The sequence below is a fragment of the Lepisosteus oculatus genome, chromosome 18 (assembly GCF_040954835.1).
Source record: "Lepisosteus oculatus isolate fLepOcu1 chromosome 18, fLepOcu1.hap2, whole genome shotgun sequence".
Taxonomy (NCBI): domain Eukaryota; kingdom Metazoa; phylum Chordata; class Actinopteri; order Semionotiformes; family Lepisosteidae; genus Lepisosteus; species Lepisosteus oculatus.
In genome coordinates this window covers 4,114,593-4,186,681 of record NC_090713.1, presented here as the reverse complement: position 1 = coordinate 4,186,681, position 72,089 = coordinate 4,114,593, and the positions used below count along the sequence as shown (strand labels likewise).

The 72,089-nt window shown below is 39.4% G+C and overlaps 1 long non-coding RNA gene across 1 annotated transcript; it reads left to right on the top strand.

The window, feature by feature from the left end:
• The first annotated feature begins 27,150 nt into the window (after positions 1 to 27,150).
• Positions 27,151 to 38,872, top strand: LOC138224154 (uncharacterized). The gene is made up of 3 exons (XR_011182502.1): positions 27,151 to 27,290; positions 27,845 to 27,946; positions 38,634 to 38,872. It is a non-coding gene; the product is annotated as an uncharacterized lncRNA (long non-coding RNA).
• Positions 38,873 to 72,089: the final 33,217 nt, after the last annotated feature.

The following is a 72,089-nucleotide window of genomic DNA, read 5'->3' as shown; positions in this document are numbered from 1 at the left end:
GGTAATTTATGGTACATTTTCATGTTACAGCTGCAAACAGTTGAAAAAAACCTTCATGAAATCAAGCTGAAAGAGGTCCTGAAGGCGTCTGTGCAAGAGATGCAGGTCAAAATGCCAGACTTTATAGCTGTGACCGATTTAGTGAGCCCACTGACTACTAATCATGTGGACATTGGGAAAACTTACACGTAAGTCATTAGAGCATCATCATTATCTTTCATGTGGAAATGTTGAGATTGTAGTCCTATTCTAGGACTTTCAAGACTTCATTGTACTTAGCTTGAATGAGCTGTGCACATTCACAATCCCACCCGGTACTGTATTCATAAATGCCTAAATAATCACTTTTCACCTTTTCAGGTTGTAGTGATGTACAGTATTGAGGAAATGTCTGATTTTGTATTCAGATTGGCCATTTAATATTTTTTTTATGAATTATTCATTTTTAACACTATATTTGTTAAATATGTGGATAAATGAATATTAGGATTTACATTATGGTGTTTCTGGCCATAATAATTTGTAGTAAGATTGAAGGTGTGTGAAACGGAGTGTTTATGAAGACAGTAGTGTAGTGAAAAAGGAAACACACAACAATATACTGTACATCCATGCAATAGAACGCACAGTGAGCACATTCCTTCAGGCTACAACTTTAGTCAGCTTGCCTGCATCCTCTAGTGGGCACTGATATGTCTGTGGTGGAGTGCACTTGGTCAGGAAAATCTGGTGTCTATGGCCTTACTTGTACATGTATCCCATGAGATATCAAACTTTGCTATTACTGTCTATATAATATTAATGAAATGTACAGAATAATAATGTTTATTTTCAATGTTTGGTTTGTATCTTTGGTTTCCAATTGATCTCTGTTTTGAAATCTGTCCAGAGGGACACAATCCCAAAACTTGTTACTGTATATGCGGGATTTAAAAAACAGCCTTAAATATGCCTGCAAACTTGCAGAGAAAAGACATTTAATGAGTAAGAGGCATTGTGATGCCAATGTAACCAGTTCTACCATTGATGTGGTTTAACAGGTGTAAATATGAAATGTGGGCCTTAGAAAGCAGCACAAGACTGCTGTGCTGAGCCAACAGTTTAAATTGTGGTGAAAAGCCCAATGAAGATATTCCAGTCTAAATAGGGACCTCTTGCTTCCCTGTAGATTCTTACCAGTGAACCTGGATACTGAAGAGCAGCCAGAAACTCAGGGCTTATATCAGTTAGAAGGGGAGTTTATGTCTGCAAATGAAGAAGATACCTGTCTGGAGCAAAGTAGTGCTAACCTTCAGACTCTTAATCAACATGCACCTGAGTTCTTCATGGGTTGTCAAGACATATCCATGACTCAGGAGCTGGATTATAATGATAGTTCATTCCAAGTAGAGGAAGAAAAATCCAGTGGAGTAACTCTTACTGAAGATCAAGTCCCCTGCTCTAGTAGGAGCAGTCACAGAAGAGTTCCTTCCGCATACCTTGCAGATTATTAAATTGGTTACAGTGACGGTTTGGGCAATAGATTGATGTTCACAACTGTTGGAAAATTAATATTGGTATTATATAAATTGGGGAACAAGCACACCATATCACAGTGGCTCAGTCACTGAGGAGTGCCCAGTGCTCCAGATGAATAGCTAACAGCAACTGTCTCAAATTCCTTAAACTCTCTCCTGTCACCTGAATGTACAGACCTAAATGATATTCTCCCTTATCAGTGTTGAGTCGAGACGGGGGACTCATCACTGGAGTATGAGCCATCTTTTCTGTGGAGATTAGAAACAGAAAGGAAATTGACAGACTACCAGATTATTGTTTATATTTTGTAAGTAAAATTAGAGATTATTGAGTGGAAGGTGGATACCTTGACTATTTCCTCATCAGGAATTCTTCAAAAGTAAAAGAATGATGCTGTTGAACTGAATTGGGGGAAATATATATTGAGGTTGTATGCAATATAAAAACACAAAGCTGCATCTGAGTTATGTGAGTTATCATTTACATCAACACCTGTGTCGCCTCTGTTTTTTGAGCAGGGTTAATCTTCATCCCTTAAAGTTTATGCAACATGTGTAGATCCAATATCCAAATTAAATATGAGCTGCTTTCACATTAATGAGTTTATTAATTGTGTAAATATACTGATGGAAAAAAAAACACAACACCTCCTCCTCTGCACTTTGGCCCTCCATTAGGTTTTGTTCTCTAAACACAAAATATTTAATCAAATTAACACACAGAATGTTTTATAGTAAGCTTTTCAGATATAAATACAGATATTTGCTGTAGGTGTTTATTACATGTCCTAAGGGTTTGTTTTTTAAAATAAAATATGATAAGAAATTGTATTTTTTCCATTTTATCTCCCCAAATAATTTTAAATGGTCCCTTTTCTGATTGTAAACTGACATCTATTCAATTTAATTTAGTTTTGGCAAGCAATCACACACAAGGCCAATTTTCCCAGAAGCCCCTCACAGGAAACTCATGTGACATGATCAACATACAGACTCCACACAGATAGCACCTGAGGACTTGAATTAAACCCCAGCAATGCTAATGAATGTGCCTGCATAGCACCCTTATATTGTAATATTAACTATCAAAAATGTTTTTTCTGTATATTATATTATAAAATTAAACTTTTAAGAATCTGGTAATTAAATAAAAGTAGTTAGGAAACCATGTGTTTGCCTTTTATCTACATTTTGCACAGGAATTCACACAAATTCACATTTGATACATATATTGTCTTAAATAGGTAGCGAGGGTTATTTTTATTGGTTTCCATATATTCAGAGTGGTAGACCGAACAAGCTCTATATAGGGCTCTATTATATTGTCGTAGGCTATCAGTCCATGCTGACTTGAATACTTGTAGACCAGTAGACCTCCATTCGCGCTCTTGTTTGCAGCACTCCTTTTTAAGGGATCGTGTGTGATTATTATACCATGGAGAGTGTCTAGTGGCTTTGACTACCTTAGTCTTTAACGGGGCAATTTCATCAAGGGCCTGTCTGACCACTGTATTATAGTTATGTGTGATTTCATCAACATTATTACTGGAGATGAAGTTAACATTGTTTATCGTGTTCATAAAATTTAATGAAGTACTCCTGTTGATGTGTTGTGTTGTAATAGTCTTCTCCTTGGCAGCTATCAAGGGCAGTTGAATCTCAAAAGTAATTAAAGAGTGGTCAGAAAAAGAGTTATTGATGGGATGGACTAGTACATGATGAATAGCAGCTCTATGACTGATAATTAAGTCTAGTGTATGATTGTATACAAGTGTTGGTCCTGTTATATGCTAACTACAACCTACAGAGTCAAAGAGAGACAAGAAATTTTTACTGAAGGTGTCTGTCTGTACAGTATGTCCGTATCTATGTTAAAGTCACCTAATATTACAACTTTGTCTAAATTAATAATTAAATCAGAGAGCAGTTCACCAAATTTGGCAAGAAACAATGCATATGGTCCTGGGGGTCTGTACACTAAAATAATGCTTCAAATGTGTGAAAGTCATTAATAGTAAATAATACTATATCAAATAAAGTGTTGTTATTATTATTGTTATTATTATTAATCAATATTGTTAATGATCCTCAGAAACTTTTGGGCAGTGAATACAGCACTTGAAAGATTAAGAAGCTTCATATTTCGGAAACGTTTTGATTGTTATGCAACAGAGAGAAACTTGACATAATTTGTTTCATTTATGATTTTTAATCAGTATAACTTCTCCATTGTTCTAATTAGGAGGAAAAAAAAGTTTAAAGTTATTTTTTCATTTGTGGCTGCTGCAGTTCATAGTACACTTTGCACTGGATACTTAACACTGGATAGTTAACGCTTCCAAATTGCTTTGTCAGTTTGTGTGTTGGGGGTGGGGAGGGATGAATGGGGCCATCTCCCCGATATATGGTACTCCTCTGTACCACTGTGGGCTCAAGTGATTGTGAATGTAAAGTGAATACTTAATATACTGTGATACATAAACTTAATAAAAATGTTGATTTTAACATCATAATAATTATATTTGATTGTTAGAGAACAAGTGTATTTACAGAGTATTTACAGTAAGTATTTTAGACTTTCAAACTGCAAAGATGACAGATTACAATATTCATTAGATTTAATCTCTGTACCTGATCTAACAGTCATTTTAATTGCAATTGGTTTTCAAACATTTGCACTTCAAAGTGGCATCAAAAAAATAATAAAAATGGTTGCAAACTTTTCCAAAGCCGTATTAGCTTGTCCTTCTTCAGACAAGAATCAGAGAGTGCAAAATGCAATTGCAGCGTAAACCACCCCCCGCTATACCCATGATTAGGCAACACATAAAGAAAGCACTGAACACTCCAGGGAACAATTTGTTAAAATTATAAGTCGTGTTTTTGCCGGTCCAGGCTCCCGTGAAGCGTAGTTCAGGATCCTATGCAGACGGTATAATCTGGAAGTAAGTGCAGAAGGACATCAGGGGAAGGTACAGCAGGAATAGGATGGGTTGACAGACAGGGGGGTGTGACGATGGTGATCCAGTGCTCAGGGGGAGTGGCACTGACAAACATTTTCAGACAGTCCAAGGGGAAAATCCAGGGCGCAGTCCAAAGTCCAAAACCGGGTGATCCATCCAAGACGAAACAAACAAGGTTAAAATCCAGAACGGGATTCGGAACAGGGACAGAAAATAAAACCAAGGTAATGAGGCCAGGCACTCCGCCACAGACTCAGATGGTCAGGACACCATGATGAAGCCTATGCCGTCGGGTCTCTCCTGGACCCGCTGGTAGGAGGGGTTCCAGGTATCCGTCTCCCAATGCTGAGCCCAGAATAATAAGAGCGCCAGGCTTAAATAAGGAGACAAAACAGGAGGCAGGTGCGCATAATCAACTAAGATACGAAAGGGTTGGAGCGCCCTTAAGAGAAGGGATGACAATCGTGACACCCCCTTGCTTTAACACACCTAAATTACCTCTGGAGTAACCAACTCTCTTCTCCAGGTCACGTAATTACTTGACTGGAGTCCACCTGTGTGGAGTTGAAGTATTTCACATTATTTAAGAATAAATGCACTTGTGTCTGGGAGCTTGCCCACTTAGTAAGTGCATTTCCAAGGAAACACTACACCATGAAGACCAAGGAACATTCCAAGCAGATCTGAGACAAGGTTCTTGAAAAAGAACATGGCATGGATAGAAGAAAACTTCCAAGACATTGAATATACCTCGAAGCACAGTGAAGTCCATCATTAAAAAGGTGAGAAAATATGGAACAACTGTGAATCTGCCCAGAACTGGCCGTTCTCCAAAACTGAGTGTCCAGACAAGAAGAGCCGTAGTAAGGGAGGCCACCAAGAGGCCTACGGCAACTCTAAAGGAGTTAAAGTCCTCCATGATAGAGATGGGAGAAGCTGTGCATGAGACAACAATAGCACGCACACTTCATAAATCTGGCTTGTACAGAAGGGTGGCAAGAAGAAAGCCTTTGATGAAAAAAACTCATATCACATCTTAGCTGGAGTTTGCCCAAAGGTATGTAAGAGACTCAACAATTTGGAAGAAGATTCTATGGTTTGATGAGACCAAAATTGAACTTTTGGGCCTCAATGCTTAGCGCTATGTTTGGCACAAACCTAATACAGCACATCACACCGAGAACACCACCTGTTATGTTCCCAAGCGTGTCCTTGTTTTTGTTTTGTTTTTTCCGCTTCCTGTATTCAGGTGACCCCCCATTGTTCCATCATACACCATCACTGCAGTTGTGACATCATCATCAATCAACTTCCGGCCAATCAGCAACCAGACCTCAAGTTCAAATACCTAAGAAGTTCCGACCTCAAGAGCTTTTCGGCTCAACTTCGGTTAGCTTTTTGCTCAACTTCGGTTAGCTTTGGCTCGTGTTTGCCTTTCCTCACTAGTGTTTGTGTTTGTTCGTTGTTGGCTTCGGATTTGTTTTTTTGTTGGTTTTGATTACCTGTGTTTTGTTATTACCTTCCCTGCACTTGTTACTTTCCTTTTTACCTTGCTTGTGCGCATTTGTTACCCTATTCCCTGCTCGTGTATTTTCTTCGGTATTACCTGACTTCCCATAATCGTGCAATTGGTTCACTCATGTCATGTTATTGTTAACTGTAAACCTGTTGTACATCAGGGGAAAATGTATACAGTAGGTAAGGTCGTCGGGTTACATTGTGAACAAGTAGGTTTGTTTTTGTCTAGGTTAGGGGCAAGTGCACGTGAAGATGCCGAAGACCTTTTGTTTCATGTTTTTGTTTTGATTAGTTAGGTCAGATCTCACCATCATTGTATTAGCTAGGGCCATTTTGTTATTTTTCTTTTCTTTGGCACCGCTCAGGTTCCTTTTCTCTGTCTGTTCTTTGTGTCCTGTAATACGTACCAGTCACTTATTCACTTTTTTACTTTGTAAATAAATAATTTTTGCCCCAAAAGTTTGTTGTTACGCTTCCTAAGTCCCTCATCAGAAAAACACTTGCATCCAAATCCAACCTGAATGTTACACCACTTTACCCCTAGACACCTGGGGTCATAACACCATCCCTACAGTGAAGCATGGTGGTGGCAGCATCATGCTTTGGGGATGCTTCTCTGTGGCAGGGACTGGAAAAGACCTGGAGGAAAACGTGCTGCGATCCACAAGAGCACTGGGAGACGATTCATCTTTCAACAGGACAATGACCTGAAACATACAGTAAAAGCCACACTGGAGTGGCTTAAAACCAAAAAGGTTAATGTCCTGGAGTGACCCAGTCAAAGCCCAGACCTCAATCCAATTAAGCATCTGTGGAATGACTTAATAATTGCTGCTCACAAACGGTCCCCATCCAACTTGATGGAGATCGAGCAATTTTGCCAAGAAGAATGGGCAAAAATTCCAGTGTCAAGATGTGCAATGCTGATAGAGACTTACCCAAAGAGACTTACAGTTGTAATTGCTTCCAAAGGTAATTCTACCAAGTATTAATTCTGGGGGGTGAATACTGATTCATTCAATTATTTAGTTTTTTTTTATTTTTAATTAATTTAGTAAAATGTCTGGATTTTTTTTCACTTTGACATTATAGAGTCTTTTGTGTTGATGAGTGGCAAAAATTCTCATGGTTCCATGCTGTAAAACAATAAAATTTGAAAAAGTCCAAGGGGGGTGAATACTTTTTATAGGCACTGTAACATGGTAGGCACAATGGTATACTGGACAGCACTGAATCATGGTGTTTTTATTTTTTTCAGCAATCTGATGCAAAACTGCACTACTCTATAAAACTGCCAGGTGGCACAGTGTATCCTTAAACAGCAGACAAATCGGTACTGAATTAAATGTCTACATGTGTTTAAATGATACTACATAACACTAATGTCACACTCCATAATTTAATAGAATTAGTTACAGTGCATCTACAATTATTAACTGCATAGTAATAGTGTTTAGAAAACAGATAATTTTATTTAAGTTTTTTAATATTAAAAATATATACTCTGTGGCTTTAAAAACATATTGTCTAAAAAAGAGACCAGCTTAAGATAGGTTTTGAGGATTGATTTGAATGAGTTTGTTGGTTGCATACTGTTAGTTGAACAAAGTTGTGCAAGGATGCAAAGATATGTACAATAGTTCTGGTTTTAGTGAGATATGTACAATGTACAGATATGTACAATACTTCTGGTTTTTCTAAGGTGTTTTTCCTGTGAGAGAAATGTCTTTTTCCATGAGTTCCCATTTTTAGTTTTTTCCTAGATAGAGTGGGGGCAGGGCAGCATGACTGAAAGGCAGATTAGCATGTCTATGTGAAAAATTATGTAACAATTTCTGCAATTCAGGAAAACAAATCCTTGTCAGTAGCAGCTACCAAAACCAAACAAGATGCAACACAATCTCTAGCTGGCCTAGTGATCATTTTATGACAGTTACTGTAGTTTCATTTTTCATTACACCTCAAAGTGGCATTACAAAGACAATAACCATTGCTGCAAACTGCTCCAAAGCTGTACATCTGGATCACACATCAAGGATTATAAAAGGGTATCCCCAGTACTCACTGAAGAAAGATGTGAAGACGGGGGTTTGAATTTAATCTTTTCTGTAGGGGGTTTAGACTTCCAAGTCACAAGCAGGGGTTTATGGCAGGAAAGGGGGTTAACTGATAAGGATTGCAGATGCCAGCTAGGAACCCCCCTGGGTGTAATGTTAAACTGACCATTTGCCCAGAACATCATAAACTGGCCAAATACCATGAACCCCCCTCTTTACCATCAGACCGAGTGACGTCAGAAACGGAGAAGAAAACTGTATATAACCCAAAAGTTTGTAACAGTACGGGGAACAATACTTCGGTTTTGTTGTTTCTTGCGGGAAACAAGACTTCGGCTTTATTGTTCCTTGCATGCAATAAACTCATCTGTTTTACTTCATCTCGGGATCAAGAACCTTATTTCTTCTGTTACAACAAATTTGGCGTAGTCGGCAGGATGCTCCAGAAGGCGCAGAACTTCCCATCGGCAGGAGAGACGGTCAGCGCGCACATAACTAAGAGGTAAGGACTCCTCTTTTATTTAAAAGTCCCGACTCTCTCTGACCGATTGGGAAATCTCTGCTCCCTGCGAGAATCGCCCGAGATGACGGAGTAAACATGAGTTTCTGAATTCCTCTGGCCCGGGGAAGGCACCGATGTATGTAATGGGTTGTTTGCTGTAAGCCCAGAATTTGGTCTGGCAGGGGTTCCGCGGTATTGTGTACAGGCGTTCGAAGCTGGTGTATGCCTTAATTGCGCGTGGAGTTTTGAACGGGTTTTGGACCCTTACCGTGAAGTTCAGGACTGGTGTGGGTCTTAATTGCACCCGGAGTTCTGAGGCTCTGAATCGGTGTGGGCCTTAATTGCGCCCGGGGTTCTAGAGAAGTGGTGCATTAAATGCACGTAGTTCAGGACTGGTGTGGGTCTTAATTGCACCCGGAGTTCTGAAGGTCAGAACTGGTGTGGGTCTTAATTGCACCCGGAGTTCTGTGGCTCGGGATCGGTGTGGGCCTTAATTGCGCCCGGGGTTCTGGAGCTGAGTGGTGCATTAAATGCACGTATAATCCAGGATTGGTGTGGGCTTTAATTACGCCCGGGGTCCTGAGATTAGCTACGCCTTGATCGTGCACAGATTGGCGTGGCGTGGTTTTTTTTTGTTTTAAAGGAAACAGGAGTAGAAGAGATATATGTATGTATGTTTTTGGTGTTTTCCTTGTTTGTGAAATACATATACACACGCACGACACTAACATAAACACACCTCATAATAAAAGAGCAAAGCATTAAGTAGCAGGATTTAAAGGACGTTGAGACCCGAGAATCGCCCTGATTGAGCTCAGTGCGTAAGTCCACCCCGGGGCAAAAGCAGCGATGCTGGCGTTCTGGGGATGGTGAATTACTGATCAAGAAAGGGGGTTTTCGAGGTCTCGTTTCTTACCTGTGAACAGTGCGGTGTAAGTCCTCTCTAAAGTCTCGGAGAGGCATTTAGATCTGGAGGTAACAGACATCCTTAGCTGAATGAGTGCAGTAATGCACAGGTTTTTCCAAGTGAAAACATCCCCCTACTGAATGAGCTGTTACCTCACACACGACAAAAGTAAATCTTAAAGAAACCAAACATGTGTGCTAATTGGGTGTTTGAGAAAGTGGTGGAAGTATCTGATTACATATCGGAAAAGTGTAAATTGACTGAAAGGGAAGAGAAATATAGGAAGAAGCTGAGTCTGTCAGAAGGAGTTTGGGGCGAAGATGCCTGTAAAAAAGCGTATGAACATTGGAACAAAAACAAAGATTTAGCTGCAGCCCTGGTGATCGGCCGACACCTGAGGTGGCAGATTAGCATGAAGGAGAAATCAGAATGGGATAGAAAAGAGAAGGAGTTCACAGAAAAAATAAAAGCGTTAAATGAGAGGAAAGATAATTTATTCGCGGCAAAAGAGGTACTAGAAAAAAAACTAAAAGAGGCAGTACAGGAGAATGAGAAATTAAAGAAGGAATTAACTCCTGGTCACGCTGCACTGGTTAATGTGCTACAGCCGGCGACTAAGTTATATCCTGCTCTCCCACAGGGGAACAAACAGGCAGGAAACGAAAATAATTGGGATCAATTCCCTCAGTGGCCATATGGAGAAGGGGGGTCTGATTGGGATAACACTTGGTATGAGTGTGATAAAGACGGATCAGGGTCTCCCCTGTTAGAGGGAGGGCGCCCGCAGGTCTGTACTCTCACTCGAAGTGGGAAAGGACTTGATGTAGCAGGGGCTGGTGCCGTTGATGACAGCGCCACTCTAACTCCGTCTCGCACCCCGCCGAGGGGGTCCGTTCTCGCACCTACCTTCCCTGAACCCCCAATACGATCAAATCCAAAACCGGAGGATATTGACCGGTGGGCTAGAGAAGTACCGCACCCAAAATTAGGGATGCAGCGAACCTGGAGTGCGCTTCAGGAATTAAAAGATACTTATGGTATCTCCCCCCTGACTGCCGCTATGATCCTCAGAAGGACAGGGGAAAAGCGTGTCGGAGAACTTAAACAATTGTGTGAGGATAACGGCAGGGGAGGGCGATGGGAATGGGTTTGGCGATGGCTTAAACAAAATTATCCACCAAAGACAGATTGGAAAAAGATATCTGCGTGTCAGCAAAAAGAAAGCGAGGATGTGGCTGACTTCACTGACCGCTTCGTCACACTCTGGCTGGAATGCTCAGGCCTGAGTGACGAAGATGATGTGAATAGCGACGCCTCTGCTGTGATTAAACAAATTTATTTGGGCGGTCTTAAGCCTGATATAGCCAAAGCCCTTCAGTTAAAAGAGCCCGAAATAGGGCAAGATACGACTAAACAATTTGAGGAAATAGTTAAAATGGCACGGCAAATCGAGAGAAATATGTATGCTAAGGTGCGGGCAATACAAACAGGGTGGACACCCCCCATACTGAAGGGTGGAGCTGGCCCTGACACCCGACTAAATCCAAAAAGCGAAATTACAACTCGGTGCCATTATTGTAAAAATTTCGGACATTGGCAAAAGAATTGCAAAAGGCAATTAGCCAACGAGGGCAGGTTTGGAAGATACCGAGATCCCCCTTTCAATCCCTCGAATCGAGAGGGGCAAAAAAACCTGTTGTCACAATTACAGGATCTGAGCGAAGCAGACAAACGAGCTATCAGGGAGCTTTTAAACTAGGACTCCCCCTAGTGGCCTCCCTACGCCTATCTCAGGAACTGAGTGAAAAAGAGCTCAAATTACAATGCATGATTAATGGGATTCAAATGTCACTTTTATGGGACACTGGGGCTCAATTATCGTGTTTATCTGAACAGTCAGCCAAACGGTGTGGTGTCATGTTCACAGGGAAGGAGCTGGAGGCCACTGGTGTAGGGGGTAATAGAATAACACTCAGAGAAACTCAAGAACTCAAGATTAGACTAGGAGATGGGGAGGTAACATTTAATGCTGTCATGTGGGTAGGATCTACCCCAGATCTGTTGGGATGGGATGCTCTGAAATACCTACAAGGGGTTACATTAACCGTACATGAAGAGAGGGTGGAGGTAAACATCTGGTCCCTCCAAAAAGACGAACTAAAAGGGCATCCAATTTGGACTATGGATAAGGACGAATGCGGGCTTCTGGATATGGAACCCGCCACATTTACTGGGAAATCCCCGCCATACACAAAGCCATATAAAATCAACAAAGAGGCGGAGGAAGGGGTTCGACCAGTAATACAAAAACTATTGACTCAAGGCATTGTACGAAAAACACATAGTACAAGCAACAGTCCAATATGGCCCGTAAAGAAAGCCAGCGGAGCATGGCGATTCACAGTTGATTACTCAAAAGCTAATCAACACATCAACCGTCTCACCCCCTTAGTAGCAGACCCCTCTGCTATTTTTCAACTACTGACCCCTGAGCACCAGGTGTTTTCAGTAATTGACATGGCTAATGGGTTCTGGTCTGTTCCTCTACACCCAGAGGTACAAGATTGGTTCGCCTTTGTTGTAGATGGAGAACAATATACTTGGACCAGGTTACCACAGGGGTTTCATAACAGCCCCACCGTGTATCACATGGCACTTCGGAGGCATCTCCGGGAGCTGCCTCAAGTGTCCTCCGTCGTTATCCAATATGTGGATGATATTTTAATCGCGTCTCCTGACGAGGAAACCCACAAGAAGGACCTCCAAATTATTCTCAACCATTTGGTTAAAAAAGGACACAAGGCTAGTTATAGCAAAGCACAGTTATGCCTAGACACCGTAATTTACTTGGGACAAAAGATTAGTCAGGGAAAAAGGGAATTGACAGAAGATCGGGCCCAGGCAATCCGAACACACCCTAGTCCCAATACGGTGAGAGAGCTCCGATCATTTCTGGGTCTGTGCAATTTCAATAGAAATTGGGTTGATGCTTTTTCTGAAAGGGCCAAACCACTTACAGACCTATTAAAGGGGGGAGGGAGGTCCCTTGATCCTATTGCTTGGAGTCCTGAAGCTGAACATGCTTTTAATGATTTAAAACAAGCTCTGTTACGGGCTCCTGCATTGGGGTTTCCTCAGACAGATCAACCATTCTACCTCTACGTAAGTGAAAAGAATGGATTTTGGACAGCTGTACTAACACAGGAACATGGGGGTAGGTACCGCCCGGTAGGGTATTACTCTGGATCCTTGGACGAGGTAGCCAGGGGCTGGGGACCATGTCTACGAGCCGTTCAGGCCGTCTGTCTAGCAGTACAGGCAGTCAATAACATAGTGCTAGATCAACAACTGATTGTTCGATACCCACATGCGGTACACACCCTCATGTCCCTGAATCGGGTCAGTCAGGTTAATGCGATACGATGGAGCAAGTGGCAGGTCTTGTTAGAGGCTCCAAATATTACCATTGAACGTGAAGGAGCTCTTAATCCAGCCACATTGTTACCTGACCCATCAGAAGCCTACATGTTAGAACACAGCTGTGATGTTTGGGCAATGGGAGAAGATGAGGGCATCAAAATAGCCGAGCAACCACTAAGGAATGAAGACCTCATCCTTTTCACTGATGGAACTTCATTCATAAATTCTAGTGGGGAGAGGAAAGCGGGTTGGGCTGTGACTACAGAACATGATATCCAATGTGGGGGAAGATTTGAGGTACCCACGTCAGCACAGCGAGCTGAACTGAAAGCTTTGGTGGAAGCCTGTAAATTAGCAAAAGGCAAGACCACCACAATATACACAGACTCACGATACGCATTTGGAGTATGCCATGATTTTGGAAGGTTATGGAGTAATAGGGATTTTTTAACCTCTGCTGGCACTCCGGTAAAGAATGCAGATCTGGTGTCTAAGCTGCTTGCGGCTCTCCAACTCCCAAAGCAGGTAGCTGTAGTCAAATGTAAGGGCCACAGCAGAGAGGACACTCCCGAGGCCAGGGGCAATAAGCTAGCAGACTGGACAGCACGTCAAGCTGCCCTGGGGCAATGGGAGGAGTGGGCTATAGAAAAACCTCTTCAGATTATTTCAGTTTGCACAGTGAACATACAGGCACTCCGGACGGAACAGCTCAGCGAGCTCCAGGCCCAGGCTCCAAGGATTGAGAAATGGACCTGGATGGAACGCAATGTGGGGCTGCAGAAGGATGGGACCTGGAGGTGCCAGCGTACAGGCAGACCCACCTGTCCCAAGCAACTAATGCCCTACCTGGCACAGCAAATACACTCCACAGGGCACCCAGGTGTTAGCCAAATGACTCGACGCTTTGCTCAGAGCTGGGTGGGCACAGGCTTCACACCCTTCGCAGCTGATGTGGTACAACGCTGTGGAGAGTGCCAAAAAGCCTGGGACTGGGACAAATCGAATAGTGGGGCTGAGCCCGTTTGAGGTGATCATGGGGCGTCCCATGAGACTGAGTGACTCTCCAGGACATGACAGAGTAGGCTTGAGTATACTAACTGATTCTCTGTTACAGTATTGCAAGTTGCTGACAGAGGCCACCCAAGGAGCCCGTGAGCAGGTCCTGGAGGCGTGGGGACCACCACCTGAAGGAGGGCACGACCTCATCCCAGGAGAGTGGGTGTGGATCAGGAAATTTCCTTCACAGGTTCTCCAGCCCAGGTGGGACGGACCCTACCAGATCCTGTTGACAACCGAGTCTGCGGTTCGAGTGGAAGGAAAAGATCGTTGGATCCACGCGTCACACTGCCGACGAGCCTCATCCCCAGACCCAGAATGAAATCATTTCTGTCAATAATGATAATTGTTGCTGTAGAACTATGTTCCGCAGGGATTAATGATCATCTCTCCCACAAAGGAGAACATGGAATTAATTCCTTTTTAGGCCTCTCCTATCTGACAGCTAAGAAAACCAACCAAAGTGCCTGCTGGGTGTGTGCCGCATTACCCAAATATGTACAGGGAGGACTTCCTATGGGAGCCATTCCTTGGCGTCGCGAGGAAGTCATAGGCATGATCATTTGGAGGGATAATTTAGGAGATTTTAATATGACAAACTATGGGGGTTGCCATAACATGACTTTAACCTGCACAACATTACAATATCTACAGGAGCGAGGCTTAGAGCCCACGAGTTTCACAGGCTCTTACGCTCCTAAATATAACAGAAGCCATACACCACCATACCTGACTCTAAATAAGGAACGTGAGGGAAACATATGTTTTCAGCACACTAATGGTCTGCACTTGGTTGGATGGAGTCGTTGCAACCTTACCATCGCTGCAAATATATCCACCTCTACCTTCCAAATTCCAGGATGGGATCGGCACACCCCACAATTCGGTATAAGTTTCTTATTTTCAGAGGCATGGGGAGCGCCAAACGGAACATATTTCATTTGTGGAAAACGAGCCTACCCATGGTTGCCAGCCCAGTGGTCTGGCTCATGTTATTTAGGATATGTGGTTCCTCATATCCGTGTTCAAACCCACACCCCCTTCGGACCTAACCACAGACCACAAAGAAAATTGGCTGATTGGGAATATTATTTAGGTATAATATTTCCACAAGCCGGCATGAACTTTCTGAGTCGAGAGTTAATTCAAATGGCTTCGACTTTAGAAGAATTAGCAAATTCTACCTCATCTAGTCTGAAGGCTGTTAATGATGAGATGGTAGCCCTCAGAACAGTGGCCATGCAGAACCGACTAGCTTTAGATTATGTACTGGCGGCCCAAGGAGGAACTTGTGCAGTAATTGGCACTGAATGCTGCACATATATCCCTGATAATTCTGAGCACATCTCAGATCTGGCCCAACACATTTACAATGAGGGACAGAAATATCAGGACTATTATACTGAAAATTGGGGAATTGGATCTTGGGTAAAGTCTGTGTTTGGGGCCTGGGGCGGAACTTTTTTACAGTGTTTATTTGTAGGAATAGTATTGTTTATATGTATAATTGTAATCATCACGTGCACAAAAACATGTATCACATCTTGCCATAACCGTGGAACGTACAATGTCATGGCAATACATACCTGTTCGCCAAGAAAGGAAAGATCTGCCCTGACATTGTATGTATAAAAATAGGCTACACTGACGTATGCCATATTTTATAAGGGGGGAATGAAGAAAGATGTGAAGACGGGGGTTTGAATTTAATCTTTTCTGTAGGGGGTTTAGACTTCCAAGTCACAAGCAGGGGTTTATGGCAGGAAAGGGGGTTAACTGATAAGGATTGCAGATGCCAGCTAGGAACCCCCCTGGGTGTAATGTTAAACTGACCATTTGCCCAGAACATCATAAACTGGCCAAATACCATGAACCCCCCTCTTTACCATCAGACCGAGTGACGTCAGAAACGGAGAAGAAAACTGTATATAACCCAAAAGTTTGTAACAGTACGGGGAACAATACTTCGGTTTTGTTGTTTCTTGCGGGAAACAAGACTTCGGCTTTATTGTTCCTTGCATTCAATAAACTCATCTGTTTTACTTCATCTCGGGATCAAGAACCTTATTTCTTCTGTTACTATGCTGAGGAGACAATAGGTCCGTGAAGTTAGCCCCCACAAAAATATATCAATCTTCTTTGGGGAGTGAAGTGCTAAATTTGGCATGGTGAATCATACCACAGCATACCGCAGTCTGCTTACTGCTAACATAAGCTTTGACATGTGCTCTAAATCAGTGGTTCTCGGGGTTCTACGGGGCCTCAGTAAACTTCCAGGTAGGCCACAAGATGACTGAAAATAATTGAAAATATCAACAAAATGCTGAAATCGCTAAAAATCAAGCTACAGTAACTAATGGGTGAAACAAAAAAACAAACACGTATAAGTTTATATCTGCAAGTATAATAAAACTATTTTAGACAACATGTAACCTCACATCATATTTCTTACTCGTTACATGCTCCGCAGAGCTCTCACTCGGACCAACTTTTTCACTGCAGCGCGTCACCTTGCACATAACCCTTCTGTCAAACAAAATTGACTAATTTTATTTTTTTTTCCACTAAAACAACTTTCAGCCGATCTAGATCAACCAAAAACTCTCACTAACACTTCAGTCGCTGAGGGAAACTCTCCAGTGCTGGATCCAGAGGATGATGAAGCACCCACAGCTAGCTACAAAAGGCATAATTGCTCGGCTAATGCTGGACCGACAAAATGTACAAAATATGACAATAGTTACCTTAACTATGGCTTTGTTTTATTTTCCAAAAGGAAAGATTTGCCTTAGCCACAAATGTGTAATCTATTCCCAAGTACTGTCCAACGGGTGTAGGAGACCTTCCAAGTTGATCAAACATTTACAGACAAAACATGACAAGTACAAAGACAAGCCCGGGTCATTTTTTTAAGTGAAATGCAAAAGAACTGACAAGTGCACAAGCTGAAATGAAGGTAACTACTGGTGTGGATAACAAACTCCTAAAAATGTCATACACTGTAGCCCAGAAAATAGCTCAACAGAAAAACCTCAAAACTTGATTTTGCCTTGGGAATTATTTGGAGAGGCGAAGTCCAAGCAATTAGCTAAAATACCGCTATCAAATGACACCGTCAAACTTTGAGTCTCATCTATGTTGGAAGATATAAAAGTACAGTGTTTCATGCGGCTTTGCGACAATGACTTCACTATCTACTGTAAATAGATGAGTTAACAGACTTGTTAAAAATGTCACATCAATTTGCATATGTTCGCTATGAATGGGAAAAGGAGATACAAGAGGAGTTTTTGTTTTGTAAAGAGCTACACACTACTACAATGGAAAAAGACATTTTTGAAGCACTGGATGATTTTATGATGTCAAATGAAATAAGCTGGGCCAACTGCATTGGCGTGTGTACTGACGGTGCTGCAGCAATGACGGGCGTTCAGTCTGATTTTTTTTGTTCTTCAGAATACTTACTCTTTTTATGTTTCCTTTAAAAACTAATAGTTAAGCCAAGTGAGTAGTGAGTAGCTTTTGTTGTTAAGTTATGAAAAATGTCTGCAGTGACAAATTCTATATTTTGGTTATTATTATTATTTATACCTCAGAAATTCATGCACATTTTATTTTATGATTATGCAATTTAGGCACTAGCAAGAATAACTTTTTAACTGGTTTCGCATATGAAGTCCACCTGTATATTAGATCCCATCCCCACCACTTTATTTCAGTCCTGTTTCACTTCTCTCACTTCTCTCTGCCCCTTCTTTCAATATAATAAATGAATCCTTGAGCACTGGTGTTGTACCAACAGTCCTCAAAACTGCTGCCATTATCCCATCCCAAAAAAGCTAAATATGGCTCTGAACAATCTAAACAATTTTCGCCCCATCTCCAACTTACCCTTACTTGCAAAAATTCTAGAATGTGCTGCTACAGTTCAGTTAAATAACCACCTCATTGCAAATAACTTTTTTGAACCCCTCGCAATCCAACTTCTGACAACTTCACAGCACAGAAACTGCCCTGGTCACTAACGATCTTCTAATAGCTTCTGATTCTGGTTCTGGTGTCAACCATGATACCTTACTTTCTCGCCTTAAGACTGTGTTTGGAGTCTCTGACACTGCTCTCAAACGGTTCAAGTCTTACCTCACTGATCGCTGTCACTTTGTCTCTCTTGGCAGATTTATGTCTGAAATTGGACTCGTTAAGTCTGGTGTTTCTCAAGGCTTGATACTGGGCTCCCTACTTTTCAGCATTTACATGTTTACACTTAGTCAGCTTTCAAGATCACATGGCCTATCATTTCTATGCTGATGATACTCAAATCTACATTCATACCAAACCTGACACTGATTTGGCTGTCTCTATACTATCTAATTGCATCTCCAACATATAAACATGGATTACTCAAATTTCCTTCATCTAAACTGTGACAAGACTGAAGCCATGCTTATTGGCACTGCCCATAAACTTTGTAAAGCCAATGCTGTAAGCCTATCTGTGGATGGTACTGTACTTGAACTTCAGACTAAATTGAAAAATGTGTGTGTGATATTTGATTCAGGATTGACATTTGACCCACATGTTGCAACATATTGTCAAAACATCATTCTTTCACCTCAGAAATATGACCAGACTACATCCTATGTTATCGCTGATTGTTGCTGAAAAGCTGATCAACACATTTTTGTTCTCCCATATTGACTTCTACTTTAATGCTCTACTCGCTGGGGTAACTAAATCCACATTGAACAAACTCCAGTATGTCTAAAAGTTGGCAGCCAGAATCCTGAGCAGGTCTAGTGCTAGTGATCACATCACTCCTATCCTGGAGTCCTTGCACTGGCTTCCTGTCAGGTTCTGTGATGACTTTATAATCCTCATGCTCACCTATAAAACTCTGCATGGCTTGGCACCTCATTATCTGTCGAAGCTGCAATCGTCTTACTCCCTACCTCACAACCTCCACTCTTCTAATTCTCATCTCCTATCTGTCCTCCAAGCCCATTTACAGTCTATGGGTGACAGGGCCTTCTCCTTTTATGCCCCAAAGCTCTGGAACTATCTCGCCATAGATATCAGAGAGTCACCTTCTGTAAACACCTTCAAATCCAGACTCAAAACCTTCTTCCTTAGAAGGGCCTTTTTTAACTGGTTTTGTTATTTACCCCTCTGCTCCTACTGTATTCAGTACCCTCATCTACTGTCTCCTCTCATTGTGTATTTTCATTGTGCATATCTTGTGTGTTTTTTAATGTTGTTGCCATTCTGTAAAGTGCTTTGAGAAGACACCTTTAAAGGCACTATATAAAATAAAGTTCATTATTATTATCAGAGAAGCAAAAAGCTAAACGCACATAGTCTGAAGTTAGTTTGAGCACATTTCTTCTTTCTCTCCTCTTTCTATTTTGATTTCTTGAGAGAATAGTTGTGGCCCAGCTGTAATCGTATCTGGATTCAAATAATATACTTGAGAAATTTCAGTCTGGTTTCCGCCCAGGCCACAGCACTGAAACTGTATTAACAAAAGTCATACATGATATTCTGTTAGCTACTGACGTGGGGAATGCAACAGTGCTTGTGCCTCTAGATCTTAGTGCTGCCTTTGACATGATTGACCACTCTGTTTTGTTACACAGGCTTGAGTTTGAGGTTGGCTTATCTGGAACCATCTTTAAGTGGTTTGCTTCATATTTAAGTAATCGTTTTCATTATGTTCAAATATCGAATAATTGTACTGCTTCATCAATGTCACCAGTTCAACTTGGGGTACCACAGGGATCAGTGCTGGGACCAATATTGTTCTCTCTTTACATGCTGCCGCTAAGTAATATTTTACGAACACAATAATATTAACTTTCATTCATATGCCGATGACACACAAATATACATGTCATTTACACCAAACGACAACTCTTCTATTATCACTTTAGTTAATTGCATTAATGAAGTAAAGACTTGGATGTGTGAAAACTTTTTCTTACTTAACTCTGATAAAACTGAGTTTCTGTTGTTTGGAGGAAACAATACTGATAGGACTACTATAACTTCAGCACTTAACTCAGAGGATTTAAAAATCTGCCTCAAAAACTCAGCTCGTAAACTAGGCGTCATATTAGACACAACACTCTCATTTAAAAAACAGTATCTAAAACATGCTTCCTACAGTTAAGAAATATTGCAAAACTACGGCAGTTTCTCTCCACTCAAGACACAGAGAAATTAATACATGCTCTTGTATACAGCAGGTTAGACTACTGCAATGCCCTATTATCAGGGAGCACCAACCACTCTTTCAATACCTTACAGCAAATTCAGAATGCAGCAGCTAGTATTGTTACTAGGAGCAGAAAGTATGACCATATAACCCCCATACTTAGCTCTCTTCATTGGCTTCCTGTCAGGTACAGGGTGGAATCGTTCTACTTACTTACAAGGCTCTCAGAGGTCAGGCACCTGTCTATCTAATGGAACTTATTTATGTCTACCATCCAAGTCACCTACTTAGATCACAGAATGCAGGTCTTCTTCATATTCCACACATTAATAAAATAACAGGTGGCGGTAAAGCCTTTAGTTACCGGACCCCTAGCTTATGGAACAGTCTCCCACCCCATATTCGGGATGCTGAGTCAATCTCAGTATTCAAATCCAGACTGAAGACCTATTACTTCAGCCTAGCCTACTCACACCTTACATTATAGCCTGCTGCAACCATGGCTGCTGGTGTTGCTGTACATGCCATTGTATATCTCTATGTTGGCCCATCAGGTAGATACTGTACATCTGTTCTGACCAAACTATCCTATTCTCCTCCCCACATGTCCAGATGGTGCCTGGGCTGGGTACCATCTGAGTTGGATGCTGCATCACTGCCATGGATCCAAGAGGGACATTGTGGATATAGCTATCGTTTAGGAGGAATTTACTGGTCTACAGAGATCTGCACACAGAAGACATGATGGCTGGATGGATTAATACCCTAATCGTTTCCTTTTTTAAATTATATAAAGTTAGCATGCCCAAAGGGGTTGGGCAACCAGTTGACCTTGGACCCCTTGAGGTTTTTTCTCTCCTTACTAAGGAGTTTTTAGTTCCTCTCCTCCGTTGTCTTCTGGTCTTCTGTTCTGTATTGACAAAATGTATCATCAATTGTATTGTTAAGCGCCTTGGGGCAACCTTGTTGTGAAAGGCGCTATATAAAAATAAATTGAATTGAGTTGAATTGAATTTACAGTTGTCACTTTTTGTTTGAATGGAATACTTTGGATATTTCTTCACATCTTCACAGTAAGATTGATGTGTTTCTTATATTTTGGGGTTTGCTTTTGCAATTATATTTTTTGGTAAAAATGGCAAATTTGTGGACTTCAATATTGTATGTTTTACTGTATTTATCAGCGTCATCAGGAAAATGGTCTCAGTTAAGATTAGTTCATTTTTATTTGAAATAAACCTGTTTAAAAGAGAGGTTGATAGTTTCTTATGACAAATAGGTTGTGGTGAGTTTTGATTTTGCAACTCAAAGTTTTTGAAAAAAAGTGATAGGGCTTTAGTTTTGACTGGTCATTTGCATAATACATTACTACTGTCAGCCCTGTTTTATTAATATGTTAGTTTAAAAAAGGTTTTCACTGCTGTGAAAATAAATTTTATTAACAAATGAATGAAGTGATATGGATTTTAATTACAGTTTTTGAGTGGTATTTGTTAGCCATACATTTATATATTAATTTTTGAGGTATTTTATCACGTCTGCCAGCACACCAGTGTGCAGTGGCAGGGTGGTTGGGAAATTTAAGACCTCACTGCGCCTCCTGGTGGTGTCACAGGGTAGTGCAGCCCTGCATTCGACAGTTGAGAAAAACAAGAACAAGGTGCTGCATGTCACCTCTGTACCCTACTTAGTCCAGTGTGGCATGCATACAGACACCGTGTGTATTCTAGGTGGCTGCATCTGTAAAAGAAAATGGTAAACATTCATCTTATAAAAAAGACTTGTGATTACAGTATGTTAACACATTGTTTTACTTCTTATCAGCAATGTGGGTAAGCAAAATAAATGTTGCAATACATATAGAATTTAAACCAAGTGTTATATTGTAGTAAAGGACTGATTTAGAGGATTTTGTACAACTTAGTCACCACATTATAGAACAAACTTTGCTGCTCTGAAATCACTTTAATTTAATAACATGTTTAAAAATGCAATAGAAATTTTATCCAAAATTTTATCTACTAATTTCCATCAGGTTTAAGCCCTTATTCTGAATGTGATTTTGTCATAAATCATACTTTAGGTAAAAACCTCTAGTGGGTCCCATAATTAGATTATGGGAAATTGTAATTTCAAGTTACTGAAAGTTCATTTTAGATTAAGAACAAGCAGTGTGAGAAGTTCCTTTAGTGGAAAAATAGAGTGGAGTAAGCATTATGCTGTCACCAGCAGGGATCTCTTTAACTCAGTCTCACTTTGTTTTTGCACTCACATAGTTTTGTTATGGGTGTTATGTATGTGGCAACTGACAAGCTGAGCTCCAAGCGCAGGTTTTAAGAGGAGCCTCAGGAATATTCTCAAAAGTTTGGTGGAATCAAGGCTATAATGAATGATGAAGAAGTAAATGACATGGGCAGATAGAAAGGGTGAGATGGGACGAGTGATTGATGAAAAGGGAAAGGCTGCCTGACTGCAACAGAGAGGCTGACTGGAAAATAGAGCTGCCCGAATAAGACAAAGTAGTGGCAGCAGAGAAGACTGGGGAGTCATAGCCTAGGAGCTGACAGCAAGTTAAAAAACAGAAACAACACTGGGAAAAAATGAAACAAGAGCAAAAAGACCGCACAGATTAAGTGCTGGGGAAAAAGAAAAAAGAAGAATGGTGTTTGCCAGTTGACCTAGCACTGATTTCTTTAGCTCAATGTTCAGTTCAGTTTATTGTCACATGCACAAGTGCAATGAAATGTACTGTATGCTCCAATACAAAGAAATCAAAGGAATCACCAAAAACATAAACACAGAACTGCAGCACCAGCAACAAGTTGAATTACAATTTAAAAAAAGTCAGACAAACAGTGTGAAAGAAAAAAAAATCAGTCTGAGCCAGTGGTAGGGGTAGAGATCAGTAATCTGACATCTTGTGGGAAGAAACTGTCTCTGAATCTGGAAGTTTGTGTCTTTATGCTCCTATAAGGCTTTACCAAAGGGAAGGGAGGAGAAAAGTGAGGATCCAGGATGACTGGTGTCCTTAACGATAGTTCCAGCCTTCCTGCGACAGGGAGTTGTAAAAATGTCTGAAACAGAGGGGAGCTGTACACCAATGTTGGACTGGGCTGACCTGACCACCCCTTGAAATGCCTTCCGGTCAGACAACGAGCCGCCGCCAAACCACACTGTAATACCATATGTGAGCACACTCTCAATAGTGCACCTGTAAAATGTGATAAGGACAGTTGAAGATAGATCACATTTTTTCAACTGTCTCAGGAAATAAAGGAACCGTTGTGCCATCTTTGTAGCTCCAGTTATATGCTACGTTAAGTCGTTAGTGATGAAGGTACCCAGAAACTTGAAACTGCTAACCATCTCTATTCCCACTCTATTCCCACCCCACTGATACGAATAGGGGTGCAGTCGCCACCTTGTTTTGGTTTTGCTGACATTGAGGGAGAGGTTATTGTCAAGGCACGATTCCACCAGGTTCCTGACCTCATCCCTGTAGGCTGTCTCATCATTACTGGTGATTCGACCAATGATGGTAGTGTCATCAGCATACTGTATGTGAAGATGGAATTGTAGCTGTGTGTGGCCACACAATCGTGGGTAAACAATAAATTAGTCAATATTCGCCATATTCCACTTTGTTTGGTGCCGTTTTTCTTACGTTTCACTATTTGTGCTGTTAGATGGCGCAAGAACGTTTTACCACAGTGATTCCAAACTGTGCATCACGCCACCTAGGGGAGGCGCCATTGTTGGTCAGGGGCTTCTCAGGTATCGCCAGTAAAAAATTGTATTATGAGCAAAACCTGCTGTTCGTGCACACAGAATGTATGAGTCGCGCGCTACCTAGCTAGACTAAGTCACATAACACTGGCCACAAGAGTCGGCAGTCTGTAAGCAGCGTACCAGTTGACCGCGGCTTCGGTGTTTCATGTTTCTTTGAGTGGTCATTTTGTGAGTTTTTTGTTAGATGATCGCAATTGAGAGGTTTTTAAATATGAGTAAAAAACGTGAAGAACATGGAGCCTAGTTCTAAAGAAAAACGGAAATGCAAATTCAGAAATTATTACGGCAGTTTCTTGAATTTCGGTTTCACATGCACAATTGTGGACACTGAAGAATGTCCTCAGTGTGTTGTCTGCTGACAGCATGCTCCCCAATAAATTGAAATGTCATTTGGAAACTGTTCACAGTAGTTTGATAAGTAAGCCTCCTGAATGAACAGAAAGCTGCTTTTTCTAACAAAACTACAGTCCCCAGTAAAGTTCTTTTTTCATCATACAAAATTGCGTACTGAGTAGCATAATGCAAAAAACCTCATACTACTGGAGTACCAAGGAATAAGCAACAGCTCCCTTTGCAATATCCTATCTTTGTGAAGCTGGGTTTTCAGCACTTGCGGTTATCAAATCCAAGTTCAGATCAAGAGTCAATGTTGAGAAGGAGGTGCATGTTGCCATTTCAAAAATACTACCCAGTATTTTTGGTGAATTATGTTAACATAATTTATTAAACAAGCCCACCTACCCATTAAGAGGCACAAACAAAAAGACATTGTATTTCTCCCCCTTTTTAAACAAACATTGATGTTAGATTTTTACATTTTTATTTAGTCATTTTATTTGCATTCTACAAAGATGTTTTTTAATTTTTTCTCATAATTTCAATAAAACGTGTTGTCAAGTATGTTTACTAATATGATCAAGCCTATTGGTTTTGAAAATGATTAAAAATAATAAAAAATTGGATCAACTCTGGTTTTATTTTGACCCATAATTTCCTTTTCAGATTTATAATCTTTTATAAAATATTGCACTGCAATAGAACTTATTTTTGACACAGGGGAGGCATGTAGAAAATGTGACAGGTCAAAGGAGGAATGGACCCAAAACGTTTGGGAACCCCTGCTTTACCAATTTGATTCACCAGTCAGAGTGGGTCCATCGTACTGTGAGGGAACCTGCACCAAAATGAGTGGATTGAAGTAGAAGAAAGTTGACAGTGAATGCATAATGTTCAACAAAGAATGAACTGCAAAATACTTTTTTACAAATGTTGGAACAACCTTTAATTTGTAAGGAAAGTGTCGCTGTGTTCAAAGAATACAATCTCAGTTGGCATTTTGCTACCAAACATGCTAACTACTGTATGTTTGTCATGCAAGGAGCGGGCTAATAGAGCTTCCAAACTAGCCGCTAGTTTACAGGCTCAGCAACATGTATTTTTCCGCCCTTCTACTATCCAAGAGGCCAGCACAAAAGGCAAGCTACCTGCCTGCATATAAAATTGCTAAACAAAGCAAGCTGCTCTCTGAAGGGGAGCTATTGAAGGAGTGTTTGATAGAAACCATAGATATTCTTTGTCCAGAGAGCAAGAACAAATTTGAGAAAATAAGTTTATCATGCAGAACAGTTACCTGTCGGGTCGAGGTAATCGGTGAATACTTAGCTTGCAAGTTGAATGTCAACTTTTATTTTATTTTTTTTATATTTAAAATATTTTTTCTCTCAGGTTTTAAATACACAGCTGCCAACTTCCCAATTTGCTCCAGGTACATGTCTGGAATTAAACGTACTTTTCTCTCCTGTATCAATGTGTTCAGTTCAGTGCTTCCACTCCTTTCTCTTCTGCAAATTAATCACAAGCTTTGGAGAAAAATGTAATTGTGCTTTCATCTTGGAGCTTGTGCTGAGATAATCTTGAAATATTTCCTTGTTCCATGGAATAGGTGTGTGAGTGAAGGAGTCCAGTTTGCATAACTGGTCTCATGATGAAATTTGCAACTGTACCATTTTTCTCTCAAGTAGAAATTTATTTTATCCATGGAACTGTTGTAAGTGCATGAGAAACTTTCTTAGTTGAAGAGCAGAAAAAAAGACTAATATTGGGGAAATGACAGTGAAATTATATGATATAATCACAACAGTCTATAGTTTGCTATATCTACTTTTTTAACACAGTCATGTCTACTGGGCAAGGCACAGATGAAACAATATCACAAAAACAAGCAATGGAAATGCAATAAATATACACAGGCACATGCAAAATGTATCAAGAAGGACTTTTAGTGTAAATAAACTGACTTAGTGAGAAACATTGTTTTAGTTCTAATATATTTAGGGAGTGATTTTAAGAATAAGAATAAAATTCCTTTCATTTATAATGGGGACTCCCCTCCACCACCACCAATGTGCAGCATTCACCTAGATGATGCGACGGCAGCCATAATGCGCCAGAACACTCACCACACATCAGCTATCAGTGGGGAGGAGAGCAGAGTGATGAAGCCAAATCATAGATGGGGATTATTAGGAGGCCATGATTGGTAAAGGCCAATGGGAAATTTATGTCCCGGTCACTATTCTGGGGCGTTAGGACACACACAGACCGCAGGGTGAACACCTCCTACTGGTGACCTCCCACCTCCCACTAATACTGCTTTCAGCAGCAACCTTAGCTTTCCAAGGAGGTCTCCTATGTAGGTGGGTTGCAGGGTGATATGGCTGCTTGCCACATGGGAGTACATTTTGCAATTCAGAGGAAGGCTTCACAAACTGGAGATCCAGTTACTTATAACCTGGGATATACTATAGAAAGCCTTAGTGATTTGCTCATTTGGCAGAGGCACACGATTGCAGAAATACAAGATTTTGTCTATTATTTATGATTATTAGAATTTAGTTCAATTGCTTTTTTTGAGGTCGAGAGTGATTTATGTCAACAAATAGAAGAAAATTCTTAGTCTTAGATATAGCACAAAAGACTGTCTTTCTACATTCAAATGACCTGCACAGCAGATGCCATACTGCCTTATATTACATAGAATGAAATAAACTATCACATTCCAACAGTCCAACCTCTCCCTATTGTTTTTTTTAATCTGTCCATGGGTGGGGCTCTGAATAGCCATTGGCTGGGATACAGGTGGAACCTGAACCTGTTGTGTTTAAAAGCAGGGAGGGAAAATCTGATTTTTCAGTCTTCAAGTAACTCAGTTACTGCAAGGTGCACATTATCAACAGTAACATCTGCTTGTTGTTATATTCACTTCTGTAATCAAAATGGAAGATACTAGATGTGGAGGGTGGAGTGATCCTAAAAGCCCTATTTCTGAAGAACAGAGGATCTGCAATGAGGTGAGTCTTCATCTGTTAAGATAAAAAAGTCTTGCACTCCTAATGTAATCTGACTGCTTCAGATCTGGAATCACAATTTTTGTCATAATGATGCAAATACTCCTGTTCCACTGACATATACACATTTTCAAAACCTTAATATCTTATTCAAGATTAAACGTAATCATCAAAAACACTGAAACAAAAAGATTGTTTTACAGGAAATTTGTGAAAAAATAAATGGGCAACAGGATCGTGCATACTCTTTGAAGCACAAAGCTTAAATTTTATTTAAGATGACATTAAAAAGGAGAATTTAATTAAACATAAGCATGGATGTTTGATCCAATTCATTTTTACTATGTTGCTTAGTCCCTTTTTTCAGACACTAATATTTTACAGTAATACATAATAATTTTATATACTGTGTATTTCAAGATGACACAGCAAAGTTAGTATTATGTGGTATTTTTGTTATGTTTTCATTTCTAATTCTAATTTTACTCAAAATATAATCTGAAAATGTTAAGTTCTGTTCCTGTATTCTTAGCTAATGCAAACATTTTTACTTCAAGCTGAAACAAGAGGTAGAATACCGGATGGGGAAGATCTACTGTGTTTTCACTGCAACATTATACATATCACAGGTGGTGGCTGGAGTTAACAAAATCATTAAGGTAAGTGAGTTATGTAATAAAAGCCCTTTAGTTTGACAGTTTACTGAAACATCTTTCTTAATTTCTTTGTTATAGGTTAATTTACTCAGCCATGATCTCACACCCATTTGACTCTATCTGAAAGGCTGGGTATACAACACAGTAGAATTGTGTTGTATAGAGATAAAGTGACAAGAGAAAAAATAAGGGCTTTACCACAGAATCAATAGGTCTAATTAAGAGAATATTCACTTTTTACCAGCAGAATCAAAATACAACACCACAAACTTTTATAATAATAATAATAAACTTTATTTTTATAGCGCCTTTAAAGGTGGCTTCTCAAAGCGCTTTACAGGATGACAACAACAATAAATAAGAAGAATATACAAGATAAAACACAATTACAATATATAGAGGAGACCGTGGATGGTGGTACCAAGAAAAGCAGAGGGGTGAAGAATGGAGCCAGTTAAGTAAAGGCTTTTCTGAAGAAGAGGGTTTTGAGTCTGGATTTGAAGGAGTTAAGAGAAGGTTACTCTCTGATATCCTTGGGGAGAGAGTTCTAGAGCTTGGGGGCATAACAGGAGAAGGCCCTGTCACCCATACAATGTAGACGGGCTTGGGGGACAGTAAGGAGAGCAGAATTAGAAGAGCGAAGGTTGCGAGGTGTGGAGTAGGGCGATAATAGTTCAGACAGATACTGAGGTGTCAAGCCATCCAGAGCCTTTTAGGTGAGCATGAAGATTTTAAAGTCTACACGGAATTTGACCGGAAGCCAGTGCAAGGACTCCAGGATAGGAGTAATGTGATCACTTGCACTAGATCTGGTCAGGATTCTGGCTGCTGAGTTTTGGACATACTGCAGTTTGTTCAGAGTAGATTTAGATACCCCAGCAAGTAGAGCATTACAGTAGTCAATTTGAGAGAACACAAATGTGTTGATCAGCTTTTCAGTCACAGTTAGTGATAGCATAGGGCGTAGTCTAGCGATATTTCTGAGGTGAAAAAAAGATGTTTTGACAGTATGCTGCACATGTGGGTTGAATGTTAAGCCAGAATCGAATATAACCAGAATGGAAGAGGTGTTAGTGGGGCCAGCGGGGGGCGCTCACCCTGCGGTCCATGTGGGTCCTAATGCCCCAGTATAGTGACGGGGACACTATACTGTAAACAGGCGCCGTCCTTCGGATGAGACGTAAAACCGAGGTCCTGACTCTCTGTGGTCATTAAAAATCCCAGGGCGCTTCTCGAAAAGAGTAGGGGTGTAACTCCCGGTGTCCTGGCCAAATTTCCAATTGGCCCTTACTAATCATGGCCTCCTAATAATCCCCCTCTATGAATTGGCTACATTACTCTGCTCTCCTCCCCACTAATAGCTGATGTGTGGTGAGCGTTCTGGCGCACTATGGCTGCCGTCGCATCATCCAGGTGGATGCTGCACATTGGTGGTGGTGGAGGGGAGTCCCCATTACCTGTAAAGCGCTTTGAGTGGAGTGTCCAGAAAAGCGCTATATAAGTGTAAGCAATTATTATTATTATTATTATTATTATTATTATTATTATTATAACCCCAAGGCTTTTCAATTTTGATTGAAGCTCAAGTACAGAACCATCTTCAGATAGGGTTACAGGACTGGCTTTATGAAGTTGATGAGGGGTGCCAATAAGCATGACTTCAGTCTTGTCATAGTTAAGATGAAGGAAGTTTTGAGTCATCCAAATTTTTTATGTCAGAGATGTAATTAGATAGAATAGAGACAGCCACATCAGTGTCAGGTTTGGTATGGATGTATATTTGAGTATCGTCAGCGTAAAAATTAAAGCTGAGGCCATGTGATCTTAAAAGCTGACCAAGTGGAAACATGTAAATGGTGAAGAGCAAGGGGCCCATAATTGAGCCCTGAGGAACACCAGACTTAACAAGACCAATTTCAGACCTGTACCCATTAAGGGAAACAAAGTGACAGCGATCAGTGAAGTGAGATTTGAACCATTTGAGAGCAGTGTCAGAAACTCCAAACACAGTCTCAAGACGAGAAAGTAAGATGTTATGGTCAACAGTGTCAAAAGCAGCACTGAGATCAAGAAGGATGATTATAGAAAGAGAACCAGAATCAGCAGCTATTAGAAGATCGTTAGTGACTTTGACCAGGGCAGTTTCTGTGCTGTGAAGTTGATGGAAGCCAGATTGGAGGGGTTCGAAAAGGTTGTTGGTCATGAGGTGGTTATGTAACTGAAGTGTGACAGCACGTTCTAGAATTTTAGCAAGAAAGGGTAAGATGGAGATGGGGCGAAAATTGTTAAGATTGTCGAGAGCCATGTTAGGCTTTCTTGGCACGGGGGTAATGGCAGCAGTTTTGAGGACCGTTGGTACAATGCCAGTGCTCATGGATTCATGTATACTATTGAGGACAATGGGACAGGAGAGAAACAGGACTGAAATAAAGTGGTGGGAATGGGATCTAAAATAGATGTGGTGGGTTTCATGCGTGTAACTAGTTTATTGAGGGATGGTGAGTCAAGAAGAGAGAAGCTGGAGAGAAGGGAGCCAGAGAAGTTGGATGAGGAGGGAGGAGGTATGGAAATGATATGCGTAGTGGAGAGAATGTGATGCCGAATGTTGTCAATCTTAGAACTAAAGAAATCTAAGAATGCTTTGCAAAGTTGTGATGAGGCAGGTAATGTGGTGGGGCAGTTTGGCTTGAGCAGTCTGTTGATGGTGGAGAAAAGATGTCTGGGGTTGTTTTGGTGATTTTCAATGATGTGAGAGAAGTAGGTGGATCTAGCAGACTCTGTAGTAACCTTATATTCAGATAAGTAATCTCTCCAAGCCTGATAATGTACATTTAGGCCAGAAAGACACCACCTATGCTCAAGTTTGTGAGAGGCTGCCTTCATGGATCGCAGATGGTCATTGTACCAGGGGGCAGGGCAAGAGAAGGAGATGGTTCGAGTTTTTAAAGGAGCAAAGATGTCGAGGGTAGATAAAAAAGCCCTGTCAAGTAATTGTATTTTGTCCTCTAGAGGGTCAGAGGAAGAGAAACAAGATAAGGAGGACAGAACAGAATTTGCAAACCTTGGGTGATCAATTGATCGCCAGTTGCGGAAATTTACAGAGCGTGGGGGGGAAGTGTAAGAAACAGATAATTCCAGATTGAAAAGAATGGCTTAGTGGTCAGAGATCAAGGGGAGAGCAATGGGAGACAAAAGAGTCATTTGCAATTATTAAATCTAAGGTGTATCCTTTGTTATGGGTAGGGGTACAAACAAACTGAGTAAGATCAAAGCATCCCAATAGAGAAAGGAAATCTTTTGCCAGACTGGAAGACCTTGAATCGATGTGTACAGTATATTAAAGTCCCCTAGAATAAGGATCCTTTTAAACTTAAGGCATACGAATGAGAGAAAATCAGCAAACTCACCTAAGAAGGCTTCACTTGGTTTGGGTGGTCTATAAACTGTGGCAATAATAGTAGATTAGGCGATAGAAACATTTAAAACAAGACACTCAAACTTTTTATCACAGATCTACAAAAGACAACGATTTATAATAACCAGGTAAAACCAGATTTGGAAACAAAATATTTTCAGAATATGTTTATCAGGCGTGTCAGTTCAGAGAATTATTGACAATTTATCAATGACCAAAAATACAGATACAAAATAATAAAAATACAATCACAAAAGTTTGCCGAAATGCATAAAATCCATTGTCCTTACCATATAAAACAGCAAAAATTCTGTGAGCTTATTGCAATGTCCTTCCATGTCTGAAATGGCTGCTCACCCAACAAGAGCGGTTCTAATATTTTTAAATTCACTACCTATGGAATAGCTAATCTAATAGGTAGAAATACAGTAGCAGTCATTTAACAAATTCTGAGCTTTCAGAGACTTTGGGGAGGTTCTTAGGTGTCTGTAGAATTTTCCAATATATATTTTACTTGTGCCCATCAAAAAAGGGAATTTTTGTCATACTGTATGTACATCCCGCAACTGTGCAAAAAAGTGCAGAAACACACTTTTCTAAATGTTTGCCTAAACATGATAAATAGCCTATTTAGCACTTCCAGTAAGTAAATGTGGTTGTAACAATAATGGATTTTATTTCTTCTTTTCCTGAATTTTTATTGTTTTAAAAATTTTTAGAAGGCAAAGAAAACCATCCCATGTCCTGTCTTCATGAAAATGCCTGCAGATTTAATACATGTGTTCAATCTCTATTTTTTTATTAGACATATTAGAGTAGACCTGCAAAAGAAAGTGCTACATCTTCAAGAAAGACAACAAAAATCAATTTGCTGTTTTTTCTTACTTTTTGTTCTGTACATTTTTTCCTTTTGCCTTTCTATTGTTTATTCAGTAAGGCATAAAAAAAACTTAAGATTCAGACTTGATGTCTAAGGGGTTCCCTTGAATTCACCAGTTCTGTACTATCTACCTTCCAAGATAATTCAAGATTATTAAAGGGTACATCCATTCCCGGAGGACACTGACCTTGGGTTCCATTTAGGGACAGGATCTAAATGGTAGAAGCTCAGATCACTCCCTTACCACATGGGTTAAACTACAATTTGCAAAAGCCAGTTTTCTCCAGTTGGGAAAGGAGGTAGGAGCTACCAAATAGATGTCGAATATACAGCCGCTCAGTTATCCTGAAGGTACCCTGGTTGATGTTTGAAAAATAGGGGAAATAGGGCAGGGTGATCAGGTTATGGGCCATAATTGGATGAAGCAGGGCTTACACATAGATTGTTCCCACCTCAGCTTGGGCTCAGAGTTTGCCCAATTCAGATGCTTAATGTGTGTAGTTTCTCCATTGCCATTCCACCAGATTGGAGGATCTGACACAGCGGCCTATGAATAAGTTTCACGTGAGAGTGCAAGAGATAATTAAGAGGTAATCAAATAAAAGTTAATACAGTATGACTATAAATATAATCACAAAGCCTTAGGTAGTGCTTAAAACTTTATTTAGGGTCTCTTCGTTTCAACAATAGGGTAGCAATTATATATTTAAAAAAAAACATTAAACCAGTGACATTAAGCGGCATTGCCAATGACATGCTGAAAATTACTGTATGGTAAAATTTCATTTATTAAAAGCCTAGTTTCCAGCTGAAGAAAAACTCTGCTTCATTTTTTTCAGTTCTTCTACCTCAGTTAGAGCTTAAAGTTAAAAATAATAAATGCATCCATCCATGTTCTAACCACTTAATCCAACATAGTGTCACTCACCAGCTAGGGCTATTCACGCCAAGCAACGGGTGTGAGGCAGGATACACCCTCGGTGGCCTGGGTGGGCTGCCAGTTAATTGCAGAGAACACAGTGACACACTCACACCAGCACCAGTTTTCCCGGAGTCCAATGAATCTACCGGTATGTCTTTGGACTGTGGGAGGAAAAGGATCACACAGAGGAAACCTGCACAAACCATAATTGCACCCCAAGAACTGAACACAGGGTTTCAGCTCTGCAAGCCAGTAATGTTAATAACTATATGCTTTTGTGTCTGTCCTGTGATGGACTGGTGTGCTCTCCAGAGATTATTCCACTTTGCTTGAGTGGAATAGGAAAAGGATAGATGAAAGGAAAAAAACATAACATCACTTTATTAACCCTTTACAATTTCTTGCATTAGGAATTATCTTTTCACATACCCAAGCTTGCTCTCCATGAGACACAGACAGATAGGGAGAGAGCCTGGGTCTGCAATTGTACAGCACCTCTGGAGCAGTTGGGGTTAAGGGCCTTGCTCAGGAGCCCAACAGAGTAGGATTCCTCTGCTGGCTGCAGGATTTGAACCAGCAACCTTCTAGCCACAGGCGCAGATCCTTAGCCACAGAGCCACCGCTGTATCCTGGTTACATATACATAAACGCTTATATGGACACTTGATTTTAATTACAGTACAGATGCAGCCATTCAAAGTGTGTGGCACAGACAGAGAGACAGACAGGGGCACTCGTGGTGCGTTGATCGGTCGTAGAAAGATTTAAATGTCTTTACTGTGCCCGTTTTAGTATTGAATATTTATATGGAATTTTACCACTGAAGGGAAATCTTAGTAGCTGAGCATAAAAAGAATAGGAGCATACTGTAACGCGTGTGAAGGCCATAAACGATATTAATTTTGGAACATAAACATACAGTATATGGCTGGTCTCGGTACTTTAAAGAAAACATACACACCAGTATTCCATTTCTCCCTAAACATTTTAAGCATCAAAGTCTTTAACTAACGTGATACCGGAGTCAACAAGCATACTTTTAGAATTTGATTAAAAGGGAATATAATATGGAATCGCGTATCTAAAGAAATTAATAATGATATAATTATATTCATGTACCGCAACACAAGCCGGAATCCAGCCGGAGCCATGACTTTTTTTTAACAAACATTTCTTTGAAAAAATAAAACGTTTCCCTGGGTCAGAGATTAAATAAAACTTCACTCGCACCAAACAAATTTATATTTCTAAATATCACAACATGATCGAATTTAAGTCATTTTGATAACAATGAATAGTCACCTATGCGTTACAATATAAACATTTATATTGATTTAAATCGCGTTTTGATTTAAATCGCAAACGCGTGTTTAAATATATGTGTTTTTTGATTCACAATCAGACAAATGCAACATAAATTGATATCTTTGTCTTCTAAGTATCTTAATAAACTTTCAGCATAGCTTTCTCCCCGTTTAGATTTATTTTTCTTGGGATCTTGGGATCAAACGTGGAAAGATTAGATTGTAATCGTTTTTATTTTTTAAATACATTTTAGAAAAGTGTAATCTATACTAAAAAGCTGTACACCACCTGCTATAAAGATGCATATTGTAATACTTTCGGGTTCGGATAGGATGGACACAAGAACTCAGACTTGCGGCGTTAAAGCAAGTTAAAGCCTTGATTTTATATATCACCTTTAAAAGTGGCATCTCAAAGCAATACAATAGATGTGCAAACAGTTAAAAGGACCACAGATTACAAAGTAAATACCCAACACTGATTGTACCCATCTGTCATGCTAATAAAGCACCTTGAATTGAATTAAATTGAGAGAGAGAGGGGGGGGGGGGGCGAGCGAGAGAGCACAGCCAGGACAGACAGGCAAATAAGATACACTCCACAGACATTCACAACAGCGACATATCATAAAAAGTTTGCACATATTGTTAAATTATTACTTCTTTTTCAGGAAGTTAAAAAAAGACTTGAATTACTTATTCAGTTTCTCAAAATAAAATTATTTTTCAAGCAATGCAACTAACGTCGGGCAACGTGTTTTTTTTAATCCAACATTGACAGCCACATCTTAAATCTTGTCAGTCAGCTATTTTTTCTCTATTTGAATTGTGGCGATTCAAACAACCTGGGATAACAAGTGGTCTTAAAGTCACCGAGCTCACAGAGCTTCAACAACAGATGACAATTTCCTTAGTCCTTCCTTAGTCTTCCTGAAATTGTCAGATTATGAGTAAAAGCATTTTATTAAAAACACGTTTGCGTTTGTTTGGGAGCTATATTATGTATTTTTCATATGTAAGATATAATGATGTGTTCCTGCTTACACATCGCACGACTTTAAAAGCTAGAAAAACAGATTTAGATTCACATTATCTGGCTAGCCTTGTTTTGTCAAAGGACAGCACACTCTCTCTCGCTTGCCGTAAATGGACAATACACAGGGGGGAGGGCAAGCGAGAGTGAGTGGGGGGGTGATATGTGAATATGATAATGTGAATTCCATCAAGTCAGGCACCTGTGAATTTGCAGTATTCCCAGAAAGAGCCGCATCCCATCCACTGTTCCTCCAGAAAGCTTATGCAGAAGTGAATGAATTAAATATGGAATTAATATGGAATTTAATATGGAATTAAACCGGTTTCACAGGTATTTTCAAAGTAGAAGGGGGCGAGATTTCCAGCGAAAGACACCTCCCCCCCCCCCCAAAACCCAGTAAGTACAGTACTTACTAGTTAAGAAAGCTAGGTGTTAGCATAAATTATTAGTAATCAATAATATTAAATTTAGCACTGTAATAAATTAATATTAAATTCTATTCTACTCTGAGAATGTAGGGGGAGGAAGAATGCCCGTGGTCTTTTCACTTACTGCAATATTATGGACACTCAATTGACTTATTATATTCTCATGTACGGGTAGAATATGTTCATTGTCTTCCAATGAAAGAAGGGTTCCTTTCGTCGTAGTCGGGAGACATTAGAAGCTTGCCACGCCCGGACTGTTACACCAACACATTAGCATGTTCAAGCGATTTCATTGAGGAGCCTAGCTTTCTTAACTAGTAAGTACTGTACTTACTGGGTTTTGGAGGGAGGGAGGTGTCTTTCGCTGGAAATCTCGCCCCCATCTACTTTGAAAATACCTGTGAAACCGGTTTAATTCGTCACAGCCAGCACTCCCGCAGAGAGGGGGGTTGTACTTGCAGTGCATCGGTATAGATGGGAAAGCCAGAGCCGAGTCAAGTCTAGCCGTGTGTGAGTCTAGTCTCACAGAGCTTCAACAGCAGATGACAACTTATGAGTTCGATTAAGAATGAATAAAAGCATTTAATTAATAACGCGTTTACGTTTGTCTGGGTGCTGACAAAGTAAAAAACAATTACTTTTTGACAATGAAGAATTGTGTGTGTGTCTCTCTCTCTCTGCTGGCGTTTGTAATCGTTTTTATTTTTAAATACATTTTAGCAAAGTAATGTACCATAAAAGTATTGTGAGACATATTTGGGTTAACATGTTCAGTGTTCAGTGTGTGGTAATTTGTTTGGTGCGAGTAAAGTTTTATTTAATCTCTGACCCAGGGAAAAGTGTGGTGTGGACAGCTTAGGAGAGAATGCAGGCTCGCGCTGTGTCCGTTATTCTTTTTGTCTTCTTCTGGCTTGGTCGGATAGTTATGGTTTTTGTTTTATCAATAAAGTTTGATAATCGGCCAGTGAAACCTCTGTTGTCCTTCACATGAATGCCTGAATCATTGTACCGAACCCAGGATTTTACAGTATTTTTTCTATAAAATACCAATAACAGCAACATACAGTTTACATAATATGTTGATGTTCCAAAACTAATATCGTTTATGACCTTTATGACCTTCATTATGCTCTTCGTTAATGTCTAAGCCGGAACACATCATTATATCTCATTTTGTATTTCTTTAAAAAAAATCGTTTGCCCAGCCTTACAGTATTGTTGTTATTGTTTTTATCCTGTAAAGCGCTTTGAGGAGCCACCTTTAAAGGCGCCATATACAATAAAGTTCATTATTATTACTATTGTTAATTTGCTAGACAGAGAGGTGAACATTATTACGCAGAAGACAAAGATAGCAATTTACGTTGCATTGTGCATTGTGCTACTGTAATACAGTTTTAAATAATGAAAAGTCTAAACTGTATCAGCTTTATTTATGGGTTTTAAATAAAGGCGATTTAAACGCGATTTAAATCAATATAAATGTTTATATTGTAACGCATAGGTGACTATTCCTGGTTATTAAAATGACTTAAATTCGATTATGTTGTGATATTTAGAAATATAAATTTGTTTGGTGCGAGTGAGGTTTTATTTAATCTCTGACCCAGGGAAACATTTTATTTTTTCAAAGAAATGTTTGTTAAAAAAAAAGTCATGGCTTCAGCTGGATAAAAACACCAAATGTATGACGTGGGAGTCAGGAACCTAACCCACAGCGCCACCAGCAAGGTCACATGAGGAGTGTTGAAAAAGCCCTACAAACATTATCAACAGACATCGTACAGCATGTACTATTCTTGTGTTGCGGTACATGAATATAATTATACCGTTATTAATTTCTTTAGATACCCGATTCCATATTATATTCCCTTTTAATCAAATTCTAAAAGTATGCTTGTTGACTCTGGTATCACGTTAGTTAAAGACTTGGATGCTTGAAATGTTAAGGGAGAAATGGAATACTGGTGTGTATGTTTTCTTTAAAGTACTGAGACCAGCCATATACTGTATGTTTATGTTCCAAAATTAATATCGTTTATGGCCTTCACACGCATTACAGTCTGCTCCTATTCTTTTTATGCTCAGCTAGTAAGATTTCCCTTCAGTAGTAAAATTCCATACAAATCTTCAATACTTAAACGGGCACAGTAAAGACATTAAATATACATAAACATACTGTATACAGTACAGTTTGCATACAGTTATATGTTTATGTTCCTAAATCAATCTCTTTTATGAGTATGTGAAAGGCATGGTGAATCGGAGACTCTCAAAAATTACTGTACTTTGCATGATTGAAAACAAATGATTGATTGTGAAATGTTGTGGTGTTACTTTTACAAAGACGGTCAATGAAAAAAAGAATGTGGACCAGGGCAATACTTTGAGTTTACAGCTTTTCCAAGGTCATTAATTATTAATACTATTAATAATATCTTCGTTAAAGACTTTGATGGCGACAGCTCAAACATGAGAGGTTGAGCTTTATTAGCTCCACCTTGCGGAAATTCCAGATACAATTATTTAACTTGCGGTACTATACGAGAATTTAAGGTAACTCGCGGTAGACTGCATAAAGCGCACCGCAAAATAATCCGGTATCACCCGCTTGTTTTGAATGGCTGCATCTGTATATTATTAAGCTGATTTTTATTCTTACTTGAGCTCAATAACTAATCCAGTTTCTTCTGCATCCATTGCAGGTCCATGCTGGAGAAGATGACTACATCCATGTTGAAGTGTTTGTTCCTCTGCCCTGTGATGGTTCTAAGCCTCAGCTGATTGATGTGAAGACAGGCTTTCATAAGGACAGCCCTTTTGAAATTTTTAAACCAAAACCCTAAAATTCATGCTCTTTCCAGTTTTATTCCAGGGGTAAAATATAGTTGAAAACCAGGAATTCATAATATGTGAATTGTTTACAAATGTTGGAATTGTTGACGTGAGATTGTTGAAATAACTAAACAATAATCAACTATTCTAAATAAAAATTAAGAATGAAATTGTTTCCATTACGTTATAGGAAACACATACAAAATTAGTTTTGTCAACTGTTGTGGACTCAAGAAGAAACCATACAACAACAAGAACAACAACATCAATAATAATATATTATTATTATATAAAATAATGTTTTACCAATTCAGAATGAAGATCTGTAAAGGAATTCTTCTAAGTTCACCTATTGCTTTAAAAATATCTGTTTTTTTTTTTACCTTTATACTTTCTAAATGAAAGTGTTCTGCTTGGTATGGTGCTAAATTGCTTAGTAAGAAAGGTGTGTACTTTCTTTGTCCCATAATTGAATAACCTCTGGAAGGTAGCAGTTGTTACTTACTATCTACTGCACTAGTTTAGTGCTGAGTACCATGTACCACCCACAGTTAGTACAATGCTTTCAGTGAGATGCAATTGACCCATTGGGTAATGTACTGTATCACAGTGGCTTAAAGTTTGCCTCAGAAGTGATACTGTACATACACATACTGTGACACTTTAAATGTGCACAAATGTCAACACATTGGGAATTTATTTTTTTGTGACAGGCAACATTTATGTACACACAATACTTCAAAAGAAAGCCTCATGCACTTTTGATCTCAGAATACTTTCTAATTTACGTCTGTGGATCTTTACTTAAACTGTTGGTACAAAAACCAGAACCAGCCACTGCAAAGCAAAACAACAAACTAAACAAAAGCCTACAGTAGCTCTTTGAGCTCATTCAGCTGCTAACTAACTTAATCATTCTCGTATCTCACTATAACCCTGAACAGCTAAACTGCTTATCGGTTTTATAACAAACACAAATGGTCAATTACAATAAACTTTTGGATTTAATATATAGCTAACTTCTTAATTGCAGAACTAGCAATACAGTCCTATCTTGAGATCATCTCCAGCTTTCAATTTAAGTTCCTACCTCAGCCAGGGCTCTGCGTTTGCCCATACTTCAGATGCTTAATGTGTGTAGTATCTCCATTGTCACTCCACCATCTTAGAGGATCTGTCACAGAAGCCTATGAATACGTTTTACATGAGAGTGCAAGAGGTAGTTATTAGCCACATAGAAGTTAACACATTATGGCTATAAATATAATACTGTTGCAAATGGGGGATTACGAAATGGTGAAATCAGGATTTGACTGAGTGGTTAAGTCAATTAATAAAATAATAAAATAATTATTCATAACCACCACTTGTAAGTGATTTCTAGTAATATACCTGAGTGGTTGGTATAATTAGAGGCATGTGAATTTTTGTTGTTCTCTGGCACCGCTTTGGTGAGAGGAGGAATAATCCAGGCACACTTGATTAAACACATATTTATTACAATGACAAGACACAAACTACACTACACACAACAAAACATACAATACCCAAATTATTCTATGTACAGTGTTTACAAACAAAGTGTTTCAGAGGCCTAACATTCTGGTTACCCAGAAAACCTCAGACTGATACTACTCATTAGACTCTGAATGCCTACAGAGGCCACACAAGACAGAAGCTGCCTTCTTACTAAATACAATACAACCTGCAGTGAAATCTCCCTCTCTGCACCCCGGATGCCACAAAATAAATGTAAACCAATATCCCTACCCATAAAAATGCACCCTAAGCAGGAAAGACGATTCTAACTGAGGTATCTTTTACCAAGAAAACCCAAGTTCCCCAAAAACACAGAATAGCATGTTCTCTCTAATAAGGGTCCAATACTTAGCTCTATGATGATGAAGTAGCAGCTCTCGCCTTGTGCAAGCTTCAGGTTTCAACTTCTCTGGACTTTATTCTCCTTCCTTATTTGTGACATTCTTTCTTCTCCTGTGTTCTTAATGTGATCTTATATTGTGTGTTTCTATACTGCTCCTTGAATATCACTAACCCACTACTTACCTAGGTTTACTAAGGTAAACTCAGACCTCAGCAAACATCCTCTCTCCTTTGACATTAGAAGTGTTTACTCTTCCAAGTGTCACAAATATTTATCTAAAATATAAGAAACACTTCTCAGTCACCTAAAGTTGTAACAATACCTACAAATCTAAGCTTCACGTAGTGCTTAAAACTTTATTTAGGGTACCTTCACTTAATAGTAAGGTAGTAATTTTATCTATTTTTTCTAATAACATCAAACCAGTGCCAATGGCATTGATAATGACAAGCTGAATATTAATGTATGGTAAATGTTTTATTTTTAATTTTTTTATTTCTGAGAAAGCCCAGATTCCAGCTGAAGAAAAAGTCTGCTTCATTTTTTTTCAGTTATTGTACCTCAATCAAAGCTTAAAGTTAAAAGTAATATGCATCCATCTATTTTCTAACCACTTCATCCAATAGAGGGTCACTGGGCTGCCAGTTCATTGCAGGGCACAACTGACACACTCACACCAGGGCCAGTTTTCCAGAAGCCAATGAACCTACAAGTATGCCTTTGGACTGTGAGAGGAAAAGGGATAACTCAGAGGAAATTGCACAAACCATAATTGCACCCCAGGAGTTGAACCCAGGGTCTCAGCCCTGCAAGCCAGTAATGTTAAGCACTGCGTCTGTCTGTCCTGTGAAAGACTGGTGTCCCGACCAGGGATTATTCCACTTTGCGCCCATTGCTTGAGTTGGTTAGGAAAAGGATGGCTATACAGTACATAAACACTTATATGGGAACATGATTTTAATCATATTATAAAGCTGATTCGTATTCTCATTTGAGCTCCAGTGTCTTCTGTATCCATTGCAGGTCCATGTTGGAGACATCCATGTTCAAGTGTTTGTCCCTCTGCCCTGCAATGATTCTAAACTTCAACTGATTGATGTGAAGACAGGCTTGCATAAGGACAGCCCTTTTGAAATGTTTTAACCGAAATCTTAAAATTCATGGTCTTTGCAGTTTTATTTTTCTGAGGTGTCATGTAGTTGAAAATCAGAAATTCATAATATTTGTTGTAAATTATAAATATTGTTTTGAACTATTGAAATTGTTAACAAAATAACTCCATATTGTAGCGTTTGCAGGTTCTTTTCAGAACAAGGATGAGTGGAGATGCAATTAACAAACAAGCATTAGCTTTATTCATTTTCAACCACACGAAACCAAACACAGGATCTACACACACATGAGGAGACTGACGGAACACGTACACTTATTTAGGGTGGTAATTACCTAACAACACACTACACTTTTACAGGACTACACAGGGCACTAGAATTACTAGGACATTATTTACACAGGTAGGGTCAGCCGCTGGTCATCGTGCTGACCCTCAGACTCTTCCCGGCTACCACTCCCAGCATGCCCAGCGGTACTACGAGCGCCTAGGGGCGCTTCCTCCTCACCACCAGGCGATGGGCGTTACAATATAATGTCTTTTTGTAATTTCTGATAGCTAATTAACTGTTAGCAATAATCTACTATTCTAAATAAAAGTAAAATTGACAAGAATTTTAATTCCAGAAATTATTTTCATTATGTTATAGGAAACATAAAATTACAGTTTTGTCAACTGTTGTGGACTCAAGAAGAAACCATATAACAAGAACAACACCATTTATAACAATAATAATAATAGCTCAAGATCAGGCACTGAACACTCACTATCATCGGAGGAATATCAAGATGGATGTAGATGGCAAATGCAGGTTGTGTCACCAACAAGAGGAGCATAGCTGCCATTTTGTTGCTGGATGCTAGTGCTGAAAGAACATACACATCGGCACAATAGAATAGCTAGTTACCTGCACTGGTCAATGCTTCAGGAGCTTGGCCTACCAGTGCCTGATCACTGGTACGATCGCCAACCTGAAAAAGTTGTGTAGATAACATTACCATATATGACATGGTTGTTAACACCGATTGTACTATTGGACCAAACTGACTAGACATCATCCTCCGTGATCGGAGCAAGAAGCGATGTTTTCTCATCAATGTAGCTGTTCCAGATGATGCGAATGTCTGTCTTAACGAGGTTGAAAAATGAAGCAAATACAAGAACCTTGAGATTGAGATATCACGCATGTAGAACACAAAGGCATGTGTGATCCCAGTCATACTCAGAGCTCTTGGAACTACTCAACTCGGATTTCAAAAGTACCTCGATGGGGCTGCCAGGCAAAATGAGTGCAGCTCAGGTGCAGAAGATCGCTCTCCTCGGAACAGCCCACATACTCTGCAAAGCCTTGACCATTGGACAATAGCAGGACCTAAGGAATCCGGTGGATCCCTGGTCAATAGCAACCAGCAGAAAAGCTGAGAAGATAAAACTTTTATAATAATAATATAAAATAAGATTTTACCAATTCAGAGTAAAGATCTGCAAAAAAATTACCTTTCAATTTCTTTCTTTATTTTTTTTACCTTTAAACTTTCTCAATGAAAGTGTTATGCTTGGTATGGTGCTACATTGCTTAGTTAGCTTAGACTTCCTTTGTCCCATAATTAAATAATGGAAGGTACCAGATGTTACTTACTATCTACTGCGCAAGTTTAGTACAGTGCTGAATACCTACCATGGGATCACCCAGTTAGTACATTGCTTTCAACCTGATGCAACTGACCAATTGGGTTATGAAGGATATCACAGTGGCTTAACTTTTCCTTCTAAAGTTATGCATACACATACTGAGACTTTAAATGTATTTTTTTTGAAAGTATACACATTGGTCATTTCTTTTTTTATGAATGGTTATATTTATATACACACTTTACTTCAAAAGAAAGCCTCGTGCACTTTCTTACATGTATTGTAATTAATCTGAGAGTGTTTTCTAATTAATGTTTTTGGATTTTTATTTAAAGTGTTGATACCAACACATTGCAGCCACTGCACAGCAAAACAACAAACTAAATAAAAGCCCAGCTCTTTTAGCTCATTGACCTGCTAACTTCTTTATTGCCATTTTGCCACGAAGTGTAGATCAGGTCCCTATGTAGGTGGCAGAATCTGGAAGGGAGTGAAACAGACACGGGGAGGAGATGACTAGGAACTGGGCAGGTTGGCGAACAGGATGGTGTGATGACTGTGCACTGGTGCTCGGGGGGGCGTGGTCCAGGTGTACAAGTCCAAAGGAGTTCAAAGGGCAAATCCAGGGCGAAGTCAAAGAGTCCAGAGCCGGGTGATCCATCCAGGACAGACAAGAGAAGGATTAAAAACTGGAGAGGGATCCGGTGCAAGGACGGGGAATAAAAGTGGGTTAACAGGGATGGATTCATACATTCATTATGTAATGGGAATATTATTTTCACTATTTTTGGGACTGTTCTAATGTGAGTTCCACTTAGTGCACTGCTAAATTGCTTAAACCATATGAAGAGATGGATTAAGTTAGACTCCTAATTCAGTAACCTCTAGAGGGCAAAACTGTTACTTTGGTTTCTGTTTAGCATGGTGCTGCATGCTGGTTGAACTCAATTAGTACACTGCTTTCTGTTTGTTGCAATTAACCCTAATTAATCATAAATTGCAATTAACAGGCTCCATACAGATACTTCACTTTTTCAGGAAGCAAACAATGGCAAGGGTCTTTCCAAAGCTGTATTCAAAAGCCAGAAAAAAGGTCATATATTGGAATCAGGTCCATACACAATCCAGATCATTCATGGTTTACTGTTATTCTCACACAAAGAATCTTCCTTCTCTTATAGCACAATCTTTTTTCTCACTCCTTATGCCCTCCTTGCATAAATCTCATCAGCTCCCGTGTTTTTGTCTGTTCTGAATGTTACAGTCTGAGGAAAGGCAGTCAGCTGCTCTCAGCTCTGCTGATTTCTTACTGTTCTCTAAGGATTTTACTCCTTAGCTTCCTGTTGGCCATCTTGATAGAGGCCAAGGGTATCTCTAAAACCTGTAGTACAGTACTATTAAAGTACCGCCATTCAATGAGCTTTCCCTCTCCTGAGACAGGGGGTAAAACAGAATTCCACCTCTTCACAGCAATCTTTACTTTGATTCAGATACCACCCAGAGTAATAGTCAGAGACCTCTTCACCTATTTTCAAAGAAACTAATGCTTTCTACCATTTTTTCCCTCAAAAATTACTCTTTCTGTCAATAACAAAAAATTAAGAAGTTTTTTTTTTTACAGCAAACTGCTCCAGATCATCTTCTTTTTATGCCTTACCTCATCAGATCCCTCAACTCCATACTCTACCAGTTCCTCAGTGCAGATAAAAACAAAAAACTAATCTTTTCAGAAAAAAAACCTCAAGGCACCTACTACCTCCACTAATCCCAATCTTGTTGTTACCCTCAGGTCTTCTCCTTTCACAGGATGAATGATCTCTGCTCAGCAAAGGCCTCAGGCTTGTACCAGTCCCCAAGATGCTGGACATCCCTCAAACTCCAGTTGACCTCAACCGCTTTTACCGCAGGATCCGCCTCTGAGCACATTTTGCTGATGACACCTCTTCACCTGCAGGTGACAACAACCTGGTTATTGATGCCATTAACAATATCAACAAACAAACAAAGCTCTTGGACTCTCTCCTCTGGCCGTTTTCCTTTAGTAGATTATTGCATTAACCATTGCAACCATCAAGCTTCCAAGACCCTTTCCAGAAGCACTGATCTACAGTAACTTCAACTGAAGGAGATGTTCATGTGCACAACAGGGATGATATTGTCATCAAATCAGTGGACAAAATAAGTGGCACTGTTGTAGTGTAGCAAAAGGACCTATATATCAAGAAGCCACCAGACAAATTATTAACACTTCTACCTATCATCCTCTTCCACAGGATCCTACCAATAACTACCAAAAGGAAGTGATATCCAACATCTCTCTTCTCATCAGGAACCTCTCCAGGAGGTAAACTGTGTCACTGTTGAACATCCTCAGTTATCCTAATTTTACCTAGTTACAAAAATCCACAAACCCAACACCCCTGGATGTCTGATCATCTCAGCATACAATTGTCCCATCATTGCATCTCAGCCTTTCTCGACAGGCTTATGAGACCACAGGTAGAAGGGCTTGCTTTATATATTAAGGACACTAACCATGCTCTCCAGTTTTACAATTTTAATTTTCCAGGCCCAGAACGTTTCATTTTCACCATGGACAACACATCCTTGTACACTCTCATTCCCCACAACGACAGTCTTGCAACCCTGAAGCACACGCCGGACAAATGCACATCAACCCATAATCTTGTATGTCTTGCCGAATTGGCCCTCACACTGAATATGCCTTCTTTCCTTTCTCTATCAATAACCTTTTTTACCAGCAGGTCAGTGGAGTAGGGAAAAGCCACAGCTCAGTAAAGAATGAGGAGTACTTAATGAGTGAGGTAACATTCTCCACACTCCCCACTTTGATTTGTCTTGCCTGCCTCACTCTTAATGAACTTGCACATTACGCACGTGCAGGCATTTGTGGACTCAGGAGCCTCCAGGAACTTCAACCACATCTTACTGGCAATCAGGATTCCTCTGAAACCATGTCCTACTTCTCCCGCAGTGCAGGCCCTGGATGGAAGTCCTAGCAGCTCTGGCCACACAGAGCAACAGATGAGTCCTTTGCAACTTAAGGTCAGTGCCATCCATAGTGAGACTTTAGTCCTTCTTTGTGCTCCATCTCCACTCTGCTTTCTGGTCCTGAATTTCTCCTGGGTGGAACAACACAATCCACAGCTAAACTGGTACACAGGGAGCTAACAGCCAGAGGTGTAGTAGTTCAGGTGGGTAGCTGCGTCAGCATGCGTAGGCTGCAAAGGAACAAGTAATAGGTTTATTCCATGCTGAAAAAAAGAAGAAAGAGAACACAACGTTTCAGCCGTGGAGCCTTCTTCAGGTGTGAGAGAGACAGGGCAGTAGGCAAAGGTAAAGTAGCGGGAGAACAAAGGTTGTGAGGGAGGAGGAGTGAGAGGCGGGAGCAGGGGACAGAAAGAGAGGCCAATCAAGAGGTCTGAAGTCAGAATGGGTGCAGAGAGGTGTGAAATGAAACTTCCAATGAATGGAGAAAATTTAAAAGAACAGTAGTTAAGGGAAGGGAGAAGGTGTGATCCTAGCTGCAGAATAATTTTAGTTTCGGTGGTCTTTCTGATGTATGAGTTTGGAAAACCGTCTTTGAGAACACAAACGGAGAGATTAGAGTGGTCGTGGCCGTCAGAGGTGAAATGAGAAACAATGGGCTTGGAGAGATCTTTAATCTTTACAGCCCTGACGTGTTCTCTGAAACGGTCTCCGAGTCTCCTTCCTGTTTCTCCAATGTAGATGGCTGGGCATTTACTGCAAGAGATACAGTAAATAAGGTTGCTGGAGGTACAAGATGCTGTCTGGGTGATCCGGAATTGTCCTGAGGGGCCTTGAATGAGTGTGGTGGTGGCTGTGTATTTGCAGGTGATACAGCGAGCTCTGTTGCAAGGGAAAGTGCCTGGTGTAGATGGTTGTTGAGGGCGGTCAAGGGAGCTGTGAACAAAGAGGTTACGCAGATTAGGTGGTCGGCGATATGAGATGATAGGGCGATCAGAAAAGAGGGCCCCAATGGAGGGATCATCCTGTAGGATGGAAAAGTTGTGGTTAATGGTCCTGGGGATAGGAAGTGTGTTAGGGTGGTAAGGAAGCACCAGAGGAATGCGGTTGTTGCGGCGGGAGTTCCTGATTGGGTTAATGGTCCGGGGGGTGTTTTTGGCTCGGGCAAGGGCCCTGTCAATCACACTGCTGGGGTATCCTCTGTTGATGAAAAATGAGTACATTTCGAGGGCTTGGTTCTCGAAGTCGATGTCGTTGCTGCATAATCGTCGTAACCTAAGGAACTGTGAAAAAGGAAGAGAGTTTTTAGTGTGGTTGGGGTGAAATGAGCTGTACAGGAGGTAGCTGTGTGAATCCGTGGGTTTGTAATAAACTGAAGTGGACAGTCGAGGGTAGTTGATAGACAAGTGGATGTCTAGAAACGGAAGAGTAGTGGAAGATATGTTAATCGTATATTTGAGGGATGGGTGGAAGTTGGTGAAATGGTGCAGGAAGAACTCAAGCTGATCGTTGGAGCATGTGGCGGCACCGACGCAGTCATCAATATATTGTTTGTAGAGGTCAGGGACATAGCCAGTGTAGGAAGCGAAGAAGCGTTCTTCTACCCAGCCGACAAAAATGTTGGCATAGCTGGGTCCCATTCTGGTGCCCATGGCAACTCCACTGACCTGTTGGTAAAAAAGATTATTGAAAGAGAATGCGTTCAGTGTGAGGACCAATTCTGCAAGGCGTATCAGGGTGTGGGTGGGTGGATCAAGCACTGTGCGTTTGTCCAGCATGTGCTTGAGTGCTGTAAGGCCGTCATTATGGGGAATGACGGTGTACAGAGATGTGATGTCCATGGTAAAAATGTAGCATTCGGTACCCTGAAATTGGAAATCATTAAAAAGTTGGAGCGCGTGGTTGGTGTCTTTGATGTATGAGGGAAGATCTTCAACCAGCGGTCTCATGAGGCTGTCGAGAAAGGCTGAGATGTAAGTAGTTGGACAGTTACATGCTGATACGATCGGGCGTCCAGGGGTGTCCGGTTTGTGGATTCTGGGGAGGAGGTAAAATTGAGATACCTGTAGATGTTCCATGATGAGCCTGTTTGCCTCCTGGGGGAGCTCATTACTGCTGATAAGAAGAGAAATGGTGGATACCACTTCCTTTTGGTAGTCAGTGGTAGGGTCCTGTTGGAGAGGGAGGTAGGCAGAAGTGTCAGTTAGTTGTCTAGAGGCTTCAGAGATGTATAGATCCTTACGCCACACCACAACAGCGCCTCCTTTGTCCGCTGGTTTGATGACGATATCATCCCTGTTGCGGAAAGACTGGAGCGCCTGATTTTCTCCTTGGGTGAGGTTAGACCTATGTTTACTGGGTATAGAGAGTGCCTTGGGAGCTTGATTAGTGCATTGGTTGATGAAATAATCAACTGGTGGAAAACGGCCAGAGGAGGGAGTCCAACAGCTCTGTTTGGGATTAATGTTGTTAATGACATCAATAACCGGGTTGTTATCAGCTGCCTGTGAAGAGGAATTGTCGGCAAAATGTGCTCTGAGACGGATCCTGCGGTAAAAGCGGTTAAGGTCGACATTGGTCTGGGGGATGTCCAGCTTCCTGGGAACTGGTACAAAACTGAGCCCATTGCTGAGGAGGGATCGCTCATCCTGTGAAAGGGAAAGGTCAGAAGGTATGGTGACAACAAGGTTAGGGTTGGTGAGGGTGTTCGGGGTGTTGATGGTTTTCTTCTGTAGAAGATGACTGAGTTTTTTGTCCTTCTCTGTAGTGAGAAACTGGTAGAGTTTAGAGTTGAGAGATCTAATGAGGTTAGTTATGGAGGGAAGATGATGTGGAGCTGTAAGCCGTAGAAATTCCTTAGCCTCTTTGATGTTGTTGTCGGAAAGGATAATCTGTTTTTTGAGGGAGAAAATGGTAGAGAGCATTAGTTTCCTAGAAAATTGTTTTAGATGTTTAGTGTAGACTTATATGTTAGTGGCAAGTTGCTTCCTGTGGAATGGTAATTGTCAATCAATAAAGAATGTTTTAGTGATTAAGTGGGTGCTGGAATCTTTCTGTCATTACTTGTTGGCATTTTCTTCTTGGCAGACTATTCTCCTTTGATTTGGATATTAAGGAATATGGATCTGAATGACAGGATAACCCAGTGGTGCATCTTCCTCCTGTTCTTCCAATTTGAGGAGCAAATTCCAATTCCAACTGGACTATTAAGTAGTTTCCAGACATGGTGAAGCCAACTGGTTGTATTGCATGTTCACTTGGTTGTCTAGAGAATTCACCTTGACCTGTTCTTTTGCATGTCTAAACATGCTGACGTGGCTGAAAGCAATATTAGTAAAATATACTAATTTGAAAATGGGACTCACATACATACAATAGTTTACAGAATGCCATCTGCCTTTGATTTCATTCTGTCCAGGGTGTCCATTTTTGTAGTTGTTATTTTAACTCTTTTTAAACACTTTTCTGATGGTTTAGAGTACTTGTTTTATCCTAAATTTTCTTCTTTGTCTGAGTAAAAGTTTTTGTTTATTGGATTTATGGTACCTTCTTTAGTAATACTGTACAGTATATATATACATTTTTTGGTAGATTTAATTTAGTCATAAGTATACAGTATCATGTTTAGGTTTTACCATATTTGTTCACTGGACACATACTGTATAATAATATTATGTATTACTAATTTAAATACAGACTACTGTATTAGACTACTGTCTTCCAACCCATTTCTACAGTTCTGTATACACAAAAGAAAACTGAGGTGAAATTAAAATTTAACTCTTTAGTAAGTAACTCTTTTTGTATAAAATTAATTACTCAAAAAAATTGATTACTACAGAGAACCAAACCAGTAAAGTTTTATTTACAAAGGAATATAAGAAATTTTAAACCACACAGAAAATGTTAAAATAATAACATGTTGCGATTGGTTCCCTATAGAAGGTAATATCCTCTTTATTCTCTAAAAGGCACAAGAGGTGTACATGAAGTCTTCCCCAATGTCACAAGTGGGCACCCCCTGGTTGTAGTCCTGTCTTCTGTTGTTTCCTTTCTTTGTTTTCTTCTTGCTTGAGGCACAGGTGGATTTATATACTCAGAATGATATGAATCATGTCCACCAATCAAAAGCAATCCTATGATGCACTGGACATACGTGTTGATTATTATATAAGGTGACTACTGAGTGCTCAAACAATTTGATTGAAAAATAATTGGAAGCATACAAAACAAGCTATTACTCACATGAACATTGTTAAATGGATGACATGTTATTAGTTAGTTATCAGTTGAACACATTAATAATACATTTTAAGCACAAAGTATTTTATAGTCCTCACATCAAACAAAAAGAGAACTAAAATTAAATCTGACCTTTTGTGACCTACAGCAACTTTTAAATTTTCATCTTAGTACATTCAGTAATTTTTGCACTGAATAGCCATTACATTGAGCTAAAACTGTTTGATTAAAAATCAAGTTTTTTAGAACATGATGAGATTCTGTAATTTGTCTATGATTTGTTGACAAAATGTTGAAATGCAATACGTTTTTGTCCTTAGTCTATAATATAATTCTTGTAGCAAATTAAGTCTGAGAGGAGTAATCTTCACCAATTAAATTGTCTGTTACTGAGGATAATTTGTAGAAATATTGCTACACCTATTGGAAGGGGCTATTGTGTTGTTAAAGACCTCAGAGATAATGGTCAACATCAAGTTCGTATCAGCATTCGCAGTTCATGGGAGCTTCAAAGTAAGAAAAAAAATTAGATGTTTTCAGACCTCTAGAAAGTCTGAGACACATTGATCAAAATGTGTCTGGATTGCCTTGGTTAATTATCTTCTGGGCAAATGATTAGTGAATAACCGTCCAGTAACACAGGATAAAAAGACATGGAGAAAATGAAGGAAGGACAGCCTAAAAGACACAAGACAAGACAGTGCAAGAGTGTAAGAAGTGGTGTGAAGAACCCTATGCAGGTCGGGTAGCCAGTCCAGTAAGGCAAGGCGAAATCAGAGTCAGGTTGGCAGGCAGTGTCGTTATCCAGGAGGCCGTTAAGAGGGTGCGAACAAATCCAAAGGGCGAGATGAAGACAGAGTCGGGTTGGCAATCAGTGTCGTATCCAGGGAGGCTTGAAGAAAGGGATCGCAAAGGTTTCAAAGGTGAAGAGCTCAGATAAACAGTAGACTGTTTAATACCAAGCGGTGAAGTGAAGGTTGAGGAGGTTTAAATAGCAGGTGCGGTGAGAAGCGAGAGACGTGATAAGGATGATTAGCTTGTGCGGTGGCCTTTTTTGGGAATTGGATCAGGCAGGTGTTTGATTGACGGGGTCATGGGAATGCGCCAAGATTTATCCGAATTATGTGATTGATTATGTGAGAGAGTGACAAAGAGGTCCTTGTCCAGATCAACCAAAGACCAGATTCTAGTTATGTATTTGAATCTTGTCAAGAGAGCTTGACATTCTCTTGTTTTTTACTCTCTGATTTCCAGTAATGAGAAACCTTAGGTGAAAAACTGTCTCTCCTGATTAATGGATGTATTTTTAGAATAAGTAGATAGGTTTCCTTACCTCTTCAGGTTCCCTTATTCTCTTTGTAGCATACAGATTTAAAGAGAAAGATGTTTAACTAAAGGTCATATTTTGCTTAGTTCAGACAGTAGGTTCATCTCTCTTGTTGGTTTATGTAGGTGTTACATAGGATTTTCATATACTGTACCTCGTTGCAGTCTGGGATTGTCTGATTGTTCAGGATATAGGCCTCTGAGACTCCTTGCTTCATGTTTCATGTTGTGTTGTTTAATATGTGTGTGTGTTTGTCATTGTTAATAAATAGTGGTTACATATACTGTAGCATGCCTGTTTTATTACTGTTTTGCCAAAGCTGTGCCAGAGAACAAAGAATTCAGTGACTACTTATACCAACAACTTGTGGCACAAACCCTCATTCGTCTCATTTTCAAAATGTGCGAAATTCCAAAAGTGATTGACAGTTAACAAGTTGGACACTTCTCAAGCAGCATTGTAAAGCTTTGGTTATCACACAGAATCTTAAGATTTCACGTTGTCCAAAGACTTCAGGAGTAGTAGAGCACAGCAATCTCACACTGAAGACATTTTGAAAATGTGGTGGATAAGAGTTTGTGGGGTCTGCAGGGTAAAGCCTCAACCCGCTTTGTAAACTTACCGAAACGCACAAGAATATAGCAAAGGCCTTGGCTTGTTTCTGCTAGAGGTCCAAACATAATCACTGTGTGTTCATTCATGGACCTTCAGTTGGAGCTGACAGTTCAAGTCTAGATTTCAGTGTGTGTTTAAGGTTTAACCTGTGCTTACACAAGAGAAAAGGCACTTTCTACATTATTCCTGAATGTCATATTTTATACTAGGCTATGAGTAGTATTGAGAGATCTTCACTACTGATTTTGTATTTAAAATAATAACCCCCAAAAGCACAATTGTAAAATAGATTGAAAAAAATATCATATGGCAAGTATGTTGGAACACCTACCACAGGATATGGGACAATCTGACATTTTTGGCTGAACCATCTTCGTGCACATGGATTGTTTTATGGGTTGCTTGTAGCAGTGATTTTCCCTGCAGATGTCTGGTTTTTGCATAACTCATAAGAGTGTAATTTCATCTCAGTGGAATACTGCGATCATGGATCTGGAGTATGTCATGCAGTGCTGTGTTTGCACATTGCACATTTGTCAACCTCAGAAGGTTTTTTTTTTTAGAATTGTGTTCATCTTAGTAATTCTTTCTGACATGAGCTTGAACTTTGAGAATGGAAACCTCACCACATCTCAAGAGTACATTAGCCCAAATATTGTGCAGTAAAATAATGTTAGAGTGGATGATTGTCAGAAGATCTAAAATTATTCTTAACACAGAGAGGAAGAAGAGTACATACTGTAAAACATAAACAGCATAGATTTCAACAGGTTCATAAGTCACTTGACTAGCTTCTAACAATGCTGCTCATTCATCAAACTGAGGATTTCCTTTGAAATAAAGGAAGGGATTCCTGAAATAAAGTACCAGGTAGGCAATCTGAGGAGAAATAAAATGCCTGAAGCACGAGACAGGAAACAAGAAGTAACCAGGTGTAACGTGCAAAGAATAGTAAGAAAAATAACAAGGACTGAACTGAACAGGAGAAGGATATAAGGCAAATAGCAGAATATTCAAAACAGGGAAAAAGAACAGTAAGTAAAGGTCCTGAGCTCTAAGCAGAGGTAAACAATATTGAGCACTGCAAGGTTTCAGAGCAAAGTTTATATACTGTTGGCCTGAAGTGGAGAGCCGTGTAACTCTAGGTACACTAATCTGGGACTGGCTACAGTTGTCTTTATGGTCTGTGCTTTTACTGCACAGCTGGGCAACCAGTGCTTGAGGCACCCTCTGGTGGTGAGATTTTGGAACGATAACATACTGTAAGTTGATCAGTAAGTTGACTTTAATCAGAAGAAGAAATACATCAAACCATAAAGTAAGCATGCCTGTGTATTTACATATGTAGCCTGAATCATCAATATACACCTTAGGAATATTAGATCATGGTTCAAAAGGGAAAAGTGTAATGTATAGGTCAGTGTCTGGAAGTGGACACTCACGTGGCTGATCAGGTTAATGCAACATCTGAGGCAACAAAATAGTACCGTTACAATCAATGTCCAAACCATATTGTGTCAAAAGTAAAGTCCGGTGTGAAAACCTCTATGAACACAGTATTCATGGGCTTTAGTAGAAGGTTTAAAGTTGAGTGCAGAGTACTGTATGTAACTTGTAAGTCATACTACTGAATACGGGGGTATGCATGCTCATTTCCTGCTCACAAGTAAATCTGCATGTCTGCATCTTTGAATAATAAGGTGTTTGTTATTCCTTTTGGCTCCTCAAAGCACAGAAGAACTGTGAACCTCTCAAGGAGAGATAAGATTTGCGCGGACACAGCCATAAAAGCATTTAGCCATGAACAAAGTAGGTGTGGTGATTCTCAAGTCTAGAGAAAATACCCCCTGCTCTGGAGAGAAACTCACAAATGTGAGGTCATTACTTAGCAAGGAATGCAAGAAAGACCTTTTGATAAGCTTCCATTTTAAGAAACTGGGCGTACATACCTTAAAATCATGTATAGTATACAGATGCAGCTATTCAAAACGAGCGGGGTATGCCGCAGTACAACGCGGTGGGCATCAAAAAGCGTCAAAACGTGTCACTTCGAGCTTTACCATATGCAAATTAGATTATGTTAATAGTATCCGGAATCAGCTTGTAAAACTGCCAGGTGGAGCTAATAAAGCTTAACCCCTCATGGACAATCTTTTTCCAATTACAGAATTTAAGTTCTATCATATTTAGACTTGATTCGTTTTTATTTTTCAGTATGTTAAATATTAAATTAATTTAAACAAAGATATTAGAACTATTTTACAAAAACAAAATGACTGTTTTTTGGATATACTGTATAAAAAATATCAAAAATAGTTTATTGTTATAGCTGTTGTGACCATGATGTGCTTTTATTATTTTAATGAGGATGTAAAAATGAGGTTTACATCCTCATTAAAATAATTTATATTTTGTCTTCATGCAAGTTTCAGTAACAAGTAATCAGGAAGCAATTTTACTTTATTATTTATTCACACAATTTGTACTGTACCAAAGCGTACCTCTGTCACAATGCCATGCATTACAAGCCCTGAGCATTTGTCTATTGCAACAGCATCAACAGCACAATTAAGTTAAAACAAACATGTTAAAATGTTTCCAAAATAACCACAAGTGAATGAGTTCAATCATTTGTTTTAGATGTGTTCAAAGAGAGTGAAATCCCCTAACACAACCAGCTAAATAAATGTATCTATATCCAAAAATTAACAATGTTAATGACACTCAGAAACCTATTGGCACATAAATTAATATCATCAATGATGCTCAGAAACATATTGGCACCAAATACTTCTATATTAGAAGCTTCTATTTCAGAAATGTCATGATTGTTACACAAGAGAGAGACATTTGACATAATTTGTTAGGTATGATTCAGCAGAAAAAAAGTTTTATCAAGTAAGTAGCTGCATCAGCATGGCTAAGAGGCTCCTCTGGACTATTCCGGTTCACTCAGATGACATCTTGTACCTCCAACAAACTTATTTACTGCATCTCTTGCAGAAAATACCCAGCTATCTACATTGGTGAAACAGGAAGGAGTCTGGGAGACTGCTTTAGGGAACATATCAGGGCTGTGAGGATCAAAGGTCTCTCCAAGCCCATAGTTTCTTATTTCACCTCTAACGACCATGATCATATTGATCTAAGAAAACGTTCATAACACTTAATTCTAAATGTAAGAGAATCATGCTTCTACAGCCAGTATGATTTATAGATATTCAGAATGATAGCACAGGGAACACTATGCTGGATTTCCCCTGCTGGAGATAATTAGAACAAAGAGCTGTGAATTTATAGCCTTGGTTCCATCCTCTGGACTTTATTTTTATAACTTGCCTCTCAGAGGCTCAAGTAGTGATTATTGAAGATAGAACCATGTACGTGACCAAATAGGATCAGTGCTATAATAAACAATGAAAAGATTGATTGTCTTCCCCAAGACTGTAGGCAGTAAATTGGTGGACTCTGGCTTATCAGGCTCAGTCCTACCTACTCTGCACAGATGCTACCCAGTAGGTCATCCTATCACAACTATGGTAATGGTTACTTTTGGTATCCCTCTGGTTTCCTCTCACTGTGCTCACAAATCTGACATTCTAATTCTAATTGAAGTAAGACACAAGATGTAAAAAGGGTTAACTTAAGTCAGTTCTGCCTGAAGATTAGACTTCTAAGCAACAGGAGTTTATGGCAGAAAAGGGAGAACTGATAAGGATTCTAGATGCGAGCTAGGAAACTCCCTGGGGACTTAATCTAACTGACCATTTGGTCAAAAGGCTGTAAACTGGCCACAGACCGTGACCTCCCCCCTTTACCATAATAACGAGTGACATCAGAAGCAGTAGGAAAACCCTATATAAACTGGACGTTTGTACCGGCATTTTGAATAATACTTCGGTTTTGTTGTTTCTTGCGGGAAACAAGACTTCGGCTTTATTGTTCCTTGCATGCAACAAACTCATCTATTAGCTTTATCTCGGGATCCAGAACTTTATTCTTTCTGTTACAACAATTTTGGCGTAGTCGACAGGATGCTCCAGAAGGCGCAGAACTTCCCATTGGCAGGAGAGCTCCCTACGAGAATCGCCCGAGATGATGGAGTAAACGTGAGTTCCTGGATACCTCTGGCCCAGGAAGACACCGGTGTGGTGGGTGGTTTGCTGTAAGCCCAGAATTTGGTCTGGCAGGCGGTGATCCGCGGTATTGTGCACAGGCGTTCGAAACTTGCGTATGCCTTAATTGCGCGTGGAGTTTTTGAATGGGTTTGGACCTTTACCACGGAGCTCAGAACTGGGTTGGACCTTAAATGTGCTCAGGAGTTCTGAAGTTGAGTTGTGCCTTAAGGTAGGCATGTAATCCAGAACTGGTTTGGCCTTAATTGTGCGCAGGAGTTCTGAGGCTTAGAACTGGGTTGGGCCTTAAAAGTGCCCAGGAGTTCTGAAGCTGGAGTGGTGCTTTGATTGCACGTATAATCCAGGACTGGTTTGGCCTTAATTGCGCTCAGGAGTCCTGAGATGAGCTATGCCTTGATCGTTTACGGATTGGCATAGGGTGTTTTTGTTGTTTTAAAGGGAACAGGAGAGAAGTAGAAGATATATATGTATGTTTTTAATGTGTTTTCCTTGTTTGTGAACATAAACACATGCACAACACTAACATAAACACACCTCATAATAAAAGAGCAAAGCACTAAAGGACGTTGAGATCCGAGAAGGCAAAAGCAGCAATGCTGGTGTTCTGTGGATGGTGAATTACTGACCCAGCTCATCATCATTAGCTCTAGACCTTAAACTAATGGCAGTTCACTATCAGTATCGGATAGCTCTGCAGCAGGCAGACATTTGGGAGTGGTTACCTGATTTCGGTGATACACCATTGCTCCCTTTGTCTCATTCAAACTACCCCACAAGGCTTTGATACAAGAGAACAGCATCCAACACATTACCCCAGCTACCCAGCAGCAGTGTAAAGATGACCATGTTTACTGTTCCCAGCTCCCCAGAGGATCCACAATGACTGTGCTTGGGACCTACCAGCATAGTTTGTAAGTTTGTGTCGTTGAGAACAAATTCGACTAACTGTACCCCCTCAAGGCTTACTGTCATCCAAGTCAACGCTGTGTCCTCTGAAAGCGTCCACAATCTCGAGTTCCGTTTCATACAGTTCTAACTCCAGGTGATATAGTGCTAAATCGTTGCGATGCACTATAGCTCCTTCAGGAACTTGTAGAACAACTGTTTGGTTGGGTAGCTGCACTTCGGTAGCTGTATCATGTCTGTCATAGGTTATTGTAACAGTTAACTGTGGTGTGCTGACCAGCCATTTTTTTCCCACCTGCTCAACCTGGGGTTCGTTAACCTCCCTTCTGCTCGTTACTGTGGCTTTACACTTTTCAGTGGCAGCTCCCTTCCTGATACCACACAACCTCTGAGTTGTGTCCCTAAGGAATGGCTTACTTGGGCATACCCAGTGGATATCCCTGGTTGATATACAGATGCAGCCATTCAAAATGCGCGGGCGATACCGCATTATTTTCCGGTCCGCTGTACGCAATCTACCGCGAGTTACCGGTAAATACCGCGAGTTACCGGTAAATACCGCTAGCAAAATAATAGTATCCGGAATTTCCGCAAGGTGGGGCTAATAAAGCTCAACCTCTCATGTTTGAGCTGTAGCCATCAAAGTCTTTAACGAAGATATTACTAATAGTATTAATAATAAATGACCTTGGACAAGCTGTAAACTCAAAGTATTGCCCTGGTCCACATTATTTTTTTCATTGACCGTCTTTGTAAAAGTAACACCACAGCATTTCGCAATCACGCATTTTTTTCCAATCATGCAAAGTACAGTAATTTTTGAGAATCGATTCACCATGCCTTTCACATGCTCATAAAAGAGATTGATTTAGGAACATAAACATATTACCATATGCAAACTGTACTGTATACAGTATGTATATGTATATTTAATGTCTTAACTGTGCCCGTTTAAGTATTGAATATTTATATGGAATTTTACCACTGAAGGGAAATCTTAGTGCCTGAGCATAAAAAGAATAGGAGCATACTACAACGCGTGTGTAGGCCATAAACGATATTAATTTTGAAACATAAACATACAGTATATGGCTGGTCTCGGTACTTTAAAGAAAACATACACGAAACATGGTTTCATTATGACCAGAATCGGGCTTGAGATACTTTTAACTTGATTTACAGTATTTGAGAGGTATGTCTTGACACCGATACTACGTAAATACTGCTCACGTACTGTATATGTTTCTAGGTTTATATTATGCATTTCATACGGTCAAATTATTTTTGAGCAACTGATAAGAAGCGCGAAACGGTATGCCCAGGGCGTTTTACTTTCGTTTTGTGCGGGGACTGCTTTAACTATATCGCCGTGGATTGATTAGAGATATCAAATACATACAAGTCATTTTTTAAATGTTGTAGTTTGTCTTGTAAAAATATTAGAACATCATGAGAACATCATCTGTCAACAATTACACAGGTTCTGTTTCCATATTGCGGATTTTGGTTACGTAATATTATTTTCTAGATTTCACGTTGTGAATATATGATTTGGCAAACAGAGCCGCAAAGAAGTACATTATGGGTTGTTGTTTTTTTTTGCAGTTTTATCTAGAACAAACGATGCTTAAACCTTTGTCTGATTCTTGTGAAACTATCCACACGACAGTAACCTACAGTAGGAGTTGACTTCAGTGATGTCACTGATGGGATGTTTCTAAAAATCCATCCTCTGTAAAATGTCATCTCTAGTTGTCCTGCATATGTATTCGCTAATGAAGCTGTGTGTTCTGAGCCTGGTTCTCTACATTTCTGTATGAACCAGCTTAGAGGGCTAAAGACAGCTTGTGTTTAAATTGAGTGTAAGGTAATTTATGCTTCTAAAGTCATGGTCAGCATTTATTATTGTACTGTGCTGTAAACTTGTTCTGTGCCTAATTACATTATTTTATAGCTTTATCGAATCTGTACATTGTCTATCGATAATGTTTCTGTAGTGCTTTTTCAGCCCACAGCATGTGACTGCGCTGGTGGCGCTGTGTGTTAGTTTCCTGACTCCCATGTCACACGGTTTGTGATTGAATTCCACGGAACTATGACTATTTTTTAACAAACATTTCTTTGAAAAAATGAAACGTTTCCCTTGGTCAGAGATTAAATAAAACCTCACTCGCACCAAACAAATTTATATTTCTAAATATCACAACATGATCGAATTTTAGTCTTTTTAATAACAATGAATAGTCACCTATGCGTTACAAAATAAACATTTACAGATGCAGCCATTCAAAGTGCGCGTTACAGACATGTACCGCATTGTGACGCAAGATGACGCGCGGCAGTACGTGATTGGTTGACCGACAGGGGCACTCGTGGTCCGTTGGTCTGTCGTAGAAAGACTTACAGTAAACGTCTTTGCTGTGCCCGTTGTAGATATTGAATTTTACCACTGAAGGGAAACCTTAGTAGCTGAGCATAAAAAGAATAGGAGCATACTGTAACGCGTGTGAAGGCCATAAACGATATTAATTTTGGAACATAAACATACAGTATATGGCTGGTCTTGGTACTTTAAAGAAAAAATACACACCAGTATTCCATTTCTCCCTAAACATTTTAAGCATCGAAGTCTTTAACTAAAGAGATACCGGAGTCAACAAGCATACTTTTAGAATTTGATTAAAAGGGAATATAATATGGAATCGCGTATCTAAAGAATTTAATAACTATATGATTATATTTGTGTACTGCGACAGGGCTGTGTAGGGCTGTTTCGCCTCTCTCTTCATGTGACTTCCCTTGTAGCCTACTGGTCTACGTGCCCGATTACCAATTCACGGGTTGTGTGTTCAAATCCAGCTGGTGCTGGACTTTTCTTTTAACAAACATTTCTTCGAAAAAATAGAATAGCGATATTATGGACAATCAATTGACTTTTATATTTCAAAATATCACAACATGATCGATTCTAAGTCATTTTTGATAACAATGAATAGTCACCTTCTTCCCTTCTGACAACGGTCCCTGCTTCTGCTTCCTGCTTCTATTGTGTGTGTGTGTGTAATAGAGTAAATTTTTATAGAGAAATGGAGGCTGGACAGTATGCGATACAATATAAACATTTATATTGATTTAAATCGTGTTTTGATTTAAATCGCAAACGCGTGCTTAATTATATGTGTTTTTTAAATCATAATCAGGCTAATGCAACATAAATTGATACAGTATCTCTGTCTTATTTTTAGTAAATAAAGTGCATTTTTACACACTATATGTACAAACGTTTTATGATATGTCGCTGTTGTGAATGTCTGTGGACATGTGCTGGCTGGACAGGAGGCTCCACTGTACACAGAGAGCTTAGAAGACAAAGATATCAATTTATTTTAGTCAAAAATTTATATATCACTTTTAAAAGTGGAATCTCAAAGCAAAGTAAATACCCAACACTGATTGAACCCATCTGCCATGCTAATAAAACACCTTGAATTGAATTGAATTGAATTGAATTGAGGGAAAGAGGGGGGGAGGGCGCGCGGCAAATACACTCCACAGGCATCCACAACAGCAACATATGAAACGTTTGCATATATAGTTAAGTTATCACTTGGTTTTCAAAGTCGGGAGACATTAGAGGCTTACCACACCCGGACTGTTAAACCAACGCATTAGCACGTCAAAGCCCATTGAGGACCCGGGCGCAATAATTGGTTTGTCCCTTGATTTACTGATCTGCATTAATTATGGAAATCGAGTCCTGCTCTGTGCAGACGACCTGGTCCCGCTGTCGCCCACAGAACAGAGGCTGTGCCAGAACCTGGCACTGCTGGAGCAGCACTGTCAGACCTGGGCGCCGACAGTCAATCTGGACAAGACCAGTTATGGTTTTCCAGAAAAAAAGCCAGACCTCAGGGAAACAGGTACAAATTCACACTTAACAACACATTAACACCTAACAACGGGAGCAGGGACAAATTAGGCCAGTACCCACTATTGTTAAACATACAGAAAAGGATATTAAAGTATTGAATATTAGTATTGGCTTTAGTATTAGCCATACAGAACATTAAAGTGCCCCTTTTCCATTCAGCGGGTGCCTGAGCCGCTGTGTCCTATCTTCTGACAGTCGCCGTTGTGAACAAACATTTCTTTGAAAAAATGAGACATTTCCCTTGGACAGAGATATAAATATATAATATATAAATAAATTAAATTTAACTAACATGTGAAATAGCGTGTGAAAAAGTGGTAGTTTAAGCTTTTCTGCTAATATAATATGGAATCGCGTATCTAAAGAATTTAATAACGATATGATTATATTTGTGTACTGCGACAGGGCTGTGTAGGGCTGTTTCGCCTCTCTCTTCATGCGACTGTACCAGGAAGAGGATTTATTTCTATTCGAAACGTGTATTTCAAAAGTTTAAGAAGTAAAAACCTTACAGCGTACACAGATTTCTAAACTCATCAGGATCGTTATCTTTGTCTTATGCATAATAATGTTCACCGCTCTGTCCAGCAAATTAATAATAAACTTTATTTTATATAGCGTTTTAAACGAATAAGTAATTAGATTGCTCATAAACATAATCACTTGCTTTTTCTTTTTATTTAGTCTCAGATTTCAACTATAGATCGTATTATTAATAACCATAATAACAACCAACCAACAAAAACAACCATATAAACATAATACCAACCAAAAACATAGATAACGACCACAATACAAAATCAAATATATCAAACCATTATACTCTCGCAAATTCCTCCAATTATCAATTATCCCGCCCCTTATGCAAAACCAAACCCTCCTCCCATCCCAGTTTATCTTCTTTATCATAAACAAAATCTACCTCAATTTTCAACATAAAGCATTACTGCTTGCTGGGTTTATGAGAGGGGGGGAGGTGTCTTTCGCTGGAAATCTTGCCTGCTTCTACTTTACGAGTACAACCCCCTCTCTGCAGGAGTGCTGGCTGTGACGAATTAAACCGGTTTCACAGGTATTTTCAAAGTAGGAAGTACAGTGTTAACTGGTAGCTGGGCTCCTCAATTAAATCGCTTTAACATGCTAATGCGTTGGTGTAACAGTCCGGGAGTGGCAAGCTTCTAATGTCAACTCGACTCGATTGGAAGACAATGAACGTATTTTAGCCCTAAATGAATAAATAGCAAACATGGTTTACATAAAATACATTTTTCCAAGAAAGTTTATAATAATGCGATCTATAGTTGAAATCTGAGCCTAAATATAAAGGAAAAGCATTTTCAGAGAGCAATCACCCTGTGTTTATGTAGAAAAAGCGATTAGGTTTATGAGCAATCTAATTACCTATTCGCCTAAAACGCTATATAAAATAAAGTTTATTTAGAGATGAATGATCAGTGTCGCAGTTTAAATAATTTTCGTAGGAGGGCTTGGACAGATTCCAAGTGCATTTTTGCAATTTACGTTGTAATACAGTTTAGAATACAGTTAGTCTAAGCTTTATCAGATTTATTTATGGGTTGGAATTTGGAAAAGGTCAAAAACCGCACTCAAAATGCAATTTAGAGCTTTCTGGCAAGGGGAGACACCCAAATTATAATGTAACATGCCACTGTTTGTGCATGAACAAAGTTATACTGCAATTTTCCTTAGATACGCGATTAAAAAAAATAAATTTTTTGAATCCCCGGCGGAACACACTCCATAAGAATCAGCGCTTTTATACACTATATCGCCTTTAAACACATATATTTAAACACCCGTTTACGATTTAAATCAAAACGCGATTCAAATCAATATAAATGTTTATTTTGTAACGCATAGGTGACTATTCATTGTTATTAAAAAGACTTAAATTCGATCATGTTGTGATATTTAGAAATATAAATTTGTTTGGTGCGAGTGAGGTTTTATTTAATCTCTGACCAAGAGAAACGTTTAATTTTTTCAAAGAAATGTTTGTTAAAAAATAAAGTCATACAGTAGTTCCATGGGATTCAATCAGAGCATGTGACATGGGAGTCAGGAAACTAACACACAGCGCCACCAGATTTGATAACGCTATAAAAACGCTATAAAATAATGTGACTAGGCACAGAACAAGTTTACAGCACAGTACAATAATAAATGCTGACCATGACTTTAGAAGCATAAATTACCTTACACTCAATTTAAACACAAGCTGTCTTTAGCCCTCTAAGCTGGTTCATACAAAAATGTAGAGATCCAGGCTCAGAACACACAGCTTCATTAGCGAATACATATGCAGGACAACTAGAGAAGACGTTTTACAGAGGATGGATTTTTAGAAACATCCCATCAGTGACATCACTGAAGTCAACTCCTACTGTAGGTAACTGTTGTGTGGATAGTTTCACAAGAATCAGACAAAGGTTTAAGCATCACTTGTTCTAGATAAAACTGCAAAAACAACAACAACTCATAATGTACTTCTTTGCGGCTCTGTTTGCCCAAATCATATATTCACAACGTGAAATTAGAAAATAATATTACGTAACCAAAATCCGCAATATGGAAACAGAACCTGTGTAATTGTTGACAGATGATGTACTCGTAACATTTTTACAAGACGAACTACAACATTTAAAAAATGACTTGTGTGTACTTGATATCTCTAATCAATCCACGGCGATATAGTTAAAGCAGTCCCCGCACAAAACGAAACTAAAACGCCCTGGGCATACCGTTTCGCGCTTCTTATCAGTTGCTCAAAAGTAATTTGACCGTATGAAATGCATAATATAAACCTAGAAACATATACAGTACGTGAGCAGTATTTACGTAGTATCGGTGTCAAGACATAAATACTCAAATACTCTCAAATACTGTAAATCAAGTTAAAAATATCTCAAGACCGATTCTGGTCATAATGAAACCATGTTTCGTGTATGTTTTCTTTAAAGTACCGAGACCAGCCATATACTGTATGTTTATGTTCCAAAATTAATATCGTTTATGGCCTTCACATGCGTTGCAGTATGCTCCTATTCTTTTTATGCTCAGGCACTAAGATTTCCCTTCAGTGGTAAAATTCCATATAAATATTCAATACTTAAACGGGCACAGTTAAGACATTAAATATACATACTGTATACAGTACAGTTTGCATACGGTAATATGTTTATGTTCCTAAATCAATCTCTTTTATGAGCATGTGAAAGGCATGGTGAATAGGAGATTCTCAAAAATTACTGTACTTTGCATGATTGGAAACAAATGCGTGATTGCGAAATGCTGTGGTGTTACTTTTACAAAGACGGTCAATTAAAAAAAGAATGTGGACCAGGGCAATACTTTGAGTTTACAGCTTGTCCAAGGTCATTTATTATTAATACTATTAGTAATATCTTCGTTAAAGACTTTGATGGCTACAGCTCAAACATGAGAGGTTGAGCTTTATTAGCTCCACCTTGCGGAAATTCCGGATACTATTATTTTGCTAGCGGTATTTACCTGTAACTTGCGGTATTTACCGGTAACTCGCGGTAGACTGCGTACAGCGTACCGGAAAATAATGCGGTATCGCCCGCGCATTTTGAATGGCTGCATCTGTAATTAGAACAAAGAGTTATGAATTTATAGCCTTGGTTCCAGCCTCTGGAGTTTATTTTTTTAGCTTGCCTCTCAGGGGCTCAACTGGTGATTATTGAAGACAGAACAGTGTATGTGACCAAATAGGATCAGTGCTATAATAAAAAATGAAAAGATTGATTGTCTTCCCCAAGACTATAGGGAGTAAATTGGTGGACCCTGGCTTATCAGGCCCAGTCCTACCTACCCTGCACAGATGCAACCCAGTAGGTCATCCTATCACAACCACGTTAATGGTTACTTTTGGCATTCCTCTGTTTTCCTAACACTGTGCTCACAAATCTGACTTTCTGTAAATTGTTCTAATCAATACTTTGTTTTAATTTGTCTTTTTAATTTTGGAGTTTGAGTGAGGAGTTAGAATAGACACACTGCCGCAGTGGCTCAAATGTAGGTGTTAATTAACACACTGACACTGAAACTGAGGTTAACTAAGATATCTAAGTGAGAATAAAACCTTGCCAAGCCTGTTTGAAAAATCGCCTACAGAATTCTTGTACAACACTGTGTGGTATAAGAACTCACACAGGTAAATTGTATTTGAAGGACAAACATATGGAAGTGAAATATAAGCAGAATTAAAAACTTTTTCCACTGAAAACTGTGTTATGAATAATGTTTCTATCTTCTTTGGAAAGGGTGTGCCAGTGTAAAAGTTCAAGAAGCTTGTTTGGACAGATTCCAAGATGAAATCGCTGATACCCATCAACACTGAGCGCCAGACTTGTTCCTTTTCTTATACCCATGTCCCATCCACTGTTCTCTTTGTCATCAATTTATTGTATACTAAAATACAAAAAATAAGATAAAATGGAAAGGCCTACAGGTAAGTTTCATGTTTTGTATTGCAACCTTCTGACAAACTCCGAACCGAGCAATGAGCATGATGTTTTTGTCCGGGTGATGTTTTCCCTTTTGGTAGGAAACTCTGGGGCTGGCACTGGTGATGATCTCATAATGCCCTCCCCCTCTCCTGTAACAGTTGTGAAGGTCATGGTCTAATGGTCTCTCCCACTACTTTTAGGGATGCTGGAGAGGATACCAACATAGCCCTGCTCCACTAATACTGAGAAGTACCGTGGAGCAGGGCTATGTTGGTATCCTCTAAGTACTAAGACTCTTAAAACACAGACCTCCAGGTGCCTATAGGCACCTCCAGCAGATTCTTCAGATGCTGCCTGACCAAAGCCAGCTTCTCGCTCAACTTGTGAGCTACTAATTTTTCAGTTTCCAGCTGGATCAGAAATTTGGCCCTTGTGGCTGTCTACACATCTTTTCCACAATTCTCTGGAGCTCCTTTAGCCTATATTCAATTTTAATGAGAAGGGTTTTGTGCTGCTAACTCTTTTCCAGTAAAGTGTAGTGAGACTCTTGGCCCTTTTTATTTTAGCAGTCTAGCTTTTGTGATGTGGCATGGCTGGGCTATATATATTCTGTCCTTTATCCTTGAATTCTAAAGCAGTTACTCAGCTCTATGTTTTTGGGAATCTGAGAGAAAAGTATTTGATTTCTCATTGTATCTATTCATCTCTGTATGCCACTGGGTCAGTTACTGTTCAGTGACATCTTCCATGATCCGAGCAGAACTTAATTTCTCTGCATGTTTTTTAGCTATTTTCTACAGTAGTTATTTATTGGCTTCCAACATCCCACAAAAAGATAGTGTTTTTTATTTAGACAATCCCTCTGTATTTTCACACCTGCCTCCATTAGTGTCTGTGGAGAGAACCTTTTTCTCCAGTTTTTTCTTCTCTGCAACAGACTGGCTGAGCTGGAACCTAAGATTGGATGTTCTTCCCTTTTTTTCTATGTTAGATACTCTGGACTGGAGATCACAGAGGATAGCCACCTTTTGACCTTTTCCAGCTCAGCTTGATGTTTGTCTCTTCTGTTCTTAGACTTCCTCAGCTATTCCCTTGAAATCAGTTCAAAATATATATCAGCAATTGTACTGTCTAACCTGCTTACTGGCAATCAAACCCTTCCAATGGCAGCTAACAGCCTAATCAGAAATGATTTATGACTCCTTTGTTGTTTTTCCATGGAATAGGTGTGTGAGTGAAGGAATGCAGGTAAATTTGAACTGTTTAACCTCTTTGACTCAGCTTCTTGGAATGCTGCCAAGTTTGGATTCTGATAGGAAGGATGCCAACATTCAAACTCAAACTAGACCATTATGAATTGACACTTATCACTCTGCAGCCTCAAGAAGAACACACATCTAGCATCAGACCACAGCAGGAGGTCACCTGTCATAAATTGAATTACAGTACCAGAAAGATTCTGCAATCAGGATCTTGCCTCTTAGTAATGATCCTTCACCTTCATCTAAGGGCATCACTGCCAATCACCACCTGTGATGATGCAACTTAAAAGATCCTCACTAGCAGATTGAAGTTTCTCTCTAAATTCATGGCAAATTGACAGAAATTGAATGATGTTATTGAAACCACCACTCCCCAAACCACAGCAATAAACAAACTTAGCTGGAAGAAATTGCTGGGCTGAGAGAATATACATCAACCAGAATTCTGTTTTGTAATTTTTTATGATCCAAATAATACTTTTACAAAATAGATAGGAGTGGGGTTCTAACCTCAGAAAATAAACAAGTTTACTTTCAATTTAAAATCATGTTTTGACAGTTACTTGGTAAGCAAGCAAATAATAAAGAATAATCATTTCATTCCCTAAAGTCAGGGATTACGATGAGTTACACGGCATATGTGCCTTTTATTCTCAAGCACAACTTGATATTTGAGTAATAATCAGGCCCAAACTTAGTCAAGACACAGCTCTGATAACACATACAGATCCAGTTGTTCTTCTCTTCATTTTAAATCCTCATCAGACCTGGCTGAGCACTTTCAATTCTAGTGTGTATACAGATACAGCCATTCAAAATGCATGGTACAAACCTGTACTGCATGCAACTACCCAGAAGCCACCACAGCATACACCAGTATGTGATTGGCTAGCCAAAATGACCAAAAGGGGCAATCGTGGTGCATTGGTCGGTAGTGAAAAGCTTTAATCATTTAATCTATTTACTGTGCACATTTTAATCCGCTTAGTATTGAATATTTATATGGAATTTTACAACTAAAAGGAAATTTTAGTAGCTGAACATAAAAAGAAGAGGAGCATAACGCATCTGATGGTCATAAACAATATTAATTTAGGGACATAAACATATTATGCAAACTGTATATGGCTGGTATTGGTAGTTTAAAGGAAAAATTTAAACACACTCAAGGCTTGACTAGTAACTGCTATTACTTAATTTCATATACATTCACGTACATAAACATACCTAATTTCACATACATTCAAATACTTAAACACAGGTATGAGTGAGTATTGTGGTGTGAATGGAGAGCGCTCTCAAAATGGATGTTACTCACTGTTTGTTTGGTGTAAGTACTTCTGGGGTGAGTCAGCCTATGGTGGCCTCAAAAGGCCAAACCTAACCCCAGTTTTCAAGGGTTATTTATGGAAAGGGGAAAAAACACTTTGAAGTAGAGAAATGGTTTGCTCCAGAGGGGGAGGGGCTTACAAGCTATTTAAGCTGGCTCATCAGCTCAAGAGTTTGTTGTTGGTTGTTGGTTGCAAGATAGTGAGATAGCAGACTTACCTTTATTTGGATAATTAGTTTGGTTTTCTGGTGTGGGGGACTGGGACTACTGTAAATAGACTGCACTTGTTTGCTTGGGTGCTTTTGCGGTGGAGTCAGTTTGGGAAAAAATGGATCTACTTTGGCCTTGCTCAGGCCATTGTGTGACACGGAGTTAACAAAAGCATACATTTAGAATTGATTAATAGGGAATATAATATGGAATTATGTATCTAAATAAATTAATAACCATATAATTATATTCATGTACTGTAGCACAAACAGTAGTATAAGACTTTCTATTGATATGTGTACAGCTGTTTCACTGCTTTCCACGTGACTGTTTCTGGGACCTCTGCTGTTGGACAGAGGAGAGATCTCCCTTTAGATCTCCCTTCAGATTTAAAAGGTTATTAATAATATCTTCAGTGTCGCATTAACATTGGAATGTTCTTCCAAGTGTAAAAAGAGGCTATACTCAATGTGTCTCCTCTATAATTTTTCATTTATTATGAATAATGTCTTCCGTATCGCATTAAAATTTGAATGCTTTTCACAGGTGTAAATCCATCTATTTTCGAACTGCTTCATCCAGGAGAGGTAACAGTTTCACCCCTCCCTCTTCCCTCTGCCTGTCTGACTTTTTTTAACCCTTCTGTGCCCGAATCGCAGCGGGTGAGAGAAAATGTGAAACAGCATACACAAAGACTCTAGGCTGACCACGAGGAAGAAAGATCACCCATTTGTCGCGCACAAAAAGTGGTTAGTAACTATCGAAACCTGTTTTTATAGCTTTTAAAATCATGCAATGTCTAAGTTAAGCAGGAACACATCATTTTATCTCATTATTGATTTATTTTTTAAAAATTAAAAAATTTGTTTGCCCAGCCATTTATAATATTGTGGCATTTTCATTCTGCGAGGACAGACACAGTGACTCAGACACTCGTTGAATGAGAAACGGCGCTTTATTTTTCGGCACAGCCTAAAAGTAGCTACTGTTGTACAGTGATAATAGACGTGGGTATTGTCATCCCCATTAAACAACGTGCTTATCGTGCAAATCCTGGTAAACTAAAAATTTGACACAAGAAGAGTATTATTGGACAATGTTGTGAGGGTCTGGCGGAATTTCTCTGTAAACTGAGGAGTTATAGAGGAGACACGTATCACCTTTTTTTACACTTGTAAAAAGTCTTTGTGATTTTGGCCATAGTCTGTCTCCTTACCAAAGTTATAGTGCAGTAAGTTGTCTGTACCGACATATGGTACAGATAAACGTGTACTATACTGATGAACTAATACCTGGGAAAAAACATTTTTATCTTCTTTAAAACACTGACAACACAATACGCCAGGAAATGTGTTAGACGCATTAGCAAGTTAAAGCAATTCCATTGAAAAGTCGGGCGTGATAATTGTTGTCTTCCTTGATTTGCTGATCTGTATGGCTGTTGGGCACAGTGGGTGAGAGTGCTGTCTTGCATTGTCAGATTGTGAATAAATAAAAGTATTTTATGAAACACGTTTGCGATTTTAATCAAGACAGGGGTAATACTCTATTATACTCTCTTTTATAAAATTAACTAAACAAAACAAAAAATAAAAATAAGATATAATCTACAGACATATTACAGACATTTACAACAAAGACATATCATAAAACATTTACTTATACTGTTAATTTATTACTTTGAGTTTATACTTTAAATTACTCTAAATATATTACTTTATTTTATATAGCACCTTTAAATGTGGCATCTCAAAGCAATACAGGATTCTGGTTGTCAAATTCTGAACATATTGGAGATTGCTCAGTGTGGATTTAAATAACCCAGTGAACAGGATGTACATTCATTAATTCTATTGAAAAAAGCCTTTCTTGATTTCTCTAGTTCCTAGTTTCTCTATGTTCCCTTTAAAATAAACTATTATTCCACAATGCCGTGTACTACATGGCTGGTAGTACACGGCAGTGAAATTTTAGTAGCTGAGCTTAAAAAGAAACTAAAGGGAAATTTTAGTAGCAGAGCATAAAAAGAAGAGGAGCATAAAGAGTCTGATGGTCATAAATGATATTAATTTAGGAACTGCATCAGAGATATTTTTTTAACTGCACTGCATCTCAGAGAATCAGTATAGCCTCTGGGAAATACATTGTTCCTGCAACAAAGTTTAACTCGTTCAGAGCGCCCTACATTACAAATTCCAAGCGTTTCATTTTGAGCTGAAGACCCTTAGATATAAAGAAGGCTTCACAGCCAAAACATTGCGTTTTCTCTCTTCTCTTTTCAGCATGGAATAAATCTATTACCTGTTCCTTTGCAGACTACACAGGCTGACGCGGCTACCCACCTGAAGTAGTGTTGTACAATGATAATAGTAATGTCATCCCCATTAAACAATGTGCTTATCGTGCAAATCCTGCTAAACTAAAGATTAGACATGAGAAGTAATGTCTGAATCACTGTGCCCGTCCTCGCCGAACCCGAAAATACTACAATATATTATATATATTATATTCCCTATTAATCAAATTCTAAAAGTATGCTTTCGTTTACTCCGATAATGAACGTATTCACAGAAATACATAAATAATTTTTAGAATCTGCTAAATAGAGAATATAATATGGAATCGATTATCTAAAGAAATTAATAATGATATTAATTTAAGGATCTAAAAGAAAAGGATCAGAAAAGATTCACAAACCAACACAAGGTTGTGAAAGGTCAGAGAGCCTGTCTAGAGTGTAATACACTTGGTTACACACCAGTATTCCATTTGAACAAGTAATAGGTTTATTCCATGCTGAAAAAAAGAAGAAAGAGAACACAACGTTTCGCCCATGGAGCCTTCTTCATTCCATTTGATTAAGCATCAAAGTCTTACATTTGGTTATTTTGGAAACATTTTTACGTGCTCCTTCTAACTATATTAAGTTTATATAATTTGTAAAAACTTATAATGTTTTAACCTTTTCTGCGAATACGCTCATTATCACTGGGCAGTGGCTAGCCTTAGGACAGCACTGCAAGAGCACCACAAATTCTTAGCACTCGTTTTTCCATACTGTAGTTTAAGTCTTTGTGTAAGCTGTAAGTTCTTTTTACTTCTTAAACATTTGAAACACTTAAATTTTGTAAACCTAATCATGCATTCCGATTCCGTACAGAAATAAAATCATATTTTCTACAGCTGTTAAGCGGATTAGCAGATTACTGACAAAATTGGTGGTGGTGGAGGGGAGTCCCC